The sequence below is a fragment of the Ceratotherium simum genome, chromosome 36 (assembly GCF_057802395.1).
Source record: "Ceratotherium simum simum isolate JZ-2026a chromosome 36, ASM5780239v1, whole genome shotgun sequence".
Classification (NCBI taxonomy): domain Eukaryota; kingdom Metazoa; phylum Chordata; class Mammalia; order Perissodactyla; family Rhinocerotidae; genus Ceratotherium; species Ceratotherium simum.
Genome location: NC_141935.1, coordinates 28,897,959 through 28,970,047, shown reverse-complemented (window position 1 = coordinate 28,970,047; position 72,089 = coordinate 28,897,959).

Sequence of the window (72,089 nt, the reverse complement as noted above, 5' to 3'; positions counted from 1 at the left end):
CCTTAAACAGCCTTTTAAAAATATGTGTTTTTTTACGTTATTGATAAAAACAGCATTGGGCACAGGACAAAACACCATGCAACACTACAACTCTGATCGATTGATTTCCATTCTCTGCTCGTCAGTAGTGTTTGACCACATGAGACATACAGCTGAGGACCATAGACTGTCAGCATCAGAGAGGATGTTAATAGTCCTGGGGTACAGCTCCCTGCCAAATACCTGCGGCAGGCCAGCCATCTGAATCAGGTGTTTATAATTTACTGAGGAATATTTAGTGAGATTCATTTGAGCCCCCTTAGTGAAAAAAAAAATACAGAAAATTGTGTTTTAAAATGACAATTTTAAAAACTCTAGGGGCTTGCCCAGTGGCGTAGCGGTTAAGTTCACGTGCTCCACTTTGGTGGCCTGGGGTTTGCAGGTTCAGATCCCGGGTGCAGATCTACACACCACTCATCAAGCCATGCTGTGGCAGCATCCCACATATAAAGTAGAGGAAGATGGGCACGGATGTTAGCTCACAGTCAATGTTCCTCACCAAAAAAATAAATAAATAAACCCTAAATAGTAGTATATTTGGAAATGATGACATAATATTATAAATAATATATTTCAGAAAGGGAGGGGGTTTTCTCCTGGGGTCTGTCCAAGTGGACTTATTTATATAGTCACAGATTCCCTTGGGTGCAGAGTTTGGGGTGGTTCTTACAGGACCTGGGTGACCCTCAGCTGCCTGTGTGTGCCTCCCCTCTGTCCCTCAGTTAGCACTTAGCTGTGGGTCCTGAGAGTGCTTTGTGTTTCAGCTTTGCCTGCCTGCCCGATGCTTTCAGCTTGTGCTGGCACCAGTGAAGCAATACGGACATTTTTTTCCGTATGTGATAAACAAGAAGGTGAAATTTCTTTCTCGTTAATTGCTGTTGGCATTTGCCATCATCTTAAATGAAATGGACCTCAAGAATCACCTAGTTCAATTTTCTGCCCCCAAATTTGAAACTTGTATGAGGACTCATATTTCTTCCAAGTATTTATTGGGCTTGATATGTAGAAAATGGCTAAAAGAAGTAACAGATGTAAAGACGTGTATGGGAGGCTGTTTTGTCAGGGCCTACAGCTCGGAGGGACACAGCTGGTTCTAGAACCCATGACTGGAGCTTCCCTTCACATAAGTCTACGTGAAAGGTACTTTTGCTGAAATTTTCAAAGGATAGAAACCCTGCCATTTTCCTGACTAGTCTCCATAATAAATCATCCTTCTCTGTCAGGAACATCTTCTCAGCTTCGGAAATTAATCCATCTTTCACTCCACCGTCTCCGGAACCTGGCTGAAGACAATTCCACTAATGCATCCTTCACCAAGACACGTTAATCATCTTCTAGTAAAACAGCAGGGTTTTTAGCTTGCACACAATTTATGGTTTTAAATAAATTTACAAGCTAAGTTAGTCATTGGAGAGGGTTTATTTTTAAATGTTTTGATCTTTAAAAGAAATGTTGAAGATCCGTTATAGTCTGAAATACTCTTCAGCTATTAAAAGAATAAAGAGAAGCTGTGTGTACTGAAGGAGAAGGATCGCAAAGACTTGAGTAAAAAAGCAAGTGGCAAAAAATAGACATGGTTTGATTCCATTTTGTTTTTTAAAAAAAGCAAAACTATATATTTATGTAGGTACACAGACGTATGAAAATGCATGGAGATCTCTACAGAAATATAGCAAACTGTTAGCTGTGATTATCTCTGGAGAGAGGAATAGTGATGGGGGTGGGAGGAATTTTGGTGTAGACTCTATATTAGTAGATTATATTTCAGTCCTGTGTTTAAAAATAGAAATGTATGATATATTACTTGAGAAATTAAAAAAAATCATTATAGGACCAAAAAGTAGGCAAAAAAACAAAAAAGAACACAACCCCACTAACAACAAATACCCAACAATAGATCACAGTATACAAGCTTTCTGTTGAGTACCTATTCTCCTTTGGAAGTCCTCTTTTAATCCACTAATGGCTAATTGAAGGCTCTTTTATTTCCTAGCAAACCAGAAAGATCTTCTGAGCTTTTGTTTCTAATCCTAGTTCAATATCTTTGGTTAAATTTTATAAAATAAATCTTATTTTTAAGTTGCATTATGTTCTCAATTTGGAAATACTGTTGAACTCTGTTCTGGAGGAAATTAAGTCTTTGTCCAAAACCTTTACGAAACTGAGCATTTCTCTCAAAACTAATGTCAGAGCTGGTTTCTCTGAACCTTTCCCAGGTTTTCCTAAGCTTTTTCTCAAAAGCTTCCTTGGCAGTCAGCAAGAAACCTGGACCACAGATGGTTAGTTTTATTATACTTAACACACACCTTGTGCTGAATCAGATTTTAGAGACCCACAAAATCAGTGGAGTAAATTTACTAAAGTAATTTTTAAATTTAAAGTAAATTTTTCATTAGCCTTTGAGAAATGTTGGTTATTTTGCTCAACTATAGTTGCAGTGGGAGACATTTCTTAGGAGGGTAGTACTGGTGTCAGCTCTCCCAGTGGAGACATGGGAGCGATTGGAAATCTGGAATAGGTGAGTTTCTTCATTTAGTTATCCTTTACCCTGTAATTTATGTAGCTGCTCCTGGATGCCGGGGCCTGTGTGGGGCCCCGGTATCCAGGGTAGGTGTGACGTGGCTCCTGGCCACGAGTCAGTTACCATTCCGACCAGAGTCAGCCATCTCAGGAGAGAGAGGTGGTAAGGGGAGGAGGCTGAGGACGCCTGGGAGCACAGAGGACAGGCATGTTCATCACGTGGGCGTCTCACGGTAGGACTATTGGGAATGTGAAACTCCATCTGGGTTTTGGAAGATCAGTAGGAGAAAGCAGTGAGAGAGGATTGCATTTTAGAGAGAAGAAACACAGTTGCACCCAAGAAACTACAAACATTTTGTTGAATCATGAAATTGTGAATTTGCTGTTTTTTAGGTCAAAATTGTCAAATATTGGCAATTTCATATGCTGCAACCTAATAGTTCTTTATGCAGGGCACAGGCTGTTGGAGATGGACTAGCAAGACTTGAGCTGAGAGTGGTGGGCAGGACCAGATGTAGAAGAGCTTTCTGTGGTTGGCGAAGGCAGGGTTTCTCACCCTCCACACTGTTGACAGTTTGGGCTGGATAATTCTTTGTTGAGGGAGATTGTTCTGTGCATTGTAGGATGTTTAGCAGCATCCCTGGCTTCTACCTACTAGATGCCAGTAGCCTCCACCCCCAGTTGTGATAACTAGAAATGGCTCAGACGTTGCCAGAGGCCCCCTGAGGGTAAAATTACCCCAGCTGGGAAACACCGAGATAAGGGATCTGAACGTAACCTTGAAAACCATGAGAAAGCACGGAAGCCGTTCATTAAGAGTATCATATTTGCTCTGAAAGAAAATGGATTAGCAGGGAACAGAGGAGAGACGTGGATCCACACAGAACTATCACAATAATCAAAGGTTGATCGGAGGAAGGGAGAGATGCATAGATACTAAGAATGGAGATTACAAAGGTTTGGAAACTGTGTGTGTGTGTGTGTGTGTGAGCGAGTGTGTAGGGGTTAAGGAGTTGAGTAAAAAGGATTCTATCATGATGCCAAAACAAAAAGTGAGAGGGAGGGCGAGAGAGTAATAAGAGTAATGGTGGCCATAGTTAGGAGAACCAGCGTTGGCATAATCAGCGGCACGAGGAGATCATATGAGGATGGGGAAGTGTCCGTGGAAGAGAAGAACCATTGGAAGTGTCCATGAGGAAGAGAAGGATGCGAGCTTCAGTCGCCTTCCTTCTCCCTACCCCTGTCTGGTGGAGTGTGAACAACTGTCTATGTAGAAACCAACTACATAGGCTCGTAGTTAATTTCTGACATGAGTAGATTCTGCCTATTTGATGAGAATTGGAAGATTAATTTCCTAATACCTTTAACACGCATGATGTTTCCCATCGCAGGCTGTCTCCTGCACTAATCCTTCCACCTGGTAGGCTCCTCCCACCTCTCTTCATCTGCCCGTTTTCTTAAGGTCTTAAACATAAGACCATCAGGAAGACCTTCCATGACCGCTCCCCAGAACTAGTTTAGGTCCTCCTGTTTTATTCTCTCATTGCATCTGGTGCTTCCTGCAGTATTTTGCAGTGTTGAGCGTTTACCTCTGGATAACCATTTGTTTACTGTCTCTCCCTTCTCCAGGCTGTACAGTCCCTAGGGTGGGATCTGTATATCTTTCTGTCACTCTACCTCCGGCACCTAGCACAGGGCCTGCCATTTACAGGCAGTCAAGAAAGAGGTTTGACCAACTGTCCCAATTCTGGTATTTTTCAGAAGCCATGCTGAGGTTGGAGACACTAGATTCCACATCTGAAACGTGGCTTTCATATTTTTTTATAAAGTACAGAATTGGAAGGACCTCACATTCACCAGTTCAAACTCCCACTGAGTAAGGGACTGAGGATGAGAAGAAAAGGGGGTCTCCCCTGTGGGCACATGGGTCTCACTCCTACCCGTGGGCTTCTAGACATGTAGGGTGCCCCTCAGACTTGCCCACTCAAGGACCCTGGGGCGAAGAAGCATGAATCCACTGCCTCCTGTCTCCTTGGGGTCAGAGCTGCCCCCGGAGTGTTAACTCCCTCTCATTTCCGGCTTGTGCCTGTGTGTGCAGAGCAGACAGCAAAAGACACCTGGTGTGCTTGAGGGGAGATACTGTCAGCGGGAAGGGAGCCACAGGACACGAAGACCTGGCCTCAACAGCCACAGCCCAAATCAGACACCGAAAACAGGTGGGCCGGGGCTCTGGAGGAGGCAGTGAACGAGCTTCTACACCCCTGGCAAATGGGCAAATGGCTATCTCACCCAGGAACTGTCGGGTCCCATCCCGTGCCAAAGGGACGTCTTACTTTCCCTAAGGGGGAGTTGAACATCTTTCAGAAAGAGAAACCTGCCTCCGTGTCTTTTGTTTCTCAGTCTGGTGCTGGAAGGATTGGGTAAGTAAGATGAGAGGAAGTTTCTATAAGACAATGCTGTAGGAATGGTGGAGAAATGGAGCCTTTAATATTCGCTCCTGTAGTTTGTACCCATCACTAGGTAGTTTATTACTGTCGTAAATTGTTTGTAACTCCTGGTATCGTTTGTGGGTCTTAAAGGAATCTACTTCTATTTGCTAATTACTAGTTCCTACAACAGGAATGACATTCACCACTACAATTTCCAATCTTCCCCATATTCATTGCTTAATGTATACAGTGCTATTCTTCACTTTAAGGGAAAATTTCCTCTTGCACACGTTTATATTAGAAGGAAAAAATGAAGTTGGACATTAAAGAACAAAATGTACTGGTTTATGGGGAAAAATTATCTCATGTGTGGGCATAGTAAATAAAAATCTATCTTTAATAGACACATAAAATCTGGATTTTATAGAATAGTACCAACAAAAAATATATATATTTTCTCCTATAGCCAGCTAAGTAATAAATTAATACTATAAAGCTTCCAATAAATTAATGTTATATAAAATAGGTGGCCATATAATTTGTGTAATTATTCGCATTTTAAATTATTCCCTTTTATGTTATATAGATAGAGCTACCTCGACATCTATAATCAAATCCTTATAACTTTATTTTTCCATCTTTTTACAATGCACAAAATATCTTTAAAAAAACAGCTTTTTGGAAAACTTCTGACTAATGCAATGAAGGTCAACATGGTGAAGATTTGTGCAAAAAATATGTCTTATTTGTATTGTTCTGGTTTTATTATGGGAGCTATAAAACTATAAATAATCCTATTCATTCCATTTATTCTCAAGTGTATATAAATTATATCCTACAGTTATCCTGTCACAAACATAATGGATTAACCCTGCTCCTGAAATGTGTTCCAGACCATTCTCACAGCATGGATGGGCTTGAAATCTCTTAATCATTTTCTCAGCAACATTGATGGCTGGGAGAGCACTAAAGCATTGGAAATGAATGGAAATATAACATAGGCTAAAACCTGTGTTGCAGAATATTCTATGTGGAAAACAAATATGTGCTTTCCCTTGACCCTAGAACGTGACTCTAATCTGATTCATTCATTCATTCATTCATTCATTCAACAAATGTTTACTAAACACCCCTATGTGCCAGGAACTGCTCTAGCCACTGGGGATACAGTGGTGACCAGGACAGGTAGGGTCCCTGCCCTAATGGGACCTGTAAGCAGGAGGATGGGATAGGTGAGGCAATAATGAGCTTTCCAATCAACAACAGCCATGGAGGGAGTAAAGGTCAGGGATACAGGGTGCAGGGCTTCTCCTTTCTGGGTAGGACGTCAAAGGTGGCTCCTCTGAGGAGGTGACGTTGGAGCAGACATCAGGATGATGACATGCTGGGGTCTGAAAGGACAGCATTCCAGACAGAGAGAACAGGAGGTGTGGATGGCTGGAGGAAGTAGTGCAACCTCAAGACCCATGTGGCTGGAGAATCCTGAGGTCGGGAAATGGGATAGGATGTGGGGTTGAAGAGCCCACAGAGGCTGGATCGTGGTAGCCCTTACAGGCCATTGGAAAGAGTCTGGATTTTATCCCAAGTGTAATGGGAAGTCTGTGGAGGGAGGGAGGGAGGGGTCAACATGATGCTGTTTCTGGTTGCAGAAGAACACTCTGGCTGCTGGGTAGACAGTAGACTGTAGGGGGCAAGAGTGGGTGCAGAAGGCTATTGCAGTCATATGAGTGAGAGGTGAGGGTGACTTGGACGAGGTTGCCAGTGGCGGGGGTGGGGGGTGGGGCGGGCACGGGATGATGTGGATCAATTTTGGGAGTACATTTTGGTGGTATTGCTGATGGGGTTCAATGATGCAATCAATGTGGGTGGAAGTGACAGGGAAGAATCAAGGGTGATACCCAGGCTTGGGGCTCAAGCAGGATGAATGCTGGCTCCATTAACTGAGGTGGGGCAGTGGGAAGAAGGCAGGCTTTGCGGGGAGGTATCAAGAATTCTGCTTTGCTCATATATTTGAGATGCTTATTAGATGTGGAGTGGTGATGTTGGGGTGGGCAGTTAAAGATAATAGTCTGGAACTCAGGGGAGGGGGCAGGGCCAGAAATAAAAATTTGGGCATCATCAGCATGTAGGTGATAATTAGAGCGACAGGACTGGTTCTGTTTACTCTATTCTTACTTTGTGGCTTCTGCTAACTCAGGATTCCCTTCTGCTCCATGACTGTGGGTTCCCAAAGGGCTCATGCTTTGACGGTCTGTTTCTCTTCCCAATCCCATATGCAGAATAGGCTTATGACATATGAAAACATATTTGACAGGAGGCTCTCAGGGGTCTGGAAGAGCAGCCTGGTGCTGGGGAGAGATCCTGGGACTTGGAATCAGAGAACGTGGGCTTTAGGTTCATGATGAGCCACACTCACCTCGAGCTTCAAGTTCCTTATCTGAAAAATGGAGGTAATAATAGTATTCAACTCATGAGATGACATGAGACTTTTTGTGTATAATTATGTAGATATAAATAGACTCAATATATAGTAGGTGCTTGATAAATGTAATTAAACTGAATTTTAATTCCCTTATCTAGAGTGTAGGGACTTTGCATTTACTCCACTGCTGAGACCTTTTGACAAGCTTGTTTTTAGTTTCTTCATCTTGTCCTTCATTAAGCCTCAATATTTGGGCATTCAGAACATATTGGACAAGCTATGATAATCAATTAGTATTTTTTTTTAACATGTTAGGCTCCATTGCCCACCCCCAGGTCCAGAGGCAGCAATTAAAAGTAACTAATCAAGAAGTATTCTTTCTGTTTTATGATTATTTAAAAAAAATATTTTTGAGTTAAAATACGTCTTTATTCTCTAGTAGTATAGATTCTGCTTCTAGGAAAGAATGAATAGGCTCAGCTAATTTTACATATCCAGCATTTTCTTAATTGTGTTATGTGTTTTTGTCCAGAATGCATTTAATTTGGAAGCATTCCCAAGGCATGTAAAAGTGAGTGCCAGCATCTTTTTCAGACACAAATTGGATTTGATAATGTTTATGCTGAACGCATGCAATTTAGTTATTTCTTTTCACATAAATTCTTACTACTCGTGCTGAGAAAACCTCCAGAGCAGTGACACTTATTATAGCTTTTCTCAGTCAATTAACAAATATTTATTGAGCCCGTACTATGTGAAGAACACAGCTCTAAGCACATGAGGAATGCAAATAAGTATTGTACACAGCCCTGTTCTCCAGCTTGCGAATTAATTATTGAGAGAAGGTTTCGCAGTATGAGAAAGGAAAATTCTCCTAGAAACTTAAGACCGGGAGGAACCTGAGGATGCTGTCACTCCACCTCCTGCTCATTGCACATGCCCCTTCTACAGCTTACCCCAACGGTGTTATCTCCCTGGGTTGACCCCTGTTAGTGAAGGGGCTCACCACCTCCCTAGGTTTCCTCTTGGAATTTTGGACAACTTTGATTCTTAAAATTATGTCCTGATATTGTATTGAGATCTCTGTGGCTTCCATCTGATCTTTCTGTCACATGCCATGCCTACAAAAATTTGAAGATCTCTAAAGGGTCTTATGTTTTAACAATCAGCAGTTGTACAATGCTGGAGGTTTGCAAAGGGCTTTCACATATTTTCTCCTTACGGTAATCATGAGACAAAGGCATTATGCTCCCCATTTTACAGATGGGGAAAACGGATCTTGGAATTAAGTGACTAAGCTCAAGATCACACAACTAGTGTAACAGTAATTTAAAACTTGAAATTGAAACTCCAAAATCTATGTTCTTCCCACCAAACAATGGTATCTATGATTATAATACAAAAGGTTCCAGAAAGCGCTTAGTGATTGATAACCAAAAAAATTGTGTAAAGAGGATATGGGGCAAGACATCAGTGGATGCTGGAGGTGGCTGAGAAGGTTTCGTCAAAGAGGATGAGCACATTTTTTCTTGCCATGGGCTGAGTGACCACAGTGGAGGTGTTTTCAACAAGATGCCAGTATCTTCAGCAGAAAAAACATGTTACTATTTTGAAACGCGTCATGGCTTTTGGTTGAGCAACGAGAAACTTCCCTGGGGAAACATAGTCCTTGAGAGTTTAGTATATATGAGCTGTATTAAGTCTGTGGAGTGGAGTGGCAATTTTCCCCCTTGGCCTACGTATAGTAACCTGTATTTCTGTGCTTCACATGTACATGCTATATTCCTGGGCCCTCTCTGCACCTGTGGTGTAAATACATAAGGAGTTTTCAACTGCTCTTTTCCCCCTTACATCTTATTTGGACTTTCTTCATGTGGCCTTGATTTACTGCTGTTTCCTTTGAATCCATGCAGTCTTTGCTTTGTGCAATTAATAGGGAAGCCCTAATTTTGGAAAATACATTTCCAAGTGTTTTCTCAGGAAAGGTGCTTGAGTTTAAATATATCTAGACTTGGGACATTTTTCTTTCATGTTTCTAATTTAGCTCTTCAAGCCATTGTCGAGCCTCTAGAATGACCTGTAGTGAACAACAGAAGCATTGGCTAACTCATACTTCTTAATGTGTTCTTTTATTAAATACTTGTATCCATTCATGTTCTATTCTAGGAACTCTGCAAGATGTTGGAGATACAAAAAGAACAAAAAGATATGTCAGGGAGACCAAGGAAATATTCATAGAAAAGGTGATATTAGAATAGGCTTAAAGGAACGAGGTAGGAAGCATATTCTTATGGAAAGACTTCCTATCCCCTAAGGCTTGGCCCTAGGATCTCTATTCTCTTATCCCTGTTGAAACAGAGCACTAATCATGGAGGAATTGCCAGTCTTGGCCCTCATTAGTATTACTGTTCATAGTTTCTTAATCTGTCAAACATGATCTACAGCTTGCTGTTTCATGCCTCTTCTCCAATAATGGTGGTTGAGACCAGGGTGAGACTACTGGAGGTAATGAAAAGTGGTTGGATTACGGATGTATTTTGAAGTTAGAGCAGACAGGACTTGACCAATCAGATGTGAGAGAAAAAAAAGAAAAGTCAAGGATGGTTCAAGCAATGGAAGGTTGGAGTTGCCATCAACTTATATGACTATGCGGGGAATAGACATGTTAAGTTTGAGGTGCCAATTAGATATCCATTTGGCTACATGAGTCTAGAGTTTGGGGGGAAATGTCAGACCAGGTCTGGGTAGAGATATAAATGTCAAAATTGTCCAGATTTGATAGTATTTCAAGTAATGAAATTGGATGAGACCATCAGCGGAGCCAGAAAAAAAGAAGAGGTTCAAAGGCTGGTTCTTGGGGGGCACTCCAACATGTAGAAATGTGAAAGATAAGTAGGAACTAAAAAAGAAGACTAAGGAGAGGCCAGTCATTCAGGAAGGAAGTCAAGAGAGTTCTGTCCTCAAAGCTAAAGACAAATTTTCAAGGAGGGGAAAAGATGCTGTTGACAGGTCAGCTAAGTTGAGGACTGATTGCTGATTTAGCACATGGAGGTTATTGATAATCTTGACAATGGAATTTTCTGTGCAGTGATAGGAATTGGAGACAGTGAATACAGACAAGTATTTTGAAGTACTCTCTGTGAAAAGAAAAAAAGTAATGAAATGGTAGCTGGAGGGGAAAGTGAAATCAGGAGGGTATTTCTTTTGTAAACATTATGTAGACATTTCTGTTGTTAAGCATCCAGCCTCCAACTACTCCTTTTCCCCATCCATTACAAATTTTTGTGTTACTCTAGTATCTTTTTTCTTTTCTTTTTAAATTTTTTGTTTATTGCAGTAACATTGGTTTATAACATTGTATAAATTTCAGGTGTACATCATTATACTTCTATTTCTGCATAGATTACATCGTGTTCATCACCAAAATACTAATTACAACCCATCACCACACACATGTACCGAATTATCCCTTTCACCCTCCTCCCTCCCTACTTCCCCTCTGGTAACCACCAATCCAATCTCTGTCCCTATGTGTTTGTTTATTGTTGTTATTATCTACTACTTGATGAAGGAAATCATATGGTATTTGACCTTCTCCCTCTGACTTATTTCACGTTGCATTATACCCTCAATGTCCATCCATGTTGTCACAAATGCCTGGATTTCATTGTTTCTTATGGCTGAGTAGTATTCCATTGTGTGTATATATACCACAGCTTCTTTATCCATTCATCCCTTGATGGGCACTTAGGTTGCTTCCAAGTCTTGGCTATTGTGAATAACGCTGCAGTGAACACAGGGGTGCATGTACCTTTACAAATTGGTGTTTTAAGTTCTTTGAATAAATACCCAGCAGTGGAATAGCTGGATCATATGGTAGTTCTGTGCTTGATTTTTTGAGGAATCTCCATACTGTTTTCCATAGTGGCTGCACCAGTTTGCACTCCCACCAGCAGTGTATGAGTGTTCCCTTCTCTCCACATCCTCTCCAACACATGCTGTTTCCTGTCTTGTTAATTATAGCCATTCTGACGGGCGTGAGGTGATATCTCATTGTAGTTTTGATTTGCATTTCCCTGATAGTTAGTGATTTTGAACATCTTTTCATGTGTCTGTTGGCCATCTGTATATCATCTTTGGAGAAATGTCTGTTCAGGTCTTTTGCCCATTTTTTAATTGGGTTGTTAGTTTTTTTGTTGTTGAGATGCATGAGTTCTTTATATATTTTGGAGATTAACCCCTTATCAGATGTGTGGTTTGCAAATATATTCTCCCAATTGTTAGGCTGTCTTTTCGTTTTGTTGATAGTTTCCTTTGCTGAGCAGAAGCTTTTTAGTTTGATGTAGTCCCATTTGTTTATTTTTTCTATTGTTTCCCTTGCCCAGTCAGACATGGTGTTTGAAAAGATGTTGCAAAGACCGATGTCGAAGAGCGTACTGCCTATGTTTTCTTCTAGAAGTTTCACAGTTTCAGGTCTTACATTCAAGTCTTTAATCCATTTGTAGTTAATTTTTGTGTATGGTGTAAGGTAAGGGTCTACTTTCATTTTTTTGCATGTGGCTATCCAGTTTTCCCAACACCATTTGTTGAAGAGACTTTCTTTTCCCCATTGTATGTTCTTGGCTCCTTTGTCAAAGATTAGCTGTCCATAGATGTGTGGGTTTATTTCTGGGCTTTCGATTCTATTCCATTGATCTGTGTGTCTGTTTTTGTGCCAGTACCATGCTGTTTTGGTTACTATAGCTTTGTAGTATATTTTGAAATCAGGGAGTGTGATACCTCCAGCTTTGTTCTCAGGATTCCTTTAGCTACTCGGGGTCTTTTGTTGTTCCATATAAATTTTGGGATTGTTTGTTCTATTTCTGTGAAAAATGTTGTTGGAACTTTGATAGGGATTGCATTGAATCTATAGATGGCTTTAGGAAGTATGGACATCTTAACTATGTTAATTCTTCGAATCCAAGAGCACGGAATATCTTTCCATTTGTTTGTGTCTTCTTCAATTTCTTTCAGAAATGTTTTATAGTTTTCGGTGTACAGATCTTTCACCTCTTTGGTTAAGTTTATTCCTAGGTATTTTGTTCTTTTTCTTGCAATTGTAAATGGGATGGTATTCTTAATTTCTCTTTCTGCTACTTCGTTGTTAGTGTACAGAAATGCAACTGATTTTTGTATGTTGATTTTGTATCCTGCAACTTTACCATATTCGTTTATTACTTCTAAAGTTTTCTGGTGGATTCTTTAGGGTTTTCTATATATAAAATCATGTCATCTGCAAATAGAGACAGTTTCACTTCTTCCTTTCCAATTTGGATCCCTTTTATTTCTTTCTCTTGCCTGATTGCTCTGGCTAGGACTTCCAGTACTATGTTAAATAGGAGTGGTGACAGTGGGCATCCTTGTCTGGTTCCTGTTCTTAGAGGGATAGCTTTCAGTGTTTCACCATTGAGGATGATATTAGCTGTGGGTTTCTCATATATGGTCTTTATTATGTTGAGGTACTTTCCTTCTATACCCATTTTCTTCAGAGTTTTTTCATAAATGAATGCTATATCTTGTCAAATGCTTTCTCTGCATCTATTGAGATGATCATGTGATTTTTATTCTTCATTTTATTAATGTGGTGTATCACGGTGATTGATTTGCGAATGTTAAACCATCCCTGCATACCTGGAATAAATCCCACTTGATCATGGTGTGTAATCATTTTAGGTATTGTTGTATGCGATTTGCTAGTATTTTGTTGAGGATTTTTGCATCGATGTTCATCAGTGATATTGGCCTGTAATTTTCTTTTTTTGTGTTGTCCTTGTCCGGTTTTGGTATCAGGGTAATGTCAGCTTTGTAGAACGAGTTAGGGAGCTTCCCCCCCTCCTCAATTTTTTGGAAGAGTTTGAGAAGGACAGGTATTAAGTCTTCTTTGAATGTTTGGTAGAATTCACCAGGGAAGCCGTCTGGTCCTGGACTTTTATTTTTGGGGAGGTTTGTGATTACTGTTTCGATCTCCTTACTGGTGATTGGTCTATTCAAATTCTCTACTTCTTCTTGATCCAGTTTTAGAAGGTTGTATGATTCTAAAAATTTATCCATTTCTTCCAGATTGTCGAATTTGTTGGCATATAGCTTTTCATAGTATTCTCTTATAATCTTTTGTATTTCTGAGGTGTCTGTTGTAACCTCTCCTCTTTCATTTCTGATTTTACTTATTTATGCCTTCTCTCTTTTTGTCTTGGTGAGTCTAGCTAAAGGTTTGTCAATTTTGTTGATCTTTTCCAAGAACCAGCTCTTGGTTTTATTAATTTTTTCTATTTTTTTTTGGTCTCTAGTTCATTTATTTCTGCTCTGATTTTTATTATTTCCCTTCTTCTACTGATTTTGGGCTTGGTTTGTTCTTCTTTTTCCAGTTCCTTTAGGTGCATTGTTACATTGTTTATTTGAGATTTTTCTTGTTTGTTGAGATAGGCCTGTATCGCTATAAACTTCCCTCTTAGAACCGCTTTTGCTGTATCCCATAAATTCTGGCATGTCGTATTTTCATTTTCATTTGTCTCCAGGTATTTTTTGATTTCTTCTTTGATTTCTTCATTGACCCAGTCGTTGTTCAGTAGCATTTTGTTTAATCTCCATGTATTTGTGGCTTTTCTGATTTTCTTCCTATAGCTGATTTCCAGTTTCATACCGTTGTGGTCAGAAAATATGGTTGGTATTATTTCAATCTTCTTAAATTTATGGAGACTTGTTTTGTGGCCTAATATGTGATCAATCCTGGAGAATGTTCCATGTGCATTTGAAAAGAAAGTGTATTCTTTGGTTTTTGGATGGAATGCTCTGTATATATCTACTAGGTCCATCTGTTCTAGTGTGTCGTTTAAGGCCAATGTTTCCTTATTGATCTTCTGTTGGGATGATCTATCCGTTGGTGTAAGTGGAGTGTTCAAGTCACCTACTATTATTGTGTTACTGTCTATTTCTGTTTTTATGTCTGTTGATAATTGCTTTATATATTTAGGTGCACCTACATTGGGTGTGTAGATATTTACAAGTGTTATATCCCCTTGTTGGATTGTTCTCTTGATCATTATGTAATGCCCTTCTTTGTCTCTTTTTACAGTTTTTGTTTTAAAGTCTATTTTGTCTGATATGAGTACTGCTACCCCAGCTTTCTTTTCATTGCCATTTGCATGGAGTATCTTTTTCCATCCCTTCACTTTCAGTTTGTGAGTATCTTTAGGTCTGAAGTGTGTCTCTTGTATGCAGCATATATATGGGTCTTTTTTTTTTTTTTATCTAATCAGCCACCCTATGCCTTTTAATTGGAGCATTTAGTCCATTGACATTTGAAGCAGCTATTGATAAGTACGTACTTACTGCCATTTTTTAACTTTTTCTTTTTTCTCTGTTCCTTTCTTCTTCTATACAGAATTGATGGTCACTTTAGTTTGACCTCTGTCTGAAAGCTGTACTCTTTAATTCCCCTCCTCCCTCCTTTTATGTTTTTGATATCATATCTAATCTCTTTTTTGTGCATTTGTATCCATTACGTTCTTATCATGGAAATAGATAATTTTTCCTATTTGTGGTCTTCTCTTTTCCCCTTAAATCAGTCCCTTTAACATTTCTTGTAGCACTGGTTTCTTGGTGGCAAACTCCTTTAATTTTTGCTTGCCTGGCAAATTTTTGATCTCTCCTTCCATTTTGAATGATAACCTTGCTGGGTAGAGTATTCTTGGCTGTAAGTTTTTTCCTTTTAGCACTTTAAATATATCATGCCATTCTCTTCTACCCTGTAAGGTTTCTGCTGAGAAGTCAGCTGATAGCCTTATGGGATTTCCTTTGTATATAACTTGACAATCTCTTGCGGCTTTTAGGATTCTCTCTTTATCTTTTATTCTGGACATTTTGATTAGGATGTGTCTTGGTGTGGGCCTCTTTGGGTTTATCTTGTTTGGGGCTCTCTGTGAATCCTGTACCTGGATGTCTGATTCCTTCCTTAGTTTAGGGAAGTTTTCATCTATCATTTCTTGAAATAGATTCTCTGCCCTCTTGTCTTGCTCTACTCCTTCCGGGACACCTATAACATGGATGTTAGTGCGCTTGATGTTGTCCCAGAGGTCCCTTAGACTGTCCTCACTCTTTTTAATTCTTTTCTCTTTTACCTGTTCAGCTTGGGTAATTTCTTCTAGTCTTTCGTCCAGCTCACAGATCTGTTCTTCTGTATCCTCTACTCTGCTTTTGAGTCCCTCTAATGAATTTTTCATTCCAGTATTGTATTCTTCATTTCTGATTGGTTCTTTTTTATATCTTCCATTTCTTTGTTGACATTCTCACTGAGTTCATCTATTCTTCTCCCCAGATCAGTGAGCATCCTCAACACTCTTAATTTGAACTCTCTGTTGGGTAGGTTGCTCATTTCTGTTTCACTTAGTTCCTTTTCTGGGGTTTTGTCCTGTTCCCTTACTTGGAATGTATTCTTTTGCCTCCTCATTTTGCCTCTTTCCCTGTGCTTGTATCTACGTATTAGGTAGGTCAGCTACGTCTCCTGCTCTTGGATAGGTGACCTTATGTAAGTGATGGCTTAGGAGGCGTCCACTGTGCTTCCCTCAGTTCTCAATGTTCCAGGGGTGACCCCTATGTGGTCTAAGTGTGTCCTTCTGTTGTGGCCTGTTTGCTCTCCCTGTAGGCACCCAGGGAGGCCGAGTTATGCTCCTGGCCAGCTGTTGTAATGCTCAGCTGCTTGTAGTTGTTGTGGGCCCTTCAGTCTCTTTATCAGGTGTGGGGAGCCCCAGCACAGTTGGCTGCAAGTTCTAATACCACATTTGTGTTGCAGTATTTCTTTTAAGTGAGTAGGCCCCCAGCGTGGCAGGTTGTTAGGCTCAGGGCCTTACAATTGCTATAAGCCTCTAGCCTATTAGGTCTCTTGTCAGCTCACTGAGGGTTGCAGCTGGGTGGGGCTGGCCTCAGGCACAGGAGCACCCAATTGTTTCAGGCTTTGGAAGGTGGGGCAAACCCCCATCTGGGTCTTTGAGAAGCACAAGTCTTCTGCAGCTGACAAGCCCTGCCGCCCACAGGTCCACACACACAGTCAACACAGTCCTGCCCCGTATGAGCCCCTCGACCTCCCCAAGCGGTCCCCGTCTCTCCACGGCCGGAGCCCCACACACTCCGCCACTGCCCCACACTCACCACCCGCTCCTTGTGCACACCCTGCCCCGCTCAAGTCGGCTCAGTTGCCAGGCTGCAGAGAATCCAGTCACCAATCTATGCAGGCCCACAAGTTGCCTGAGGGCTTGTTGTTGGGTGGGGCCAGTCTCTAGGGTGGGCTGCCTGCCCTGGCTGAGCTGGATTAAATCGGTGCTCTAGCAGGTGGGGCAGACCTGGGCTAGCAGGCCTCAGGGAGAACTCCAATGGTGTCTGTGTCAGCACGCCCACACCAGGCCACAACAATGGCCGCCGCCAATGTCCCAGTCCCCGGAGAGGTCTCACCCCTCACCGAGATGCACTCAGGGCCTATTAATTGAGTCTCTTTTCACCACAGCACTGTGCACCTTTCTTTCTGGTGATTTTAGGATGCTTTCTGAAATGGGTGAGTTTGCGCGCAGGCCCTTAAGAGCCGGTTTTAGTTTCTTTGTGAACCGGGGTTTCTGGGGGTCCTCCCCAATGTTTTAGAAGCAGGCAAAGTCAGATGTTATGCCACTGGTCTTGATTGTGCTGGGTCCACAAAATGCCCACAGTGGGGGTGCTTCCCAGCTCAGGGCCCCGCTCCTCCAGGGAGGGCTGCGTACCTGTGAGCCGCTCCTCACGGCTGTGAAGCTGGCGGCTTGTGAAGGCGGCATTTTTCCTCTCCAGAAGGGAGTTTCTGCCTCTTCTACCTCAGTTAGGATTGTCCGTTGTTGCAGGAGTTCCTCTTATCCAGTTTTCAGTTCTGTCTCAGGGGTAATTTTTCCACGAGTAGTTGTAAATTGGCTGTGTCCACGGGAGGAGGTGAGTTCCGAGTCTGCCTATGCCGCCATCTTGACTTCCAAACCTAGTAACTTTTTTCTTTACCCAACCAGTCCACCTTGCTTGCTGTGCGAACCATATTTAATCTGCTTTCCCTTGGTTCCTAGGTTCTGTCTCTTTTACGTTCTATGGTCCCATTAACCATCATCATCTTTCTTGTCTTACCACCTTAAAGTTTCAATATGTACTGCCTCTTACTTTCTTTCTTAACCTCTAAGCCTTGTCGTATCTCCAACAGTACAGTCATGCATCACTTAATGAAGGGGATATGTTCTAAGAAATGCATCATTGGATGATTTTGTGGTTGTGTGAACATCATAGAGTATACTTACACCAACATAGATGGTATAGACTACTACACACCTAGGCTCTATGGCACTAATCTTATGAGACCACTGTTGTATATGCGGTCTGTTGTTGCCTGAAATGTCATTATATGGTGCACGGCTGTACATGTTGTTTACTAATGGTCAAGTTTCCATTTGGCCACATCTCTGTTGACTTTTGGGCTTTTCTCCTTCATCTTGTTTCTTAATTCTCTAGAGATTTCTCAGAAAAAACAGCAAGGAACTATTCATTCTGACAAAGTTCAGTATAAATCTCCATCTTGTCTACAGTTTTGGCTCCTGTCAGCTTGTATTTAGCATGTACTCAGCAAGCTGAAATGGAATCCATTTATCAAGCAGAAAGCAAACAAGTTCTCTGTAGGAGAAGGAATAAGAAATAGCGCCTAAATGCCAACTTGAACATAATGAAAGCTAACTGTCACCTGTGAAGTCAAACTTTAAAAATTAATTTTGAGTTATAAGTGAAAGCACATGTCTTAGTAAAATATTTTTGTTTTGAAAATAGTGCTATAAAAACACATGTTTATTGCTCGCTTTGTATAAATGTTTAATTTCTTCATTGTAAACCTCAAATGTTAAATAGAGAAAATAGAAGCAAAATGTCCCCAAAGTTTATATTTTCAGACTTCTCTGGTAGAATTCTTGATTACCAAAACCCCCAAGGTGACTTCCTGTTTTCCTCCCTGCCTCCCGCCCTCCCTTCCACCCACCACGGGCCTCCTGCCCTCCGAGAAGGTCAGGTTGGGGAGAACTATTTAAGAAGCAGGCTGCCTAGAGTGCTCTGAACCCATGAGGCATTGAGTGGGGCCACTTGTCCCAGTCAGACCCCGGACTGGCCTCCCACTGAGCAGCAGTGCCGCCGTGGAACAGCTGAGATGCTGGAGACCCCACTGCAGAGAAAGATTTTTACCCAGTGCAGCTTCTGACCCAGGTCAGCAGAAGAAACCACGGTCAGCATGATGAGGGGGCTTGAAGGCTCACGTTAGCCTTTAATGATATGTTTTAGTATTCCCCTGCCTGGCATTGCTCTGACAGCAAGACGGATTTCTCCCTAATTCCTCGCAAAACATTCCCCGAGCTACACGTGTGCTCCCCCGTTACTATTTGCTTTATTTGCATTAAACTTCCTTTTTCAAAAGGGAGATGTCCTATTTCTGGACAACTAAATGTGGAGCAGGTTCTGGAAACCCTATGGAAACCTTTACTCGGTCAGATTGCTTCTTGATTATTGATTACCTTCCCTAGTGTGCAAACTTTTCTACAGTTAACTACTTGATGTTTACCCCTCCTCCTGTAATCAAATTCCCTCTCTAAACAATACTTTCCTTTTATCTTTCCTCTAACTTTAGTATCTCCCATACCTTATTTTTCAAAATCAATTTTAAAAATTCCGTATTTGTCCTTCTTTTTCCATTAGTATTGCTTTGCTGCATTAGAGTGATACTGAAATAGTGATCACCTATTACAATAACACCCCGTATTAAACTCAAAGACTCTACTGCCAAGACTCTTCCGCTTCAAGATGATACTCCTGTAACCAGACACAAACACTATAGCTGAGCTGTGACTTTTAACCACCATGGAAACTTCGACCTAAGTCTTGGCTCATCATCCCAGGTGCTGCCATGTCTCCCTGCCATTTTTCAGGGTCTTTTACATGAGGAAGTGAGATCATTTGTTGTCAGGAGGAACATAGTCTTCCTGCAGGCTAAGTCAGGAATAATTCCAGCTGGCCTGACAGGACTGATTCTGTGCAGACAGCATGTTGAAATGCAGAAACCTTATATTTTCCCTGTGACAGCACCAATGTGGAATCAGATACTTTTATTCTGTTATGTTATCTCTCAGCTGTGAACACATCATCTCTATTATTTTCAACCTTTCCAGTAATTGGAGTAAAAAATTACACCAGGAGCACTTTGACCTTGCTGTCAAATAACTGACGCTTTGCAGAGTTTTGCTCCTGGAAATGTTTTAAAAGTACATTCTATTATTTGCCAACAGAGTAAAGTGGATGTAGAGACTGAATCTAAGAACTGAGCGAGTGTTAAAAGAAAAAGTTAAGCCAGCCCCAGTGGCGCAGTGGTTAAGTTTGGCATGCTCCACTTCCGTGGCCCGGGTTTACTTCCTGGGCATGGACCGACACCACTTGTTGGTGGCCATGCTGTGATGGTGACCCACACACAAAGTAGAGGAAGATTGGCACAGATGTTAGCTCAGGGCAAATCTTCCTCAGCAAAAAAGAACAAAAGGAAAAGTTCAAGCAGAGAACAAGGAAAGAAGTAGGTTTTTAGTATATTTTTCCTTGTTTTTCTCTGCCTAACTCCAACCAAAGTACCACCATGCTAAGGTTTTTTCAGTTGGCCAGGGTCTGTCCTTATCTAGGCTGGTTACTCCAGGCAGGAACTTTAATCATTTGTATCATTATTCCTAGCAGAGTATATCAAACCTTTTATGCACTCAGCAACAGTGTACAGCACAGTCTAAGAGCATCCTGCAGAACACCAAACAGGTACCACAGATGACACTATACGGTCTCTGTAGCTGATAAAATAGAAGGGTAGCCTACCTTCAGGGTTATTAGGTTCCACATAAATCCGTGGAGCTATGAAGAGGATGCTTATGTACATTGGAGTCCAGTGCTTATCGTAATCTCCCGTGAAACATAACTCCGGTCACTTTAGAGAGACTGCTGGAATGGAGGTCTATTATTCAAGCCAGTTTGGCCTGAGTCTTATATCATTTTACATTATCCAAGGAAGGGCATTAAAAAGTCCAAGTGGCATATTTATTTCTCAATCTACTGCTTAAATACAACTCAGAAAATTTTAAATAGGTATTTTTTCCCTCAAAGAGTATTTGAGGGTTTTTTTAATTCTAGCAGTAAGATGTTCATTACTCTTTAGGGATTTTTGTTAGCATGGTAGTATCATAAATAATATCTAAACAGGGTCCTTTGGAAGAGATATACAGACTTATATTGATGACCCAGCTTATGAAAACTATTGGTGTAGATAATTAAAGCCTGTTGAGAGTATAACAATTATAAGATGTGCATTACATTGCAAATTCTCTTTTTATTAATTAGAAAATTTGCCACAATGTTAACATGTATGCCTGGGGTCAAGACTTTAAAATTTGTGAATAATTATATTTTCACACTTTAAGAAGTATTCATTTATTTAGAAGATTAGGACATTAATTACTACTAAAAATTGAAAAGCGGCTTGCAGTTTCTCGGAATTACCTTTCTTTCCAGACTCCTATTATTATCCTTCCAGCATCAGTTTTGAGGCCCCTTCCAACAGGCCGGTTTCTCAATGACTTTTAATAGCCATTTCTTCCACCCCATCTCAGTCACCCATTCCCATGAGTACACCTTCGATCTTATTATTAGCAGGAACAACACCACCTGTGATACACCACATTCTATCTACTCTGCTTGCCAGCTTTTCAGCTCATGTGCAGCACCTCGGTGGTTCTCAGATCCCACATGCGCCTCCATCCACTGCTTCTAAAACTATCCATTACCTCTTTCAGTCTTCTCTTCCCACCTTGACGAGCCTTGATTCCATGGTGCCTCCTTATATTTGCCTCCTTGACTGAGTCCTACACCTGGCAGAAGCCCCCTAAGCATCTTCTAAGGTGGAAGTAGCTGGAGAAAATGTCATAGCCGTGCAGACCTGTTTCATTTTAAATTCATGGTCACATGTTAGAAATAGGTACTCACCATGGGACATGATCCTACTGCATTTTCATAGTGTTGACTTTCCTACTCCCAAGAAAGGACCTTTTCAGACCTTCCTCTCTTAAACCCTCCTCTCCTCTGCAGTCACTCTACCTCCTTGGCTCATGGCTTTGTTTGCCACTTCACTGAGGGGGAGGAAGCCATCAGATCAGAGCTCTCCTCCTTCCAACATCAAATCTAAAACACTCCACCTCCGTGACAACATTTTCTGTTGTCCCTCCGGAAACGTCCCTGGTCTGGTCCAAGGCAACCCCACGTTTGTGCTTTGGTTCCCATTCTCTCTTGTCTTTGCAAGAACTTTGTTCTTGAAATCATTGCCTTTTCCTCTGCATGATCAATATTTCCCTTTCTGCAGCATCTTTTGTGAGAGTAAATAAACATGCCAGCAAACAAGCCAACAAACCAAACTCTACTCTTTCAGCCCCTGTCAACTATAGACCTAATACTTTGTTTTTTACAACAAAAGTTTGTAAAAGACTTTTCTATACTTTTTATTGCCACCTCCTAATTCCCATTAGCAGATATACTTTTTTTTGGCCACTTTAGTCCACATGTTTTCCTTCATTTATTGTGATACATATTATACATAAGACTATATAATAATATGTATATACTGTTTAAAGAATATTAAATTGAACATTCACATATACATCATTCAGCTTAAACACAGAACATTTCTAGGACCTTTGAAGCCCTTGTAGGTGTCGCTCCAATCATGTTCCTCCTCACCCTGCCTACTCCCCCGGAATGAAACCATCATCCTGAATTCTGTGCTTCTAGATTCTCCATTCCCTGTGCCAATACCACACTGTCTTAATCACTCTACCCCGACTAGAAGTCTTAATATCTGGTAGGGCACATCTCACACTGTTAATCTTCTTCAAAGAATCTTGACTATTCCTGATTCTTTTAAAATTTAGATTAATTTATAAAGTTACACACACACACACACACACACACAACCCTGCTGGCATTTTTATTATAATAACATAGAACATATAGGTCCTCTTATACATGAACATGTGCATCTCTGTTTAATTAGGCCTTTTATCTTTCAAATTTTTATTATATTTTCCAAAAGTAGTAAATGATCATTCAGATACTCACCACCTGAATTCAACCATTGTTAAGGTTTGCTACATCTGTTATGAACATAACTGTCCTTCCTGAAAAGTCAGGGTAAATGCTTAATTGTTTTCCCTTGGTTATCAATTTTCAGAGTAAGGAATTAGTGTAACACTCTCTTCCAGTGATGACAAATTAGTTTAACTGAACCCATTTGGAAATGCATTGTAGACAACACATATTTCACCCAAACCAGTTCCCCTAAAAATAAGAAACTCTTTATACAATATAATACCATGTCTGTTACATCTCAACAGGAAGCACATACCCGCTACTTCCGTATATTCAGTCTGTATCCAAATCTCCGCAATTGTCTTCAAATTGTATTTTAGAGCTTTCTTTTTTTTTAAGGGATGTCCAGTCAAGAACCATGTGTTATTTCTTATTAATATTTTAACTCATCATATTCTAGGGAAGTTCAGACACATTTATTTTCATGGATGGCATTGACTTCCCCGGGTTGGATGTGCTGTAGCAAGTTTCGTATTCTGAATTTGTCTGAATGCGACCTCGCGATGCTGTGAATGCCGTTGGCCTTGTTTCTGCCTCCTCTAAACTGAAGTGCGGTCCAAGGGCAGGGCTTGGGTTGGGCATGTTCAGCCAGCAGACTTTGTGGGTGGTGAGAGTGCTTCTCACTGCATCACGTCAGCAGGTGTGTGTGGCCGGATTGTCCCACTGTTTGAAAATTAACGTGGGTCACTTGGTTAAGCTTGTGTTCACCAAATCTCTTTGTTATAAAAGTACACTTTCTCCTTTAAAATGAGCAATCATCTTAACCTCCAAGGTGATTGTTTTCGGTTGGATTGTATCCCCACCAAAAAAAGATGTGTTGGAGCCCTAACCTCCAGTGCTTCAGAATGTTACCTTATTTGAAGATGGGGTTTTACAGAGGTAATCAAGTTAAAATGAGGTCGTTAGGATGGGCCCTAATCCAATGTGACTGGTGCCCTTACACAAAATGGAAATTTGGATGCAGAGACAGACATGCATAGAGAGAAGGTGATGTGAAGAGACACAGAGAGAAGATGACCATCTGTGAGCCAAGGAGAGAGGCCTGGAACAGATCATCCCCTTGTGCCTTCACAGGGAGCATGGCCCCACCTACACGTTGAAGTCAGACTTCTAGCCTCCAGAACTGTGGGATGACAAATTTCTGTTGTTTAAGCCACCCCAGCTTGTGGTACTTTGTTATGGCAGCCCTAGAAAACTAATGGTGCTATATGGTACCATGAAAATATCTCATTGACCGTCATTTTCTGATTCTAGTGTTTCTTCTACATTTATTATTTTGATAGTCTCCTGTTAAATGCTTTCTCTCATCATCTGGACATAAACTACTGTCCCTCCTAAAAAGTTAAGGTAAATGCTTACTTTTTCCCTTTAACTATGAATTTTTGGAATAAGGAATTGATGTCTAATTGCATTCAGTGATGGAAAATTGGTAGTTTTCTCTTTCTCCCTTTGTTTTTTGATTACCATTGGACTTGTAGGTTTTTTATTCATTCAATATTTTACAGTAAGTTATAGTTATTATTCTTTTTGCTGCCCAAAGTGTCCCAAACATGGTCAGTGGGAACCTCTTTAACATGGTTCTTGGGTCCTTTAGTCATGCCCCCATTGGTCATTGATGACTTCCTTGCTTTGGCACAGCAGTATATCCCAGGTTCATCTTGTTCTTTCTCTGCCTCAGACCTGGAATCAGCCGTTTGTTCAAGGAACAATGGGAGGCATTTGTTTTAGGCCCTTTCATTGAATAAAGCCAGGATATATACTGTTTTTAAAACTCATGAGTTCGTTTTAATATTCAATGTCGAATTTAACATTACAAGAATTTTTCTTAACTTCTTTGGTTTTGTACTTCTCTTTTCTCTTACACCTAAAATCTTGGCTCTTCATAAAATTAATGTATTTCCTTATTTACTTTTTCTTACAACATATGTGAGATAATTTCAGAATTATAGGACAATATTATACCTCCATTATTCACCTTCTTCTCATACCCAAAGGTAGCATATTGTGTGTGATATCCAGCCCATTGCTTTTTTTCTTGGTAGAATATATCCTGGAGACCTCTCCAAATTGGTGCAGAGAAATCTTTTTCATTTTCTTTTTAAAGCTGCACAGTATGACACATGTGAATGTACCAACATTTATTCCATCAGTCTCCTGCCGAGAGGTATTTTTCACCAATATTTTGCTACTAAAACGAATTCCATATGAACAGTCTTTGTGGGTGTGTGTTGTTTCTTTTGTGAAGGCATATTTTCAAGGTAGATGCCTAGAGGAAATATTTCTGAGTCAAATGATAATTCACATTTTTTGTTACCATCCTGGAAAATCTTTTAAGAAGAAAAAGGATGTTAAAGAAAAATAGGCTGTTGCCTAAATCATTACCCCAACAAGAGAACTGGTTGTTCAAACGGATAAGGCGCTTGCCATCGTTTGCGTAGATTATTTGTGCTGGAGGCAGGAATCCTGGAGAGGATGTTGGAGGGTTGATGAATAAGGTGAAACATCAGGGTGGCAGTTTCAAGCCACTTGGAGGGCATGTTCTGAAGGAAGACTGAGGGATTGGATTTAACCAGTGGATGAAATCCTTTGATGTCCTGGTATTTGGTGAAGCAGAAAGACTTTTGAACATGAAATTTTAAGTGGATATAAACACTATTCTGAAGATTTTGCCAAAGCAAAGAGAACAAATGTTTCCCCAGCCACTCAGGACCCAGGCATGGGCAAGCTGGGCTCTACTCTGGACCTCTGTGAGGAGAAGGGGGCTGCAGCCAGCAGAACATGGAAACCCCCACCCACCTGTAGTTTCTCCCCTACTGCATGGCACATATGAGAGAACATAATTTAATGGTGCATTTTCATCAAAATCAGAACCAGGAAAATCATTTTATTATCAGTCAGCACTTGCAACTTGTTAGAATATTGTGGAAAGACTCTAGGGTACCCAGAAAGATTGTAAAGATAATATGAAATGCAAGCACAAATTCTAGAAATTGCGAAGTGGTACTTTAAAGTCTACTGATGTGGTGGTTCAAGGAAGAGCCGTTTCTGAAGTTGACTGGGCTGTGCAGTGGATTCCACTAGGAATGCAAATGCTTTTGTGGTACACCCCTGTGGCCAGAAGCCCAGTAAGACATTGGGAGCCAAAGCTTTGAGATTTTTACTTTCCGGGAAGAGTCATACATCAGTTTCCTTGTATTTTAACAAACAAGGAAACAAAAGAGTACACGGAAGAAACCTCAGAGAAACATAGTGGATCTTTTTCCAAAGCCCTGCCAGTCCATGGCTCTGGAACACGGAGCTGTGTTTAAATAGGGAGTGAAAGCTTTTTTTGTCATCTGTTTAAGATTATGCAAAGCGTGCGTACAACCTCCTCCTCAAATTAAAGAATTTTGATTTTTCTAGTCTTGGCAAGATTCTGCCCTTCTAAGGATGCCCCAAATGCTAGAACTAAGGGGAAAGTAGTTTGCAGATTTTGTATTTGTGAAAATTGACACAGACAGTTTCCATTTAAAGATAAAACTAAAAAAAGAAGCTTCTGGAGCAGTAAAGAAAAGAAAAGAATAAACAGAAAATGAAGAGAGAAAGAGAAGTGTAAAAATAAAACTTGTTCAAAGCAGAATCCCCTAAAAAGGAAAAGATGGGGAAAAAAGTAAATGAAAAACAGGAAATGGGTAAAAAGTGTTGTGACATCAAAGATCGGGACATACAGTCACTTCTTAGTTACAAAAGACTTGAAAATTTAAAAAGAAAGAGAATTAGTGAAAGAAAAAAATTGAGAAGACCTTGCGAACACAAGTAGCAAAAGAAAATTCTAGATAAAGGATGTGGGACTTGCAGGACTGAGAGAATGGCTGATTCCATTTCAGCAGCTGCTCTACGTGAGGGAGAGGGAGGTGATCTCAGGAGAGAGACGTGCTAACCCCAGCCTGGCAGACAGCTAACACTTGTTCCCACTGCAGATCAAAACTTCCCCGAAGAAGCTAGTTCTGCCCTGAAAGCTACCACTTCAGAGCTAGGAGAAATGACTTTACAGCTGTAAATATCTTGGTAAAAACATATCAGTCCTTGAAGAAATTTAATGCAAGAGATGTAAAGTCTGTTTGAATGTAGTTAATAAATGTCAATATTTATTTTAATGGAGCACATATAATTAAAGATATTATTTTCCTGTGGATGAATTATATCTATTTTTAATATAGAGACACTAACGTAATAAATAAATATTTAATGAACCATTTTATGTGTTTTCTATCAGGAAGGATTCTCCTGATAACTAGTTCTCCATATGACCAGAAAGACATCCATTCATTCATTTTTCTACTCCCTCCAACCATCCTTACCACAACAGTAAAAGTGCTTGTGTCCAAATCCACCAATGATTTCCATGGAACCAAGTCCCCTAGGCACTTCTCTTTCTTGACCTACTGGAATGTCAGCAACTTGGGACACAGTCAGATGTTCCCTCCTACCTGAAACACTTTCTCTTCTTGGTTTCCAGGACACCATCGTCTCCTGATTACTTTCCCGTCTTACAGCTTCCCTTCCATCTTTTCCTATCCTCCTCCAGTGATGTACTCTCAATGTTACAGCACTTTAGGCTTGGCCTCGGGCTCTCTTTCATTTTTATCTTTATTCTTTTCTTGGTGATCTCTTCTAGCCCCATGATATTAAATGCCACCTTCAATGCAGATGCTGATGTCAATCTGTTTCTCTTCAGTCCTGACCTCTCTCTGAGCTCCGGACTCATACATTCAACTGCTCACTTGGCATCGCCCCTTGGATATTAACAGGAATCTTCCATTAAAATTCCAAAATACAACACTTGATGACTTTCACCTCCTCCAAACCTCTTCTGTCCTTGCCTTTTCTTACCTCTGTGAAAGTCTCAGCATCAGTTGCTCAGGTCAAACCATGGGCATCGTCCATCACTCCTCCTTTCCCTCACTCCCCACCCACAGCAACCAACCCATTGGCCACTTCTCCAGCTCTAATTCCAAAATGCGTTCTGGATTCTTCTGCTTATTTTATCTTCCTAAGTCATTTGTCTCTTGACTAAACTGGAGAATAGCTGACCTCCTAACAGATTTCACCCTTGCCCTCTTAAAATCCATCCTCCACCAGCAGCCCTGGAAATAGTTTTCAAGAGCCAAAGCACCTCCATTTTTCTCCTCCCCAATGCTTTTTGGAGGCAACAGCAGGTTTGGAGCTAAGTGAGGAAGCTGTCTGAGGGAGGCGGTGGTCCCGCAGGGCTGGGAGATTGGACAAATATGTAAATATATCGACGAGAATGGGAGCCAGGTGTTTCACTGTCATCAGAGGGAGTTGCAAATATACCAGGCAGTCGTGAGAATGAATCTGGGCTGTGGATTGAAATTTGAGGTGTTGGAATGAACTCTGGTTTTTAATATATAGAGATAGATGTCAAAATAAATAGAGTGTGTGTGTGTGTGTGTGTGTGTGTGTGTGTGTGTGTGTTTATGTCCTAGCTTTGTGCACTGGGAGGATCTAGAAGAAGCAATATTCCAGTAACAATGAGCATGCTTAGCACTAGATCATGGTTTCTAGATAGTGTTCTCCACTAAGGGAAAACAGGAATCCTAAGAAGAAAACCTGATTCTAGGGTTGGGGCAGGGATAGTACAAAGTGTGCCTGGAACATTTCATTGTGCCATAAAAGAGGGAAGCTCTCAAATATAAACGAGGACATGCAAGAAGCCAGCTTAGGATGTGCTTCAAAAGGCCATAGCTGGTGAAATTTAAACATCAAAATAAGTAGTAAAAGTGACAGATTATAATACATGGAAAAAAATAAGAATCTATGAGCCTGTACTAATATAGGTAAATAAATGAATAAATGAATTGAATCCATTTGCTATAAATTGGTGAAACTTGAGAGGGGTCTGTAAAGAGTGTTAATTTCCTGATTCTGATGGTTGTGCTATGGCTTTGTACTATGGTTATGTAGCAGACTGTTCTTGTTTTGTGGAAATATGCACTAAAGTATTCAAGGGCAATGCGACATCATGTCTGCAAACTATTCTCAAATGGTTCGGAGTGAGAACAAGTTCAATTACGTCATGCTAGTTTCCTGCCCTAAATCTTTCAATGTTTTTCTGTTTTACTAAGAATAGAATGCTTATCATGGGCCTGGCCCAGTGGCATAGTGGTTTAAGTTCACATGCTCTGCTTTGGCAGCCCAGGATTTGTGGGTTCGGATCCCGGCCGTGGACCTAGGCACCACTTATCAAGCCATGCTGTGGCAGGCGTCTCATATGAAGTAGAGGAAGATGGGCACGGATGTTAGCTCAGGGCCAGTCTTCCTCAGCAAAAAGAGGAGGATTGGCAACAGATGTTAGCTCAGGGCTAATCTTCCTCACCAAAAAAACAAAAACAAAAAACAAACAAACAAAAATGCTTATCATTAGCCATGGTTTACAAGGTCCTTATGATTTGCCCTTGCTTCTTCTCTAGTATTACCTCCTGGCTTCTAGCCTAGTGCATTTCTGTCCAAACCAACAGAAAATAGCAGGTAACACATGCTGATCCCACTCTCTGGAATCCTTCTCCTTCACATGGTTGGCTCCTTTGGTTCTCCGATAAGATGTCACTTCTTCAACTAGGCCTTCCTTAACCACCCCACCAAAAGTGCCAACCCCCAGTCACCATTGTGTCAGCCTGTTCATTGTCTACACAGCATTTTTCAACACTGGACACTACTTTGCTTATTTATTTGTTTGTCCACTTATTTTTTTGTCTCTCCTATTAGAATGGAAGCTCCAGGAAGAGAGACCATATCTGTCTTGTTTGCTGCTAAATCTCCAGGCCTAGGATAGTGTTGATAGGCTCTGAATATTTGTTTCACGTATGAATTTCGTTCAACCCCGTATTTTAATCATTAGGCAGTCAGGCTAGTGCAAAACTTTCATGCCAAAATATTTCTGTGTAGAATACCCCATTATGTCTTGCTTAATATTTTAGCAATGGCTGGTTGTGCTCCCACCTCCCTCCCCATGCACATGGTTTTATTTGCACGATCTCTTGACGTTGGGGGAATGAGCTGAGATTTATCTGAGAGGGAGCTGAAACCAGGAACATGCAGAGAGGAACAGGCTGAGAAGGTAGGAGGAGGGCCATCAAATGCCTGGTGGGTTCCAGTGCATTCTGGTGTGGGGGCCATCTGAAGGGCGACTCACTTATGGATGTGAGTCAAGATTTCACCTGGGAACTTGATCTGTGCATGGGCGTGACCTCAGTGAACGCTGTATACAAAGTGTCAAGATAGGCATGCCTGGTACTCTCACCTGGAGCGGAAGCCTTTGGTTTCCTGTCTCCCACTGCTGGACTAATGAATTTAGCTAGTTATCTCCCAGGCAAGAGAAGCAAGGAGTGATACAGAAAATCGGCATTTGTTGACTTCTTGGAATGTGGAAGAAAGGTTCTGAAGTGTGGAAGACCCAAGAGTGAGATGAGAAGGAGCCAGGGGCCGAGAGGAAAGCTTTGGACTATTTAGGGAGAGAGCTGGGTAGAGAGGGAAGCTGGTACAGTACAAATCCACAGTTGGTGGTTGTTGGGTTTTTCTTTTTTTAATATTTTTTATTGTGGTAAAATATACATAACATAAAATTTACTATTTTAACCATTTTTAGGTGTACGGTTCAGTGGTATTAAGTACAATTACATTGTTGTGCAACCATCACTACCATCCGTCTCCAGAACTTTTTCATCTTCCCAAATGAAAACTTTGTCCCCATCAAGCAATAACTCCCGTCTCCCCTCCCCAGCCCCTGGCAATCCCCCTTCTACTTTCTGTCTCTCTGAATTTGTCTACTCCAGGTACCACATCTGAGTGGAATCACACAGTATGTGTCCTTTTGTGTTGGGCTTAATTCACTGGCACAATGTTTTCAGGGTTCATCCCTTGTTGTGGCATGTATCAGAATTTTCATCCTTTTTAAGGCTGAGTAATATTTCATTGTATGTGTATATCCAAATGAACACATATATCCAAATAAATGTTTTGTTTATCCACTCATCCATTGATTTGGATTGTTTCCGCCTTTTGGCTATTGTAAATAATGCTGCTAAGAACGTGAGTGTATAAATCTCTGTTGGAGTCCCTGCTCTCTTTTCTTTTGGGTTTATGCCTAGAAGTGGAATTGCTGGATCATATGGTGATTCTATTTTTAATTTTTTGAGGAACCACCATACCGTTTTCCACAGTGGCTGTGCCATTTTATATTCCCACCAGCAATGCATAAGAGTTCCAATTTCTCTACATCCTTGCCAACACTTTGGGGTTTTTTTCCCTTTTTTTTTGATACTAGACATCCAGTGAGTGTGAAGTGGCATCTCATTGTGATTTTTATATGCATTTCCCTACAGTGATGTTGAGCACCATTTGTACATCTTCTTTGGAAAATGTCTATTTAAGTCCTTTGCCCATTTTTAAATTGAGTTGTTTATTTTGTTTGTTGTTGAGTTATTTATCTATTTATTTATTTACTATTTTTTCACCAGGATATCAAGCCTCCTGTGTGAGGTTGTCCTGGGACTGGGGTCATGTCATGGAATATGAGATTCCATTGCTTAGACTGAATGGTAGGGCAGCCATTCTCAGACGCTTTTGTGGGAAGAAGCCGTGTTTACTTTTAAAGAATTGAACTCTCCTCTGTGAGGCAAGCAGTTATGAAATCCCTAATGTCATGTCCTTGCAGTGCAGGCAACACAACTTGACCTTCTAGAAAACTGGACAGCACAGCTCTGAGGGCTGGGGCCCCTGTCACTCCAGAGACGAATGGGGCCCTCTACATCTAGGCAGACAACAGTTGACTGCACAGTGGCATCTGAGATATAGGTTCCAAACAATACCGTTCTCTGCCCAGAAACAGCCCTAAGGAAACCTCTAGCTGATTCCACCGTCTGCAGACGCTGAGGGAAAGGCCAGGATGCACTTGGTAGGAGCAAGCCAGATGGGCAGGCAGCTCGGGGACATTGACCCAAAGAGAGAGGATCAGGAGAGGCAAGAGCAAAGAACGACAGATGTGTATACAAAGGGGCCTTGTAAACTGTGAAGCCACATGTCAATAGGTGCTAGTTATAGCTGTCCCTGCATATGGAACGTTGGTGAGGAAGCAGAGCCCTGTCAGCCTCTCTAGTGAGTGGAGAAGTTGGAGGAGCATTACTCTGGGGAAAGACAGAATGAACGTGAAAACCGTGCTTACGCTTTTTCTCTTCCTGGTTCCAGGGTCTAATAATTTATTTTGCGGCTGAGGAGTTTGGAACGTGGTTTGTTTTGCTTTTGAGGGAGTGATAAATATGTTGTGGTAGGAGGGCTGAAGGATGGAAGAACAGTTGCTATTAATGACTGAGCCAAAGGAATTGATGTCTAGCCCGACAGCCACTCAGCTCAGCTTCCGTTCAGCCTGAGACCATGGTCAACGGTACTCTCCTCACATCAAGTGGCTGCTCTGTGGCTCCGTGTGGTGCCTTGTGCAGGTTTTCTTAGACTCCACCTGGCTCCACAAAGCAAGTTCCTCCAGAGCGTCCTGCTGGCGTGTGGAAGTAGCTGTGCCCATGGCTTATGATGGGCTTTTACCCGACAAAGGAGGTTGATAAATAAATGAATGGTGAGAAGGGGAATGTTGGCATATATTAAAGCAGTAGGCAACACTATTCCTACAGTGCTATTAATTAGACAGGATTCGAATTCTGTTGAATATCTCTTAAAATATCTACTAAAATGTTTACCTCTGCCCTTCCCCCTTCTCCTGTAAGTGACCTCACTTGTCTATACAGCCACGTGTTGCTTCACGAAGGGGATATATTTTGAGAAATGCATTGTTAGGCAGTTTTATCATTGTGTGAACAATCGTTAGGCGATTTCATTGTTGTGCGAACATCGTGGAGGGTACTTACACAAATCTAGATGATATCACCTACTACACACCTGGGCCATATGGTACTAGTCTTACAGGACCGCCGTTGTACATGGGGTCCATCATTGACTGAAACGTCGTCATGAGGAGCGTGACTGTATTATAAAACTGCCTTTCTTTATCCATTGCCTCAGGACATTATCATTTGTATTTTTGTACACCCCCTTGTAATCAGGGCAGAGGCATGACGTTTTCTGCGGGAAAACCCCACACAAGCTCAGGAGTGGATTGGGGCCAAGAGGAGATTGGGATGTTGGGGGGGGGGGCCCTGGGAGATTTGAAAGAGAGCAAGAACAGTGGCAGGGATAAGGGAGAGAAGGAAGTCCAAAGAGAGAGAGGCAAAGAAGGAGGGAGACAAGGGGTGGGGAGGGGAAGGTCAGGAAAGAGCCAAAGAGAGTTAGGGAAGAGGTAAAATGGAAAAGGGCCATCTGGGCAGGTGTGTAGTCACGGTGATTCAATATATGCTTCTGTTCATCAGATGTCTTCCCGTGTCAATAAGAACTTTCAAAGAATTACTGTTGACTCATTAAGTAGTGAGCTTTTGGTAGCTAGAGGTGACCAAGCAGAGAAGGATGGTGTCCTTGGTCGGTGGTACTGAAGATGAGATGCTTGTACTGAGTGGCAAGCTGGATTGGATGGTGTCAGGTTCCCGCCCACTCCAACTCTAAACTTCCCTGAAAGCATCCTTTTATAAATGTATATAGTGCATGCGTGTGTGTGTGTGTGTGTGTGTGTGTGTCCCTTTTTCAAATAAGGGAGAAACTGAACATGGGGGATACAAAAGATGAATTTTGCTTTTTGCTCACTTCAGTGTTGTACCCAAGGTTACTCCTGACTTTTATAGCTTTTTAATTAGTTTAAAGTAAAGATTATTGAATTTTGTCGGCAACGTTTTTCTCCCCCAACTGGATGAAATATCGACCTTTACAGTGATCAGGAAGCAAATAATTTAGACAAGAAACAACAATCTTAACCAATTGACTTCAGAATAATTCTCCTATCAGAGTAAGTTGAAAGGACTTGGACTTATTTTGATATATTGAAAGATTCAAAGCTTTTTTCAGCTTGTTGAAAGCAGAGTGTAGAATACAGGTTGCCAAAATAGCCCTCAGCTTGTCAAAGACCAGCTGGCAGTTTGTTGTCATTTTTTTATTTGCCTATATCTATATCTATGGTGGAGGCAAGGGCACTGAGATTATGAAAATATAACATTTTAGCTGTTCAACATTGGCTGCTGCACATCGACTTTGACAGAGTGTTCTTGTTCATTCACTAATATTCAAAACAACTCGTTTCATTTTATGGTGAATACAGAGGAAGTCTCTAATTCTCTATCCTAGGAATTAAGTGTACATGGAAGAGGGGATTGGTGGGACCAGAATTGGCCCACTCAAATGGAACTCTGCTGTGAAATAGGTCACAATCCAGTCCCAAGCCCAGCTGTCTGTACCATTGGAATGGCCTGTATCACATGGATTATACTTTATTGTCCATCCTCTGCAAGGCACACCCACAGACCTCAAATGTGAGGTCCTTAAGGGCAGAGATCTCCTTAAGAACGACGCCTAGTTTCTGAATCACCAGTGTTAGCAAAGTGCATAACACGTGTTAGGTGTTCCCTAAGTATTTTTGTATTGAGTTAGACATGTTTTGTTTTTCTTGTTTAATGCCACCAGCAACTGCAGGTAAGAGGTAAGGGACTGAAGAAGTTCATCTACTTCTCAAAGGTCTTCTGCCCCTCACCCCCAGTGAGGTATGCCCGGGGTGCTTGCCCTCCAGTTACGGACTATCGCTGCAGGCTGAGAGTGCCTCATCTGTGTCATTTGCCTTTTGCAAACTCTGTTGTTCTTTTTGTTTGCTGGTTTGTCATTGAATCAATCAAACATTGGCAGAGAAAAGAGTCCACACCTGGGTAACATTATAGCAGTTTGTGTTTTCCCACGTGTGTCTTGGGCTTCAATCTCCTTGGTCCATCTAATTAACAGTAAATCTTCAAAATTTCTTGTCCATAGATGACACTTTTTAGTTGTCAAACACTGTTATAGAGTTTCCATTATTATATTTGTTCTCCATTTCTAAGAATTTTGTATAAGATGAGGAGTAGGTTCTTGTGCTCACTTGACACCTTGGTTCAAACTTGAATTTTTATTCTCTGCCCTGCTATTTGGGGAAAGAGGCCCCCTGTCCTACATGATATCCTCTTTGTTAGGCTAATTTTAAGCTCATAGTGTTTAATTTTTTTCATGTTTAATTTTATAAATAAATGTGCTTTTATGATAAGAATCAATGGAAAAGTTTATAAATAGTAAGTAAATAAACAGGGGTATACAAAACAAAAATCACCATTTTGATTTTTTAGCCCTTGCCATTTTTTTTCTTTTATTCACTTATTCATCTTGCAACAAATTCGTCGTTCTTCATTCATTCAACATCATTCCTTCATCATTGGTTCAGCAATTATTTATTGAACACATCTACCAGGCATTATGGATCTAGGCAAGATCCTAGAACTCAAGGAGCTCAATGTAATGAAAGAGAGCAAAAGGTGGAAAACTAACCAATGCATGGCCAAACAATGAATTTACCCGTCCTTGAATCATCTAGGTTGCTGCAGAACAAATTTTCCTTATTGGTCTGGTAAAAATAGGGAGAATTTCCTAAAACAGGAACACCCTTAAGCGCCATTGGGAGAACTCAAATAGGCATGAAAAAATAAGCAGCCCGGGTAGCTGATGATTCATCTTTCAATTCAAGGCAAGCTGAAGTAGATAGAGATCTTTTGCAGTTGTTATAAGGATTTTGAAGAAGATTGAGAAATTCTGTTCCCTGTTGTGGTTATGGCCCTTGCAAACTCCTGTACTTTCCTTTGCACAGAGGAGATATTGAACAAATATCTGCTAAATGAATGTAGTATTTTGTTATCCTAGATAGTGCATCATTAAACATTAAGACAGACATTTTTTTCTTGAGTCTTTGTCTAGTTTTTGTATCAGGGTAATGCTGACGTCATAGAATGAATTGGGAAATTTTTCCCTCTTTTCTATTTTCTGAAAGATTTCGTATAGAATTGGCATTATTGGGCTGGCCCCGTGGCTTAGTGGTTAAGTGAGCGCGCTCCGCTGCTGGCGACCCCGGTTCGGATCCCGGGCTCGCACCGACGCGCTGCTTCTCCGGCCATGCTGAGGCCGCGTCCCACGTACAGCAACTAGAAGGATGTGCAGCTATGACACGCAACTATCTGCTGGGGCTTTGGGGGGAAAAAATAAATAAATAAAATCTTTAAAAAAAAAAAAAAAAAAGAATTGGCATTATTTATTTCTCAAATATTTGGCATAATTTATCACTGATGCCACCTAGGCTGGAGTTTTCTCTGTGGGAAGCTTTTTACGTAGAAACTCACTTTGTTTAATCGGTATAAGGGTATATTCAGGTTATGTGTTTCTTCTTAAGTAAGCTTTAGTAATTTTTATTTTGCAAAAACTTGTCCATTTTATATATGCCGATGAATTTCTTGGCATGAATTTGTTCATAATATTCCCTTATCATGCTTTTATTTTCTGTAGAATCTTCTCTCTCATAGAGTTATTTGTAATTTGTGTCTTCTTTGTTTTTTTCTTGTATGTATGGCTAAAAATTTATCAATTTTATTGATCTTCTCAAAGAACCAGACTGGTTTCATTGATTTTTTTGTATTATTTTTCTGTTTTCTCTTTCATTGAGTTCTGCTCTTTATTATTTTCATTCTTCCGCCTATGTTGAGTTTAACTTCCTCTTTTTTCTTGCTACATTCTTAAAGTAGAAGTTTAGATCATTTAAGACCTTATTTATTTTCTAATATGTGCATTTAGTGCTATACCTTTCCCTGAAGCATTTCTTTTCTTGCATCTCACACATTTTGATATATTGTATTTTTATTTTCACTTAATTCAAAATTCTTTCTAATTCTCTTTTTGGTTTCTTATTTGACCCATGGACTGTGTAAATTATTTGAGAGTTTTGCAGTGATCAATTATTTGAGAGTTTTCCAGTGATCTTTCTGTTATTGATTTTTAATTTAATTTAATTTTGGTTAGAGAACACACTCTATATGACTCAAATTATTTTAACTTTATTGAGATTTGTTTTTATGGCCCACAATATAGTTTATTTTGGTAAATGTTCCATACACTCTCAAATAAAAGGTGTATCCTGCCATTTTTTATTGGATTGTTCTATAAATGGCAATTAGATCAAGTTATTCAATAGTGTTATTCAAATCTTACCTGTACATATTGATTTCCTGTCTACTTATTCTATCCATTAATGAGAGATGGCTTTTGACATCACTGAGTAGTTGAAATTTTATTTCTCCTATAGTTTTATTAGCTTTTACTCTATTCATTTCAAAGCTTTCTTAGTAGATGTATAAAAGTTTAGTATTGTTATGTCTTCTCGATGAATTTACTCCTTTATTATTATGAAATGACTCTGACTACTATATCTTCGACAAATTTGGATAATTTTTGGCCATTATATTCTTCAAATATTTTTCTGTCCCTCTCCTTCAGAGACTCCAAGAGCATGTACATTAGGCTGTTTGAGTTGTCTCATAGCTCACTGATATTTTGTTCAATTTTTTTCTACTATTTTTTCTCTGTATTTTTTCTCTGTATTTTCATAGAGTTCACTAAACTTTTCTTATGTTGTATCTAAACTGCTATTAATCCTGTCCAATATGCTTCTCATTTCTAAATTTTGATGTGTGCCTTTTGTTCTATCTTCCTTATCTCTCTTTGACATACTTATTTTCTTGAACACATGGAATATAGTAATAGTATTTGTTTTAATGCCTGTGTCTACTAATTCAGTCGTCCGTGTCATTTCTGAATTGATTTCATTTGATCGATTTTTCTCCTCATTTTGGGTTGTGGTTTTGTTTGTTTGCATGTCGGATAATTTTTTACTGGATACTAGACATTGTTTGTTTTATTTTGTTGCATGCTGGATGTTACATTTTTAAAAATATGCTTGAGCTTTGTTCTTAGATATAGTTACTTGTGAAGAGTTTTTTTTTTTTTTTTTGGGGGGTAACATTGGTTTATAACATTATATAAATTTCAGGTGTACATCATTATACTTCTATTTCTGCATAGATTACATCATGTTCACCACCCAAAGATTAATTACAATCTCACCACACACATGTGCCGAATTATCCTTTCTCCCTCCTCCCTCCCCCCTTCCCCTCTGGTAACCACCAATCCAATCTCTGTCTCCATGTGATTGTTTGTAGTTGTTTTTATCTTCTACTTATGAGTAAGATCATACAGCATTTGACTTTCTTCCTCTGACTTATTTCGCTTAGCATAATACTCTCAAGGTCCATCCATGTTGTCACAAATGGTGGGATTTCGTCGTTTCTTATAGCTGAATAGTATTCCATTGTGTACATATACCACATCTTCTTTATCCATTTGTCCCTTGATGTGTGCCTAAGTTGCCTCTAAGTCTTGGCTATTGTGAATAATGCTGCAATGAACACAGGGGTGCATGTATCTTCACGTGTTGGTGTTTTCATGTTCTTTGGATAAATACTCAGCAGTGGAATAGCTGGATCGTATAGTAGTTCTATTCTTAATTTTTTGAGGAATCTCCATACTGTTTTCCGTAGTGGCTGCACCGGTTTTCACTCCCACCAGCAGTGTATGAGAGTTCTCTCCACATCCTCTCTAACACATGTTGTTTCCTGTCTTGTTAATTATAGCCATCCTGACAGGAGTGAGGTGATATCTCATTGTAGTTTTGATTTGCATTTCCCTGATAGTTAATGATGTTGAACATCTTTTCATGTGGCTGTTGGCCATCTGTATATCTTCTTTGGAGAAATGTCTGTTCAGATCGTTTGCTCATTTTTAAATTGGGTTGTTAGTTTTTTTGTTGTTGAGATGTTTGAGTTCTTTATATATTTTGGATATTAACCCCTTATCAGATATACGGTTTGTAAATGTCTTCTCCCAATGGTTAGGTTGTCTTTTCATTTTGTTGATGGTTTCCTTTGCTGTTCAGAAGCCTTTTAGTTTGATGTAGTCCCATTTGTTTATTTTTTTCTATTGTTTCCCTTGCCCGGTCAGGCATGGTACTTGAAAATATGTTGCTAAGCCCAATGTCGAAGAGCATGCTGCCTGTTTTCCTCTAGAAGTTTCATGGTTTCAGGTCTTACATTCAAGTCTTTAATCCATTTTGAGTTAATTTTTGTGTATGGTTTAAGATAATGGTCTACTTTCATTCTTTTGCGTGTGGCTATCCAGTTATCACAACACCATTTATTGAAGAGACTTTCTTTCTCCATTCTCTGTTCTTGGCTCCCTTGTTGAAAATTAGCTGTCCATGGATGTGTGGGTTTATTTCTGAGCTCTGGATTCTGTTCCATTGATCTGTGTGTCTGTTTTTGTGCCAATACCATGCTATTTTGGTTACTATAGCTTGGCAGTAAATTTTGAAATCAGGGAGTGTGATGCCTCCAGCTTTGTTCTTTTTTCTCAGGATTTCTTTGGCTATTTTGGGTCTTTTGTTGTTCCATATAAATTTTAGGATTCTTTGTTCTATTTCTGTGAAAGATGTTCTTGGGACTTGGATGGGAATTGCATTGAATCTATAGATTGCTTTAGGAAGTATGGACATTTTAATTATGTTAATTCTTCCAATCCAAGAGCACAGGATATCTTTCCATTTCTTTGTGTCTTCGTCAATTTATTTCCACAACGTTTTATAGTTTTCAGTGTACAGATCTTTCACCTCTTTGGTTAAGTTTATTCCTAGGTATTTTATTCTTTTTGTTACAATTGTAAATGGGTTTGTATTCTTAATTCTCTTTCTGCTGCTTCATTGTTAGTGTATAGAAAGGGAACTGATTTTTGCATGTTGATTTTGTATCCTGCAACTTTACCGTATTCGTTTATTATTTATAAAAGCTTTTTGGTGGATTCTTTAGGGTTTTTTATATATAAAATCATGTCATCTGCAAATAGTGAGAGTTTCCCTTCTTCCTTTCCAATCTGTATCTCTTTTATTTCTTTTTCTTGCCTGATTGCTCTGACTAGGACTTCCAATACTGTGCTAAATAGTAGTGGCGAAAGTGGGCATCCTTGTCTGGTTCCTGTTCTTAGAGGGATAGCTTTCAGTTTTTCACCATTGTGAATGATATTAGGCATGGGTTTGTCACATATGCCTTTATTATGTTGAGATATTTTCCTTCTATACCCATTTTATTCAGAGTTTTTATCATAAATGGATGCTGTATCTTGTCAAATGCTTTCTCTGCATCTATTTAGTTGATCATGTGATTTTTATTCTTTGTTTTGTTAATGTGGTGTATCGTGTTGATTGATTTGCAGATGTTGAACCATCTCTGCACCCCTGGAATAAATCCCACTTGATGATGGTGTGTGATCTTTTTAATGTATTGTTGTATGCGATTTGCTAGTATTTTGTTGAGGATTTTCGCATCGATGTTCATCAGTGACGTTGGCCTGTAATTTTCTTTTTTTGTGTTATTCTTCTCTGGTTTTGGTATCAGGGTAATGTTGGCTTCGTAGAATGAGTTAGGAAGTTTCCCCTCCTCTTCAATTTTTTGGAAGAGTTTGATAAGGATAAGTGTTATGTCTTCTTTGAAAGTTTGGTAGAATTCACCAGTGAAGCGGTCTGGTCCTGGACTTTTATGTTTTGAGAGGTTTTTGATTACAGTTTCGATCTTCTTACTGGTGATTAGTCTATTCAAATTCTCTATTTCTTCTTGATTTAGTTTTGGAAGGTTGTGTGATTCTAAGAGTTTATCCATTTCTTCTAGATTGTCCAATGTGTTGGTATATAGCTTTTTGTAGTATTCTCTTATAATCTTTCGTATTTCTGAGTTGTCCCTTGTAATTTCTCCTCTTTCATTTCTGATTTTACTTATTTGAGCCTTCTGTCTTTTCTTCTTGGTGAGTGTAGCTAAAGCTTTGTCAACTTTGTTTATCTTTTCAAATAACCATTTCTTGGTTTCATTGATTTTTTTTTCTGTTGTTTTTTTTTAGTCTCTATTTAATTTCTTTCTGCTCTGGTTTTTATTATTTCCCTCCTTCTACTGATTTGGGGCTTTGTTTGTTCTTCTTTTTCCAGTTCCTTTAGGTTCACTGTTAGATTGTTTATTTGAGATTTTTCTTGTTTGTGAAGGTAGGCCTGTACTGCTGTGAACTTCCCTCTTAGAATTGCTTTTGCTGTATCCCATAAATTCTGACATATCATATTTTCATTTTCATTTGTCTCCAGGTATTTTTTGATTTCTCCTTTGATTTCTTCATTGATCCAATTCTTGTTCAGTAGCATTTTGTTTAATCTCCACATATTTGTGGCTTTTCTGATTTTCTTCCTGTAGTTGATTTCTAGTTTCATACCGTTGTGGTCAGAAAAGATGCTTGGTATTATTTCAGTCTTCTTAAATTTATTGAGACTTGTTTTGTGGCCTAATATGTGATCTGTCCTGGAGAATGTTCCATGTGCATTTGAAAAGAATGTGTATTCTTTAGTTTTTGGATGGAATGTTCTATATATATCTACTAAGTCCATCTCTTTTAGTGTGTCATTTCAGGCCAATGTTTCCTTATTGATCTTCTATTTGCATGGTCTATCCATTGGTGTAAGTGGAGTGTTAAAGTCCCCTACTATTAGTGTGTTGCTATTTCTTTTGATTACAGTTTCGATCTTCTTACTGGTGATTAGTCTATTCAAATTCTCTATTTCTTCTTGATTTAGTTTTGGAAGGTTGTGTGATTCTAAGAGTTTATCCATTTCTTCTAGATTGTCCAATTTGTTGGTATATAGCTTTTTGTAGTATTCTCTTATAATCTTTCGTATTTCTGAGTTGTCCCTTGTAATTTCTCCTCTTTCATTTCTGATTTTACTTATTTGAGCCTTCTGTCTATTTCTGTCTATAGTGTCTATTTCTTCTTTTATGTCTGTTAATAATTGCTTTCTATATTTAGGTGCTCCTATGTTGGGTGCATAGATATTTACAAGTGGTATATCCTCTTGTTGGATTGTTCCCTTGATCCTTATGTAGTGCCCTTGTCTCTTGTTATAGTTTTTGTTTTAAAGTCTATTTTATCTGATATGAGTATTGCTACCCCAGCTTTCTTTTCTTTGCCATTTGCGTGAAATATCTTTTTCCATCCCTTCACTTTCAGTTTGTGAGTAACTTTAGGTCTGAAGTGTGTCTCTTGTATGCAGCATATATATGGGTCTTGTTTTTTTATCCAACTGGCCACCCCATGCCTTTTGATTGGAGCATTTAGTCCATTGACATTTAAAGTAGCTATTGATACGTATGTACTTATTGCCATTTTGTTACATTTTTTCTGTGTGTTTGTATTAGTAGTTCTCCTCTATTCCTTTCTTCTTCTCTTGCTCTCGTCCCTTGTGGTTTGATGGCTTTCTTTAGTATTATGTTTGGGTTCCTTTCTCTTAGTTTTTTGTGTATTTATTATAGGTTTCTGGTTTGTGATTACCATGAGGTTCATATATAATAACCTGTGTATATAGCAATCTTTATTAAGTTGATGGTCTCTTTAGTTTCACCTCTTTCTAAAAGCTCTACTCTTACTCCCCTCTGCCCACACTTTATGTTTTTGATATCATATCTAACCTCTTTTTTTTTGTTATTGGTGAGGAAGATTAGCCCTGAGCTAACATCTGTTGCCAATCCTCCTCTTTTTGCTAAGGAAAATTGGCCCTGGGCTAACATCCATGCCCATTTTCCTCCAGTTTATATGTGGGACGCCTGCCACAGCATGGCTTGATGAGAGGTGTGTAGGTCAGTGCCTGGGATCCGAACCTGTGAATCCTGGACCGCCCAAGTAGAGCGCACGAACTTAACCACTACGCCACTGGGCCAGCCCCTCTAACCTCTTTTTTGTGTGTTTGTATCCATTACCCTCTTATCATGGAAAGAAATAATTTTTTCCTATTAGTGGTCTTTTCTTTCCCACTTAAATAAATCCCTTTAGCATTTCATGTAGGACTGGTTTCTTGGTGATAAACTCCTTTAATTTTTTCTTGCCTGGGAAACTCTTCCATTTTGAATGATAACCTCGCTGAGTAAAGTATTCTTGGCTTTCAGTACTTTAAATACATTGTGCCACTCCCTTCTAGCCTCTAAGGTTTCTCCTGAGAAGTCAGTTGATCGCCTTACGGGGTTTCCTTTGTATGTAACTTGTTGCTTTTCTCTTGTAGCTTTTAGGATTCTCTCTTTATCTTTAATTCTTCACATTTAATTATGATGTGTCTTGGTATGTGCCTCTTTGAGTTTATCTTGTTTGGTGCTCTCTGTGCTTCCTTGTTTGGTGATCTCTGTTTCCTTCCTTAGGTTAGGAAAGTTTTCAGCTATTATTTCTTCAAATAGATTCTCTACCCCTTTGTCTCACTCTTCTCCCTCTGGGACACCTACGTCATAGATGTTAGTGCTCTTGATGTTGTCCCAGAGGTCCCTTAGACTGTCCTCACTCTTTTTAATTTGTTTTTCTTTTAGCTGTTCAGCTTGGGCGATTTCCTCTAGTCTTTCATCTAGCTCGCAGATCCATTCTTCTGTATCATCTACTCAAGTTTTGAGTCCCTCTAGTGAATTTTTCATTTCCAGGATTGTGTTCTTCATTTCTGATTGGTTCTTTTTTATATTTTCCAATTATTTATTGATGTTCTCACTGAGTTCATCCATTCTTCTCCCAAGATCAGTGAGCATCCTTATGACTTTTTGTTTGACCTCTTAGTCAGGTAGGTTATTTATTTCTGTTTCATTAGTTCTTTTTCTGGGGTTTTGTCCTGTTCCTTCACTTGGAACATATTCCTTTGCCTCCTCATTTTTCATCTGTCTCTGTGCTTGTATCTATGTATTAGGTAAGTCAGCTACGTCTCCTGATCTTGGAGAGGTGACCTTATGTAAGAGATGCCTTATGAGGCCCGGCAATGTGCTTCCCTCTCATCACCAGTTCCAAATGTTCCAGGAGTGACCCCTGTGTGGGCTACATGTGTCCTTCTCTTGTGGCAGAGTTGCTCTTGCTGCAGGTGCCCACGGAGGCTGAGCTGTCCCCCTGGTCAGCTGGTTGTAATGCTCAGCTGTGTGTGGCTGCTATGGACCCTTCAGTCTCTTTATCAGGTGTGGGGAGCCCCAGCACAGTTGGATGCAAGGTCTAATAGCACATTCCTATTGCAGTTTTTCTGTTAAGTGAATAGGCCGCCAGTCTGGCTGGTTGTTAGGCTCAGGGGCTCACAATTGCTATAGGCCTCTGTCCTGCAACTCTTGTCAGCTCTCTCAGGGTTGCAGCTGAGTGGGGTTGGCCCCAAAATGGGAGCACCCAGTTGCTTCAGGCTTTGGAAGGTGGGGCTGATCCCCTATGTGGCTTTTGAGAAGCACAAGTCTTCTGCAGCTGAGAAACCCCACCACCCACAGGGCCACACACCCTGTCAACACTGTTCTGCCCTATGTGCACACCCCGACCCCCTGAAGCAGACCCAGTTGCCCTACTGCAGAGGCCCCACACACTTCACCTTGCTCCTCACGCAAGCCCTGCCCTGCAGACGTGGACCCACTCACCTGGCTGCAGAGGACCCAGGCACCCAACCTATGCAGGCCCACCAGTTGCCCAAGAGCTTGCTGTTGGGTGGCACCAGTCCCTAGGGCAGGCTGCCTGCCCTGACTGAGCTGGATTAAATCGGTACTCTAGTGGGTGGGGCAGACCCTGGGCTAGCAGGCCAGGGGAAAACTCCAATGGTGTCTGCCACCATGCCTGTACTAGGTCACAATAATGGCTGCAAGCAATGTCTCAGTCCCTGCAGAGGTCTCACGTCTCACTGAGATGCACTCAGAGCCTACCAGGTGAGCCTCTTTTCACCAAAGGACTGTGCAGTTTTCTTTCTGGTGATTGTAAGTTGCGTGATGAAATTGGTGAATTTGTACATGGGCCCTTTAAGAGCCAGCTTTTTCTCCCTTATATCCAATAGCTTTTCTGGGGGTACTCCCTGTTGTTGTTAGCAGCCAGCAAAGCCAGACACTATGACACTCATCTTGGTTTTGCTGGGACCAAAAGATGCTTATAGCAGTAATGCTCCCTGGCTCAGGTCCCCCACTCCTCCAGGAAGGGCTGAGTAACTTTGGGTTGCTCCCTGGCAGCTGTGAAACATTGCAGCATCTGAAGGTGGATTTTTTTCTCTCCAGAAAGGAATTTTTGCCTCTTCCACCTCAGTCAGGACTGTCCCTTGTTGTGGGGGTTCTTTTTATTCAATTTTCAGTTCCTTCTCAGGGGTAATTGTTCCAAGAGTAGCTGTGAATTTGTTGTGTCCATGGGAGGAGGTGAGTTCAGAGTCCGCCTGCACTGCCATCTTGATGGAAGCCAGTTTGGGTTTTTGAAGTCTTGCTTTTCTGCTTTCTTAGGTGGGGCCAGAGCAGCCTTGAGTCTAGGGCTAATTTTTTCCATTTCCATTTTCTAGACGATATCCTTCTAAGTCCTCTGATCGATGGCTCCTGTATTCTGAGATTTTTCCACTCTGGATGGTGGGAACACCGACTTTTCTTGGCTGTGTGTGTGTGGGTTAGGGGTTGTTCCACTTGTTCCTTTCAAGTGGTTCTTTTCCAGGCGTCAGGTAGTTTCCTCATACACATGTGCTTATCAGTACTTAGCTGACGACTCAGGGAGACCCTCTGAAGATCTCCATAACTCCCTCTCTGTGAAGATATCTTTCCTCTAATATTCTGTCCTACCAACAAGCTAACTTGGCCTTTCTAAAATCCCAACATTTTCTCCTTAACATAGGGAGATTGGTGGACTCTCCCAGGGTTCCTCTTTCTGTGCCATGGCAGGGAAACTCATTCACTGTGGGTCTGCTATTCAGCAGGGCACTGTGGGCTGGTGATATACATTTGAGAATTATCAGGATATATGGCCGGTGAAGACTTGGGAGTAAATTAGGGTCCCTGAGGGAGGGGGTACAGAGTCAGAAGAGAAAAAATCCTAAGATATAACCCTATGGAACATCAAAATATATGTGGAAAGTGAAGTGATAATTCTTTTAAAAGGATTTTCAAAGTAAAGCCCTTAAGTAACTTATAGTCTAGATTTTTTGATATGGTTCCAAAATGTGGCCATTATTCAGGAGCTTGATAAATCATCAGCTAAGATCACTGTGGCTCTTCTGGGTGACCTGTTTTCTCTGGGAACGTGTCTAGGAACTCAAGATAGGGACACATCTAGAATCACAAGAAAGTCCTAGAGGCCCAGGATTGTCTGTCTCCACAGCTCAGAGCCAAAGGTTCAACCTTCTTTTCTACACTAATGGACCATCATGGGAATTTGTCAACTACAAAGTAATAGTAATAATAATAAAATTATCAAAGCTAAAATTAAGTAGAAAATGAAGTCAAGAAAAGAAAACCAAAAAGGGAAATCTTTGGCTCTATGAAACAGATCTAGAAGCTTCAGATTTAGAGACCTAAATTAAATCCCTGGACTGCCTCCAACTGGTTGGGTCACCTTGCATAGCTCAATAACCAAATGTCTTTGAGACCTAGTTTGCACATCTTTCACAGAGAGAATAATTGTACTAGATCTTCCAGCTTTGTAGATATTAAAAGCTTCACACACAAAGATTGTTATTTTTAATACACAGACATGATTTTGTTTAAAAAAATTTGTTATGGTAAATAAGTGAAAAAGAATAGGAATAATTTTAATTTATGGTAAATTTTTGCACATTTACATTTTACCTCTATGCACATGGGTGCAAATTCCTTTTAAGAGCTTGTTAAATGTCATAAAAGCACCTGTTGGAAATATATAGTACTTCTAATTTTCAAGTTTAATACTCTTTCCACATTTAGAAGTCATACTTCTCTTTTTCTGTATTAAGGTAGACTGTATTCCATAAGGATATGATATTCAAATATTTTCAATGTTAGCATAATTAGGTTTATTTCTTGACCAAACAATCAATTCTTTTCAGTTTGCATGCAAACTGCAGTGAAAAGTGCATATTGATTGACGCTAGATAATAGTGTTTCAAATTTTGTTTCCTCTTAATTGATTGAGCTCATCACACTGAAGTTTAAGTTGTAATCATGTTTATACATTCTCCTTAAAACTTTGCTTCTTCAATTCAATAAAAACAGAAAGGTATGTTTCAAATTGATTCCTGAATGATCTGAAATGATCTGTTAAGGATTTGAAAATGAATAAATCCCTTGGAACCTGAAGTTTGGTCTCATTTGTGAGGCTCTTATGCTATCATTTGAACAAAATCTTTCACTTTTCATGTGGTGGAAAATAAATGAGACTAAGGAAAGTAGTGGTATGACCATATATTGTTAGTGCATTGTTTCCAGAGACATTTAAAAATGAAAATCAGAGTCTGAATTTCTCTTCTTTGACAAATTAAAATGAAAATAACTAGCTCAATTGTTCATTGTAATAGAATTTGATAATATAGAATTAAATTAATAGAAGTTAGAAATTTGTTAGAGTTATTACATCAAAGTACTTTCAATAGTGCACAAATTAACTAGAGTTCTTATTTACTATTTTATCATAAAATTCAGAATAAAGGGAAAGAAATCAATGTTGTCGTCAATGAAGCATTTAGTATTAATTTCACTAAGATTCATTCATCAAGTACGCACTATGTATTGACAGAGTATATTCACGCTGCTCTCTCCAAGATTCTTTTCGAGATAATGTTTAATTATATTGTCTTGGGTTAGACTCTCTTCGGGACTGGATTAATGTGACTATCATTGCATTACCTTAAGTTTCTCTGAAAGATTTTTGTTGGTTTGTTTCTGTTTATAATTTATTGGGAAGATGGATAAAATGAAAAAATGTTTAATCATTTTTTTCTGTTGTAAAATGAGTGGCTCTAAAAAAGTTTTTTAGAGTAAAGGAGACAATGATATATCCAAGCAATGGAATATTCTGCAACAATTTTAAACTATGCCCCAAAAGAATATTTAATGACATTAAAACAGGAACAAGTGCAAAAAGCAGAATGTAAAACTATACATAGCAGGATCCCAATATTATCAGATGGTTAGGTAGGTAGATGTCTAGGCCTAGGAAAGGCCTAGAACAAAATATTCATAGCAGTTATGTCCCAGTGGGACTATGAGTGATTTCTTTTCTTTTTTATAAGACATGTTTTTTCAGAATACTTAACAGCAAACGTTTTCTGATTATACAAGTAATGAATATCATTAAAATAAATAGGAAGTAAAGGGCAGGAAAAAAACTCAGAAAAAAATATTTTTAAGCCCCCACAAAGAAAATAAATTACAAGATTTATATTTAAATTAATAGGATGTATTTATTGTGATCTCTTTATTGTTTGAAAATGAACTAAAGGCAGGTGTGTTTGAAGGATGGACATGTATTCAGCAAGATTTAAGATAGATGATACTTTGATACCTCAAGGTGTGGCCTCTGGACCAGCAGCATCAACATCTCCTGGGAACTTGTTACAAATGCACATTCTTGAGCCTCACCCCAGACCTATTGAGCCAGAAACTCTGGAAATGGGGTCCAGCAATGTGTGTCTTAACAAGCCCTTCAGGTGATTTCAATGCATGCTCAAGTTTTAGAAATGCTGCTTTAGAATTTTGAGTTCTGAGACTGGGCTAGAACAATTTCTCAAAAATTTTATCCTAGAAAACTTCTATCTCACATTTCTCTTCTCTTTGTCTCATTTCTTCCTGTCCCTCTCTGTGTCTGTCCCTCTCTCTCTCTGCCTCTGTCTTACACATACTTATAGTTTTTGTTGTATGGTTTTTGTTTATTCATATCTTTACCTTATTTCCCCAAAATATTTGAAGCAGCTTATAGAGATGCATATACTACAAGAATATACTAATAACATCAAACACTCATTTAATGCCATCTATTTTTCAGGTACTGTTCTAAGTATTTTATGTAGTATCTCATTTAATTTAATTTTTAATAACAACCCTATAAGGCAGTTATGATTATTATTATTTATCATCTTCATTTTACAGACAAGGAAGCTAAAGCACAAAGACTAAATAATGTGCCAAATGCGTACAACCAATAAGTGCAAGAATCCAAGCAATCTGGTTCCAAAGTCTGAGCCCTCAACCAGTTCACTCTGCTGCTTCTTAAAGACAAAATTAGTGAGGAATAGAGGATAATGGAAAATAAAGGGGCAAGATGAATGCCCAGTCTATTCTGCAGAGTTTTATATAGTTGGTCAACGTGACCCATGAATTTGCCTCTGGCTCCAACAGAGAGTGAAAAAGGATGAGCTACAAGATTTACAATCACCAAAATATGGAAGCAAACTGATTTTTAGGAAGCCACAACCAAGTCTTGAGAAAAACACCTCGTCACTCTGCATCCTCAGAAGTATGCCATTGCGATTTTCATTTCATTCATTCACTTTGGATTTGTTCATACAATGGCTATTCCTTGAGCACCTTCTATTTGTCAGGAACTGTGCTGGTTGCTTGGGGATGGAAAGAATAAAGCATAACCCATGTCCTTTTTTCATTGAGGTCACGTTGGTTTATAACATTATATAAATTTCAAATGTGCGTTATTATATTCCAGCTTCTGTATAGACTACATTATATTCACCGCCAAAAGTCCAGTTGCCATCCATCATGGTACACATGTGCCCCTTTACCCCTTTCGTTTCCCCCCTCCCCTTCCCCTCTGGTAACCACCAGTCTGTTCTCCATATCTATGTGTTTGTTTATCTTCCACATGTGAATGAAATCATATGGTAATTTTCATTCTCCGTCTGACATATTTCACCTAGCATAATACCTTCAATGTCCATCCATATTGTCACAAATGGCTGGATCTCATCGTTTCTTATGGCTGAGTAGTATTCCACTGTGTATATATACCACATATTCTTTATCCATTCGTCCCTTGATGGGCACTTAGATTGCTTCCAAGTCTTGGCTATTGTGAATAACGCTGCAATGAACATAGAAGGGCATATATCTTTTCAAATTCGTGTTTTCATGTTCTTTGGATAAATACTCAAAAGTGGGACAGCTGGATCATGTGATATTTCTATTTGTAATTTTTTGAGAAATCTCCACACTGTTTTCCATAGTGGCTGCACCAATTTACATTCCCACCAGCAGTGTATGAGGGTTCCCTTTTCTCCACATCCTCTCCAACATTTGTTATTTCTTGGCTTAATAGACATTCTGACAGGCATGAGGTGATATCTCATTGTAGTTTTGGTTTTCATTTCCCTGATTAGTGATGATGAACATCTTTTCATGTGTCTGTTGGCCATCTGTATGTCTTCTTTGGAGAAATGTCTGTTTAGATCCTCTGCCCATTTTTTGATCGGGTTATTTGTTTTTTGTTGTTGAGTTGTATGTATTCTTTATACATTTTGGAAATTAGCCCCTTATCAGATACATAATTTGCAAATATTTTCTCCCAGTTGGTGGGTTGTCTTTTCATTTCGTTGATGGTTTCCTTTGCTGTGCAGAACCTTTTTAGTTTAGTGTAGCATAATCTGTGTCTTAAAGACACCCAGGGCCTCTGGTAAAAGAACAGTGGCTATGTCCTCCTTGGTCTTTCTCCCACTTCCTCTCGAATGTAGAGTCGGAGAACATGATGACAGGCAGGAATGAACTTGGAACAAGGCTCTACTGGGAGATCACACCTGAAGGTTGATTAGAAAACACTAAAAGGAAACAGTCATTTGAGCTGATAGTGCCTGGTCACAGAAACACCATTTATTCCTTTGACTTGACAACACCTTTTTTTGTAATCTGTAATCTGAGCCTGCCCCTGGACAAACTGGACCCTGAGCTTTGGGAGGTCCCTTGGGTCTTTGGAAACCATGTGGCTGTAGGGTTAAAGGGTAAGAGGGTGGTAGGAGAGGCAAAGCCGCCTGGTTTCAACAAAGCTCTGCAGTGTGTGTGTGAGTGTGTGTGCATGTGTGTGATTGTGTGACAGTGTATGTGTGAGTATCCCACTACTGTGGGTGTGTGTATATGTATCCCATCACTATGGGAGTACTGCTGGCTGCCTGGTCAAAGATGATCCTTTTCCCCTCTGTAAATAATCCCTAAAAAATGCACAAAGACTTAAAAAATCTTCTTTCTCTTCTTTTACCCATCCAGATTTATCTAGTAAACAGAATGCAGGCAAAATTATTTGCCCCAGTGGCCATGGCTCCTGCCCAGTTATCATGGCCCTATCTTCTGCTCCCTTTTGGCGATGAACCCCTGGACACACAGATGTGTCAAATTATGACACTTGGGCCTAAAGATAAGGGCATGAGTGGCTTTGACAACCTGGATCTTCAGCTTGTGTTCCTAAGTGAAAAATCATATCAAGAGTATGAATGTTAGTTATGATCGTGTTCATTGTATTCATTGTGGTTTTTTTTTTTTTTTTGATGTTTTAATGGTTTCTAACATTGTGAAATTTTGGGGTTGTACATTTTTGTTTGTCCATCACCATATATATGACTCTCTTCACCACTTGTGCCCACCCCCCACCCCCACTGCCCCTGGTAACCACAGTCCAGCTTTCTCTGTCCATGTGTTGGTTTATATTCCACATATGAGTGAGATCATACAGTGTTTGTCTTTCTCTTTCTGGCTTATTTCACTTAACATAATACGCTCCAGGCCCATCCATGTTGTTGCAAATGGGACGATTTTGTATTTTTTTTATGGCTGAGTAGTATTCCGTTGTATATATATACCACATTTTCCTAATCCAATCGTCAGTCGAGGGACACTTAGGTTGCTTCCACTTCTTGGCTATGGTGAATAATGCTGCAATGAACATAGGGGTGCATAAGCCTCTTTGGATTGTTGATTTCAGGTTCGTTGGATAGATTCCCAGTAGTGGGATGGCTGGATCATAGGGCATCTCTATTTTTAATTCTTTGAGGAATCTCCATACCGTTTTCCATAGAGGCTGCACCAATTTGCATTCCCACCAGCTGTGTATGAGGGTTCCTGTTTCTCCACATCCTCTCCAACATTTTTTGTTTTTTGTCTTGGTGATTATAGCCATTCTAACGGGTGTGAGGTGATATCTTAGTGTTGTTTTGATTTGCATTTCCCTGATGATTAGTGATGTTGAGCATCTTTTCATGCGCCTATTGGCCATCTGTATATCTTCCTTGGAGAAGTGTCCCTTCATTTCCTCTGCCCATTTTTTGATCGGGTTGTTTGGTTTTTTGTTGTTCAGTTGTGTGAGTTCTTTATATATTATGGAGATTAACCCCTTGTCAGATGTATGTTTTGCAAATATTCTCTCCCAGCTGGTTGGTTGTCTATTCATCTTGATTCTGGTTTCATTAGTCTTATAAAAGCTCTTTAATCTGATAAAGTCCCACTTGTTTATTTTTTCTTTAGTTTCCCTAGTCTGGGTAGGCATGTCATCCGAAAAGATTCCTTTAAAACCAATGTCAAATAGTGTGTTGCCTATATTTTCTTCTATGAGTTTTATAGTTTCAGGTCTCACCTTCAGGTCTTTGATCCATTTTGAGTTAATTTTTGTGAATGGTGATAGCACGTGGTCCACTTTCATTCTTTTGCATGTGGCTGTCCAGTTTTCCCAACACCATTTATTGAAGAGACTTTCCTTTCTCCATTGTATGTTCTTAGCACCTTTGTCGAAAATTAGCTGTCCGTATATGTGTGGTTTTATTTCTGGGCTTTCAATTCTGTTCCATTGATCTGTGTGTCTGTTTTTGTACCAGTACCATGCTGTTTTGATTACTATTGCTTTGTAGTATGTTTTGAAGTCAGGGATTGTGATGCCTCCTGCTTTGTTCTTTTTTCTTAGGATTTCTTTAGCTATTCGGGGTCTTTTGTTGCCCCATATAAATTTTAGTATTCTTTTTTCTATTTCTGTGAAGAATGTCATTGGGATTCTGATTGGGATTGCATTGAATCTGTAGATTGCTTTAGGTAATATAGACATTTTAACTATGTTTATTCTTCCAATCCACATGCATGGGATATCTTTCCATTTCTTTATGTCATCATGCATTTCTTTCAATAATGTCTTGTAGTTCTCATTGTATAGGTCCTTCACCTCCTTGGTAAGATTTATTCCTAGGTATTTTATTCCTTTGGATGCAATTGTAAATGGTATTATCTTTTTGAGCTCTCTTTCTGTTAGTTCATTATTAGCATACAGAAATGCAACTGATTTTTGTAGATTGATATTGTACCCTGCAACTTTACTGTAGTTGTTGATTGTTTCTAATAGTTTTCCAACAGATTCTTTAGGGTTTTCTATATATACAATCATGTCATCTGCAAATAGTGAGAGTTTCACTTCTTCGTTACCTATTTGGATTCCTTTTATTCCTTTTTCTTGCCTAATTGCTCTGGCCAAAACCTCCAGTACTATGTTGAACGGGAGTGGTGAGAGTGGGCAGCCCTGCCTCGTTCCTGTTCTCAGAGGAATGGCTTTCAGTCTTTTCCCGTTGAGTATGATGTTGGCTGTGTGTTTGTCATATATGGCCTTTATTATGTTGAGGTATTTTCCTTCTATTCCCATTTTATTGAGAGTTTTTATCATAAATGGATGTTGTATCTTGTCAATGCCTTCTCTGCGTCTATTGAGATGATCATGTGGTTTTTATTCTTTGTTTCGTTGATGTGATGTATCACGTTGATTGATTTGCGGATGTTGAACCATCCCTGCGTCCCTGGTATAAATCCCACTTGATCATGGTGTATGATCTTTTTAACGTATTGTTGTATTCGGTTTGCCAATATTTTGTTGAGGATTTTTGCATCTATGTTCGTCAGCGATATTGGCCTGTAATATTATTTCTTTGTATTGTCTTTGTCTGGCTTTGGTATCAGGGTGATGTTGGCCTCGTAGAATGATTTAGGAAGTGTTCCATCTTTCTCTATTTTTTGGAATAGTTTAAGAAGGATGGGTATTAAATCTTCTTTGAATGTTTGGTAAAATTCACTGGAGAAGCCATGTGGTCCTGGACTTTTATTTTTTGGGAGGTTTTTGATTACTATTTCAATCTCTTTACTTGTTATTGGTCTATTCAGATTCTCCATTTCTTCTTGGTTCAATTTTTGGAGGTTGTATAAGTCTAAGAATTTATCCATTTCTTCTAGATTGTCCAATTTGTTGGCATATAATTTCTCATAGTATTCTCTTATAATCCTCTGTATTTCCATCGTATCCATTGTAATTTCTCCTCTTTCATTTCTAATTTTATTTACTTGAGCCTTTTCTCTTTTTTTCTTAGTAAGCCTGGCTAAGGGTTTGTAGATTTTGTTTATCTTCTCAAAGAACCAACTCTTTGTTTCATTAATCCTTTCTACTGTTTTTTTGGTCTCAGTTTCATTTATTTCTGCTCTGATTTTTATTATTTCTCTCCTTCTGCTGGCTTTGGGCTTTGTTTGTTCTTCTTTTTCTAGTTCTGTTAGGTGTAATTTAAGGTTGCTTATTTGGGCTTTTTCTTGTTTGTTCAGGTGGGCTTGTATCGCTATGAGTTTCCCTCTCAGGACCACTTTTGCTGCATCCCATATGGTTTAATATGGCATATTATCATTTTCGTTTGTTTCCAGATAGTTTTTGATTTCTCCTTTAATTTCATCAATGATCCATTGGTTGTTCAGTAGCATGTTGTTTAATCTCCACATTTTTGTCACTTTCCCAGTTTTGTTTTCATGGTCATTTCCAGTTTCATAGCCTTATGGTCTGAAAAGATGCTTGTTATGATTTCAATCTTCTTAAATTTATTGAGGCTTGCTTTGTTTCCCAACATATGGTCTATCCTAGAGAATGTTCCATGTGCGCTTGAGAAGAATGTGTAGTCAGGTGTTTTTGGATGGAGTGCTCTGTATATGTCTACTAGGTCCATCTTGTCCAGTTTTTCATTTAAGTCTACTATTTCTTTATTGACTTTTTGTCTGGATGATCTATCCATTGTTGTAAGTGGGGTGTTAATATCCCCTACTATTATTGTGTTGTTGTTGATTTCTCCTTTTAGGTTTGTTAATAGTTGCTTTATGTACATTGGTGCTCCTATGTTGGGTGAATATATATTTATAAGTGATATGTCTTCTTGATGGAGTGTCCCTTTTATCATTATATATTTCCCTTCTTTGTCTTTCTTAACCTGTTTTATCTTGAAATCTACTTTGTCTGATATGAGTATGGCAACACCTGCTTTCTTTTGTTTGCCGTTAGCTTGGAGTATTGTCTTCCATCCTTTCACTCTGAGCCTGTGCTTGTCTTTAGTGCTAAGATGTGTTTCCTGAAGGCAGCATATTGTTGGATCTTGCTTTTCAATCCAACCTGCCACTCTGTATCTTTTGATTGGAGAGTTCAATCCATTTACATTTAGGGTAATTATTGATATATGAGGGCTTAACGTTGCTGCTTTGTCACTTATTTTCTGGTTCTTTTGCATTTCCTTTGTTTCTTGTCCCATTTGTTTTGGACTGCCAATTCAGTTTGGTTGTTCTGTCTTATGATTCTTCTAGTTTTCTCTTTGTTTATCATATGTGGTTTTGCTTTGATTATTTGTTTAGTGGTTACCTTGAGGTTTGGGCAAAAAATCTTGTGTATGAGATAGCCCATTATCTGATGGCCTCCTATTTCCTTATACTAAGTCAATTCAATCACTTTCCTCTTCCCCTTCTAAGTTGTTCTTGTTATACCTTATTCTATCTTGTGTTGTGGCTGTGTGTTTCCAGTGATGAGGTTAAATTTATTTTTGGTGAGTTTCTTCCTTGATCTTTGAATTTAGTATTTAAGTGGTTGTTAACCTATTCCGGTAAAGATCTACTATTTTTCTGAGTTTGTCTACCTACTTTTCTCCTTGCTCCAAGCTTTGTGTTCCCTTTCTCTTCTTTTTTCAGGCCTGAGGGCCTTGTTGAGTATTTCTTGTAGTGGGGGTCTTGTGGCCATGAACTCCCTTAGCTTTTGTTTATCTGGGAGAGTTACTATTTGTCCATCATATTTGAAGGATATTTTTGCTGGATAGAGTATTTTTGGCTGAAAGTTTTTGTCTTTCAGTATTTTGAATATATCATTCCAGTCTCTTCTAGCCTGTAAAGTTTCTGTTGAGAAATCCACTGAGAGCCTGATGGGAGTTCCTTTGTATGTTATTTTTTGTTTTTGTCTAGCTGCCCTTAATATTGTTTCTTTGTCGTTGACCCTGGCTAGCCTTACCACTAGGTGTCGTGGTGAAGGCCTTTGTCTGTTAATATATATGGTGTCCTGTTGGCTTCGCTTACTGGTATTTCCTGCTCCTTCCCCAGATTTGGGAAATTCTCAGCTATTATTTCCTTGAATAGGCTCTCTGTTCCTCTTTCCCTCTCTTCTCCCTCAGGAATACCTATAATTCTTATGTTACATATTCTAATAGAGTCAGATATTTCTCGGAGTCTTTCTTCATTTCTTTTTAGTCTTAGTTGTCTCTCCTCTTCCATCTGGAGTATATCTGTATCCCTATCCTATAAAGTGCTAATTCTTTCCTCCATATTGTCAGCTCTGTGCTTTAAAGATTCCAGATTCTCCTTTATCTCCTCCATTGTGTTCCTCATCTCCATCAGCACTGATTGGTTTTTCTTTATGATTTCAATCTCTTTTGTGAAGAAACTCCTAATCTCATTGAATTGTTTGTCTGTGTTGTCTCGTATTTCGTTGAATGTTTTTATGATAGCTATTTTGAAATCTCTGTCATTTAGTTTATGGATTTCTGTGTCTTCGGGGTTGATTTCTGGGTGCTTGTCATTTTGTTTCTGGTCTGGTGATTTCATATATTTTTGCATTGTGGTTCCTGTGTTGGTTTTGTTTTTCCTCATCCTGGAAATCTCTGGTTGCAATTTCCACCTGCCGCCACTGTCTGGTGGTAAAGGGCTGTGTAGTCTAAGCCCCCTGTGCTCTGCCCCCGTTTTTCTGCTGTGATCCGCAGTTTTGTTTTTTGTTTTTTGTTTTTTTCCCACTGCGATCCACGGGTCCAGTCGTTTGATAGGTCTGCCATCGATCACTGGTCTGGTCTGTCACAGATCTCTTGGTCTGGTCTGCGGTGGATCGTTAGGTCTGGTCTGGTCGGTTGAGCTGCAGGGTCCAGTTTGCGAGGAGGGGGGACCTCTCTTTTGCCCTCTGGGTCCCTGATGTGGGAGGCTTCTCGTTTGCCCCTCTTTATCCGCTCTCTGGGGTGCTCAGATGTTGATGGTAGCCCTGTGGCTCTTCTGAGTCCTCTGTTTGGGAGATTCCCACTGGCTGAGAGAGCCCGAAGAGCTACGGTTTCCCAGCCGAGGGCTGCCCCTCCCCCCTCTCTGGGAGCCGCGCGGACCAGGATCGCTGATCTGATGGGGAGGGAGAGGAGTTCTCCTTACCTCTCCTCACTTCCTCCAGGGGCCCAGCACGTTCCGCTCTCAGATGTGCGGCAGTGTGGATCTTTCTGCTCTAGCTTTTCACTGTCTGGGATTCCGTTGTTGGTCTGTGACTGTTCCCTTTGTTGTATCTTGTCAGGGGAGGAGTTCACGGGAAAGCTCACTCCACCATGATGCTGACGTCACTCCCTCATCGTGTTTTGAAATGGACTATGTCAGTTAATGACCCATGATGCAAGCTGATAGATCCAGTTTGCTGATCAAAGTGCAGAATTGACCACCCAGGGGCATCTTTGCTGAGCCATCACCATAAAGGTCTTAGAGCAAGATGAGATGGGAAAAGCAAGAGAATATAGAGGACAATTTGCAGAGTTTAGAAGGTTGTAGTAATAACAGGGGACAGAGAAGAACTATTGAGCCACCTCATGTTTTGTTCTTAATTCACAATCATGGTTCTTGTAGTGATCTTTTCTGGACTGCTTTTGATGAGAAAGTAGAAGAACAAACCCATTTGGAAGTGTTGATTCAGCACTTGAATTATTTAATAGGTTCTAACGTGTTTAGTAGGAGTTTGAAGGCTGTGTTGAGGAATAAGTATAAAGGTTTTAGGCGTTTTCACCCGGAGAGCAGCCCTTCCCTGGCAGTGATGAATGTAATTGTTTCCCAGAGGACTTTCATGGAATTTTGAAAAGCTGTCAAATCTTGACTTTCCTAAGCGAAAACTGCTCCCCTTACTTTTCTTTGTCTTCTTGCTCTCTTGCAGTCCCAGCAGAAGTGCATTGTGATCTTTGCCCTGGTGTGCTGCTTTGCCATTCTCGTGGCATTGATATTTTCGGCTGTGGACATCATGGGAGAGGATGAGGATGGACTCTCAGAAAAAAATTGTCAAAATAAATGTCGGTAAGAGGTAACAAACAAAAATTCTCTTTTAGGGGGTGGGCAAGAAAGCCAGAGAGGGCCGTGGACAGTGGAGAGAGAAATATCTTAAACCAATTGCAATCACCCAACTTCCTCTTGGGTTAAGATGAGGCAGGACTCTCTGTCCACTGATGCTTTTACTTTTTAGAGCAAGGGAATGAAAATGAGTAATGATTTAATTCACTTTACAATTTGGGCATGTTCTGGCCAGAGGGATAGTGGACAGAATGAAATTTTTTACAATCTGTATTTCTGGAGACCTTTGTGTATGAGGTTTGGGTTTATTCCATGATGAGCCTGGCAAAAATGAGTGCCCCAAATGGACAGAGGACATTGTGCTAATTGTTAAATCAAATGGAATTTAAAAGAGCATACATCTCAGGAAAAATACCAACTGAAAACGAGGCATTAAATAAATAGGCATGTCTATGAGAAGACATGCCTCCTCTATCTGTCCTAATGTAGCACACAGTTTGTTCTCAATCTAGAAGTTGCAACAGCTTTACCATTATATTTTTGTATCATGTCTCTTCAGTTACATTAAATAACATTTCAGTTACATTAAATAACATTAAATAACAGGGGTCGTGCCTGCCTGGCAGAGCCATCACAGCATGGTTTCATCCCCATAACTCTCCTCATCCCATTCTTCCCTCAGCTGCTACTTTTTTTTTGAGGTCGTGAGGAGGGCGTAGAAAAGTACAAGAGGGGCCGGTCGATAAGAGGTCTATTTTTATACACGTGTTGCTACAAAGCTGAACTGAGGCCACAAAATTACAACAGTTACTATGAATTGGAGCTCATAATGAATGTTAATTGTAATTTTTCCCTGTGGAAAGCATCAGTCGAAATGCCCTCTTTTCTAGCTTAAAATCAACAACAACCTGTTAATGTGTAGGTGAGTTTTTATCCTGGATATTTTGCCTTGAGAGCTGATTGTCTGGCACAAAAAAATGTTTGGAAAAGACAACTGAAGTTTGTCTCTTTCTAACCTGCGATACATTCTAATCTAGTTACCAGGCAACAGTATTATACACAGAACAGAGGATACAAGAGAGAAATCAGTATACATTTTCGATTATTCCTTCATGTTTGAAAGGTGTCTCTAAATATATTTACTTCCCAGACTGAATTTGGAAGAAAAATTGTGTTGGGATGATAAGGAAAGCCATAGAACAGCAGCAGATCGTCATCTTCTTCCTCCTGAACACTCCTTCTGCCTCAATACTTTGTGCTAATCCTATTACTCGACAAATACAATCATTGCGTGGACAAGGGGCCAGTGCCTTGGTCACTTCAATAGCTCTGCCTCTCCTCCTCACCTTACTCCATAATGAAGAGTGCTGGGTGCTTTAAATGGCAAACCCCAGCACCTAGAAAGCAACCCTATAAAGGTCAAACTCTGATAACTTCCTTAAAGACAAAATACCCAGGACCTTTTAACACATTATCAACTCTTGGTAGTTTTCAACAAAAAAGAGGGAGCCTAAGAATTTGCCTCTTTTCACTTGGGGTAAACTATAATTTAATTTTTATTTTTAACTCATACAACTGGAATTTGGGTCTGGTTATTTCTTTATCTCAATCAATAACTAAATCCTGATGACCCAACACTGCTTGTCCCTCCATATTTTTCCAATTACCAACCTTCTCCTGCTTTCCTTTCCCTGGGTAGTTGGAATCACTTCCCTAGTTACTAGGTTCCACCCATAAAGGCAGGAGTTTTTTCTAGAATTTGCAGCCCCTCTGGATCTTCCTGTCTTCCACAGCCTCTTCCTGGGTCCTATGTTTCTATTCTCCCACCTTCTCAGCCATGTAATCAGCACTTCTTCTATGTCTGCTCTGGTGGTATCTGGTCTCCCCCTAACCTCATGCCGAGAAGCTTCTGCTTTTCCTCTTCTCTCTAAAGCACAGGGTGGAGGTAGGGCAACTGCAATTCCTTGTACCCCAATCCAATCCCAGTCTCCAGTAGGACAATCCATTGTCCCACCATCTTCTCTCAATCATTCTCATTTTAACTGGATGAGATTTTCTTACATTGTCCACTCCCTCATTGTCATTATAGGCAACATCACTTTCTAACTTCCAGGACACTCTCCCATCTTCTTTTGTGCCTGGCTAACAGACCTCCCAACCATCAGTCCCATCTCTTGCCATTGTCCTTAGTAACTCTAAAATTTACTTCTCATTACCCTACCTTACTGTTTTTAACCACCTCAAGTCAGTAAATTTAATGTCCACTTCACCTTTGCACCTGCCAGCAAAATACTCCAATTCCAAGTTAGCCTAATGCAGCGAACAACCATGGACTTTGAAATCCAAAAGATCTGGATTCAAATCTACATTCTACCACTTACTGACTCTGTAAACTTTGGCAAGATGTTAATTTAATTATTTCATTCATCACCTATCTGCAGAGCACCAAAGGACTGAACGAGGAGTTATAATACAGTCCATGAGACAGCCATGGCAATACACTGCCCTCAGGACTACAACAGGAATGTCAGAGGGGGCTGGGAGAGTGGCCCGACATCGTTGAAAGAGGAAACCTGGCCTTGAACTCTGCTCCATCCTTGATGGGTTATGAAGACCATTTTAGTGTCATTTCCCTTAAACATGGTAGATTAAAAAAGACTATCTCACAAGGTTTTATGAGGATTCAGCAAGTTGTATAAACCCATAATAAAGCATCAAGAAACTCATAACAAACAACATATAAATGTTAATCCTCTCCCTGTTCCTTCCAAAGAATGTAGAAATCTCTTTCTCTCTTCACAACCCACTTCCTCCTCCTCCCACTTCCTCATTCAACCTGAAGCTACTCTTTATCCTGATTTTGGTTAGTCTTTGGCTCTGTAGAAGTAAACAAAGACCAACCATGTGAGAACAAACAGAGGCCGTTTATTCAGAGCTTGCTATAGCAAGGGACTCAGCCACAGTCACCTGTGTTTTGGGAGAAACTCAAAGGGACGCAGAGGATTAGGAAAGCTTTATAGTGAAAAAGAGAAGGTTTAAGGTGTTTCCTGATAGGAGGCTATAGGCAAAGAGAAGCTGGAGGTGGGCTAACTAGAAGCAGAGTGTCCTATGTGATTGGTTAGGAGTACGTATTTGGCGCTCTCTGGTTGGTCCTAAATTGGAAGTGGGGACAACAATTAGGGAAGCTGGCAGTTACTAATCAAGTCCTGGCCATTTTGATTACAGAAGTTATTATTTGGCTTCCTGGATTGTTACTGGAGATAGTAGTCTGGCTTCCTGCAAGTCTGACTTCCACAGGCTGGCTTCCTGGGCTGGCTATTGTAGATGAGAAGTTGGTTTCCTGGCAGGAAGCTGCAGGTTATGGGTCAGAGATCTATTTTTATATATATGGTCTGATCATTGCCCATTTGCATATTCAGTCTCTCAGTTCCCCGAACTTCCTCCTATACTACCAGTCCCTGCTTTTTAATTTTCTTCTTACACATTTGCTAGACCACGGCCAGTGTGTCCATGATACATACTTCCTGTAGCATCCTCAAGTCTTACTTGCCCCTTTAGATCTTTGGCCTCAATCACACTGCCAGTTCTTAAACTGGTTGACTCCTGGTTCTGCCCTTCCTGGTCCTCAGGGCAGCCTCAGCCATTGCTTCAATCCCTCAACACCCTGCAGAGGAGAGTGAATTCCACTGTTTTTCAGTCCCAGGTTCCTCCAGGCAGGGATGCCCCTGGTTAAAGAGGTGGGGTGATTTGGAGATGCACCCACTGAGTACACTGGTGCTGATGTAGACCGGGAGGGAACACTGCCCATCTGCAGAAGCTCCGGAGCGTGCCAGTCTCCCCTTCGCCCTTCTGTACAAAGTTCCAACTCTTCCTCTCATGACCTCATCCTTTTCTTGGCAATAACCTCCCCAGACTCTAACTCAAGATGGCGCTAACAAGACCACATGATGCTCAGCTTCCAATCACCGTTTACTTCACTCACTCAATTTTCTCTTTGTGCTCTTCCCCTCACGGTGTCATTATCATATAGAGTGCTGCTTGCTCACGCAACCTTTACTGACATATCATTACTTGGTAACAAAGCTCCCTCTGTGTTTGTACTCTCCTCACTCCTGAAAGTTGAAAGCATACAAGACATTCTACAGTTTGTCAGCGGCTTTTCACTGTTTGGACAGCCTCTCCCCAAGACCTCATCCAGTGCACTCTTTTCTAAATACATTACTGTAATTCATCTTATCTCTACTAACTCGCCCAGATACCTTCCTATTCTCTGTTAGATTCCCACTCTGAATTATACTGCCCACTCAGTGTTTCCCCAACTTTTATGTCTTTCTAAAAAATGTATCTCCCTATAAGAAATATCCTGTTTATGATTTTTTTCTGTCTGACTTCTTGTTTTATTTCTTTTCCTCCTTTTATTACTTTGCTGCTATAATACTGTACTGATAGTGGAATAGTGATACCCTTGATTATTATAATTTTCTTCATGAATCTATAAAATAACAACTGCTCTAAACTTATCTTCCAAATTGTCTTTTAAACAACCTCAATTGTTATGCCCAGAAACGAGATTTTCTGACCTCAGTAAATGATTTTGACCTATTTCTTTGTCTCCTTGTACTGAATTTCTGTGTACTTTTTATCATTTCCCGGTGTGTTTTTAATTTCTGATTCAGTCCCTATAAATATGAACCTCCACATCACTTGACTACCTGAGGGGATGAAAGGCAAATTTTCTAGCTTCTGCTAGAAAACTACTTCTGTGTGGGCTCTAGAGCATCACTGGAGAGTTAAGATTGGCTTAAATTGCCAGTTTAGTTGCATACATCCTGTGGCTTGGCTATTTTATGATTCACTAGTGCCCATAACTATCATTTTAACCATTCTTGCAAGAGGTAACAGTGCACTGTGAAGTTTCCCACATGTCACATCCCCAGGACCAGTAGAGACACTGGAACTATCTCCAGGTGGTGCTTATGTGTGGAACACCTGCTCAAGGGTGGAACACCCATCCTTTCAGATGAGAGGCCTCCACTTGCATTTTGCAGTTATGTCTATCCCACCTCTCCTGGAGCGATCCTGCATCAGTTCTTTCGGATTATTACTCCTCCCCTTATTAGAGACACTATTAGACACTTACTAGAAGAGGGACTCTTCTTTACCACACCTCCCTGAAAATTGCACACGGAACCAGTCTGCACCCTGCTCCTCCTCTACCTCGGGCCCAATTCTCATGACATGTGGTAATTAATTTCTGCAAACTGTTATTAAACGAGGTGAGTAAACATAAAATTTTGGGTGGGTTATCATTGCCTTCTAATCATACTGATGGACGCTTGCCACCTATTCTGTTCTGGTAATTATGGTGGCCCTGCTTCTGCTCCAGTGAGTCAGCCCCCATATTGAGCGGTACAGCTCAGTCTTACCCACAAATCTGCATATCCATTTTAGCTTGTGCCCATTTGGCCTGAAGCATGAAGGGAATGGACCAACTCAGTCATCTATGTAATCTCCACTATACCTAAACCCAGGAGTTTTCTTTCATCCTAAAGTGAATGGACTTGGGATCCATGTAATATTTTAGGCTAGTAACCAATGTATAAGTTCCTGTAGTGGTTCTCTTCTCCAATGAGGGGTGACCTAGAGTGCCAAGGTTTGCCCACAGAGGGCAGAGAAAGGGCCAGACTCTCTTTGCAATCGGCCACCCTTCTCTCTACACACACATTTTTTTACGTATACTTTCTAAATTTTTCAATTTCTCTATTAAAAAGCTGACTTCTCTATTTTATATTTTTCTCATACTTTGTTTGCTGAATCTCTTTCTCTGATCCATTGTTTCCTGACTTAAAATAACGAACTGTATCTATAGACATAGCTCTATCCAAATTAATAACCTCGTTGCAGCTCCAATGTAGGAAATACATAATTTGGTTCATCAATGTACAACATTTCTAGAAGATAGTATTGAGAGACTATGCATTGACAATCACCTCCTAGTATGTTGTACTTTCTCGTTTAGTATCATGACCTTAGAGCTATCTTAACAGACTCAACTTGCTGCAATAGACTTTAATCATTGTTTTCCCTTTTAATGCCCAAATTGTCCTCACTTGGCTAGAGCCAGCAGTCTTTTGTATTTTTTGACACTATTCCACATATCTCTGAGAGCAGCCTTGCTCTCTGGCAACAACAAGCTGTTCTGGCCCCATTTTGAATTTTCTTGCTCTGAGACATGGTATTATCTACTCGCCAATGAGCCCTGGTTCCTTTCATGGAGAATTCTATTAAAAAACAAAATCTAACTTCTAAGGGTGTCATTAGATTGTCCCCCAAGTGTGTTGGTGGCGGATACAATGACACCAGAGGAAAAGCTCTTTAAATTAGTTTTGTGACTGAGCCATCTCCCTCCTTCCCTCTTTCCCTCCCTTTCATATTACAGACGTAAGAACATGGACTGCAGGGCCAAATTCCCTGGGTTGAATCTGGCTATACCACCTAGGAGACCGGCAATTTAGGGCAAGTTTCTTAACTTTACTGTGCCACATTTTCTCTCATTTGTATAATAAGGACAATTGCATATTATGTCTTACTCAAAATGTTGCTGTAAGGACAAAACATATTAATGCAAGAACCTTTCACACAGTAGCATCTGTCATATAGTAAATGCTTAATAAATGTTGGCTACTACTCTTTTTTTGTGTGTGAGGAAGATCAGCCCTGTGCTATCATCTGCCAATCCTCCTCTTTTCTCTTTTTGCTGAGGAAGACTGGCCCTGAGCTAACATCCGTGCCCATCTTCCTCCACTTTATATGGGACGCTGCCACAGCATGGCTTTCCAAGAGGTGCGACGGTGCACGCCTGGGTTTGGAACCGGGGAACCCCGGCCCACCGCAGCAGAGCATGCACACTTAACCACTTGCGCCACTGGGCTGGCCCCTACTACTCTTTTTATTAAGGGACAAAAGTTCATTGCAGGTGTTTGCATCATCTTACTTTGCTCCAAAATGAGGCAGTGCTTATAATCCATTTTTTATCCTTTTCTTAAACTACGAGTTTTCCCCTTATTTTCTGTGTTAACTTTGATCTACCATGCTTTATATTGACAAACCCAACCGTGTTTTTAAATTAGAGTGTTGCTCCCAAATTTAGAAGACTCCATTTGGTTTTCGGCTTCACGTTTGATGTCTGAGTGCTTTTCTGATTTTCTAAAGAGAAAGAGAAACTTGAATCTATACTGCCACCAGCAAAGAATTTACCAACCTAGAGCGCCTGGTACTACAAATAGATTTCCAAGGTACTAAATGAACAATAATGATGAAAGGTAGATAAAGACAAAATCTGGCTCTAGAGTTTTTGTTTTACATCCTCACCCAGTTTCTCCATCTGAGCCCACAGTGAACCTGTTTCCTTCATAATTTTCTTCATGTATTTTTTCCTTTTATATTGCCAGTATCTGTTTCTTACAGAATCTTCTAGAATCTCAAGAAAGAGAGGAGATGGGCACATATGTTTGACCCACTATGTTAAACAGAAGTGAGCCATTTTATCCATTTCTGATTGGCTCTCTCTTGTCTTTCCCCAGTTTTAAACTCCTTTCACTTTCCTCAACCGCTAAGCTTTCTTCTCCTGAGTCTCCGCTGAGAGATTACTTTCATTGAGAAATGGTGTCCACTTGATAAAACTCCTTCAGCTTTCTTTCCAACTCAGGGTCCCCGAGTGTCTTCACTCATCCTTTCCTCCTCCCATTTTTATTCAGAGGAAGAGATTTCTTTTGCCCTTTCCAAAGCTAACCTCTCTGTCTATGCACGTAATCCTGTGGAAATAAATGAAGACCAACCAAATGAGAAAAGGAAAGGCTATTTATTCAGGGCTTGCGTTAGCAAGGCGTCAGCCACCATCACCTGCATTTGGCTGAGACTCAAAGTCAGGCAGAGGAGTGGGAAAGCTTCATAGGAAAAAGGAAGGCTTCAGATGTGCCCTGAGAGGAGGCTATTGGCCTGGGGAAGCAGGAGGTGGGATAACTAGAAGCGGGCATCCTGTGTGACTGGTTAGGGGAGTGTATTTGGCTCTGTCTGGTTGGTCCTACGTTGCAAGCAGGGACAAAAATTAGGGAAGCTGGCAGTTATTAATCAAGTCCTGTCATTTTGGTTACAGAAGTTATTGTTTGGCTCCATGGGTTGATACTGGAGAGAGCAGTCTGACTTCCCGCTAGTCTGACTATCCAGGCTGGCTTCCTGGGCTGGTTATTGTAGATAAGAGGTCGGTTTCCTGGTCAGGTTGCTGCAGGTTGTGGGTCAGAGTTCTGTTTTTATGTATATGGTCTAGCCGTTGCCCATTTGCACATTTACTGTCTCATACCCTTTTCACTGCCCACTTCCACAGACAGGCAATACTTAATATCGGTCGTTCAAAGCTTGTTCTTTCTTTTCCCACTCTCCACTTTGGCAATTTCTAACCCATTCCTGTGATTTCACCTCTACCTCATCAAGGGATGCTCAGATTCCTAGCTCAGGCCATGCTTCATCTCTTCTCATCTTCTCTCCTCGTGCACCAACTATTCTAGCTCTTTCTGCCATGTCAGTGTTAGTGTAGGGCACTTAGAACCCTGCTTGGTGTCAGTTACGTGCTCACTACGTGTTGCTTTCTTTCTGTTTTGAGCCTCTACTCATTGTCACGGCATCTGCATTCGCCCAGGGACCTGGGCAGAGGTTCCCCACCCACTTTGATTTCTCACTCCTTTGCCCTCATTCCAAAAATACAAGGCCATTTGGTTTCCATTGGTAATGGCAGCTTGGGCCTTCTGTTGGTGTTATCAGCATTTCTATCTTTCCATTGTCTCCTCAACTAGATCAAAAACTACCTGAGAACAGGGGACCCCATGTGTTTTTCTCTTCTGCATCTTATTCACACATCAGAACTGAGAAGCTGCTCTTTTTTAATGGGTAATAATTTCCATGTAAAAATGAGTATCAAATACAGGATTAATACTGTTCATTGAGATAATATGCATTATCTAGATCAATTTATTATCCCTTTGTGGTGGGATTCGCTTTTGGGGAATAACTGGGGATTATGAGAGGGGAGACTTAAGTTTATAGGTTATATACTTAAACACTCTCATCTGAAAATGAGTTAAAAAAAGAAACCTGCTAAGGAGTTGCTAAAATGAAATAGAAAATCTAACATAATTTTTTCTAACTAGCATTGAATAAATAACTTTTAATAATAATTTGGAATGAAAGATGATAAATACTTAATTTTAAATGAAGGAAAAGATAAATTCTCAAACATTTAAATACAAATATTTTTATGCTTCTGAGCTCTACTCTCATATGAAACAGCACATGTTAACGTCTTAGTTTCACCATTGAGTCAAGTAAAATTCAAATTTCCTGAATTATGAGAGATTTGCTTAGCCCAATACCCTGAAAGTATTCTTTATATTCCCATAGCTAAAATCTCAAAGATTATTTTAAAAATAATCTTTTATCTTTAGCATTAAATGTTTAAGGGAGGAGATCTGAGAGAGTGTGACACTTCCTGATGGTCTGTAATTACCACTTTGGGAAAGCAGCAGAAGCTAATTATTTCAAAGTTATAATTTTAATGAAACTTAATATATGATTAATGATGTTGACATTTCCTGTTGCCAGGTTTGCTCTCCAAAAAGATTATTTGAATGTGGTATATATTTTTCGAAAAGTTCATTGAACCCTTATAGGCACAGCCATATTTGATAATCATGAATAGTGTTGGGAACAGAAAACACAGCTGGCTTTTCCACAGAGAGCCTGTTTCAGCTGCCTTTGCAGGAAGGACCTCTCCAAGTGACAGTGAAGAGCCCAACCCCTCACCTGAGGTAACTGAAACATTGACCAAGGGAGTAGGGAGAAAAATAAGAAGAAAACCTAGGTGGATGCGCCTGATGGATATTCTTCTATTTTGTTTATAGACCTGTATGTTTGTAGTCAAAACTTTCAATTAAAGTAATTGCCATGATTACAAAGAGGATATTGAGAAAAACAAAGTTTTTAACAGAATAATCTATTAAAGAATTCACTGGAACTCAGCTTCCAAAGTTTTGCAGAACTTCTGAAATTTAGAAAAGCTTGCAGATTTGGAATGCAGCATTTAAGAATAGGGTCATGTTTCAGAGTAAAATCTTTCAACTCTGAGTCTAAAAGACATGGCTGCAAGCACTAAAAGATTCTGCAATTCAACCTCAATTGCAAATGCGAAGCTAGTTTTCAGATATTACTCACACTTGATGTAGCAATGTATTTGGAGCACTGAACTTAGGTTCAGAAGACCTGGGGTCAGTCCTTTCAAGCAGAGCAAGTCACCCAAACGAAGCCTCAGTATTCTCATTTTTAAATTGATAACTCTCCTGCCACGCTGTTGAGAGATGACAATGAGTTAATGCACTTGCAGAAGATGGCAAAGTGCTTTACCAAGTGAGGTATTATATTATTCAGTTGTTTTTTGAGTCACACTCACAAAGACAGATAGCACCCAGTGACAGAAATGTCATTTTTGTATGTAAACCACAGCCTTGTGAGGCTTTGACTTTTACAGAAATAGAAATTGTAGTTTGCCAAAGCCATATCAAGCCTTCGAGAAGTTTGGAGCCTGGCCCTCGCTGGGTGACAGAGGTCAAGGTGCACTGGGTGTGTGATACCGAAGAGCACGCTCGCGCTTGGTACCCAGGAGACCTGAGTGTGCTTCTCAGCTCGGCCACCTATTATACCATCCTGGTCATTTAACCTGCCTGGCTCATCTGTCTAATCATGGGGACAATAATAGTACATATTCCATAGAGTTTTATACAAAATAAATGAATTAAAATGTGTAACCTGTTTGACTAACAGGGAGAAACCTCTACAGGTTAGAGATCTTGTCCTTCAAGGTTAGTCTACAAAGCTTATCATGTTAGATTTACCCGTCACCTTTGCTTGTTTTATTACTCCCATATTTCCCAGTTATTCTGTTAGATCCTTGCCTTTTTAAACAATTAACTATTTATGCAACTGAAAACCTAATATACACAGATGACAAAAATATACAAATGCAGATTCTTACAATGAAACATAATCTCCCCGCTATTGCAGACCCTGGGTCTCCTTGCCCAGAGGCAAACACTGCTGACGCATTTTGCATATCCTTCCAGAAATATGATTTTATATCTGCATGTGTGTATATATGTATATATTTGCACATACACATGTATGTATGATATTGTGTATATATATCCCATTTTTTCTCACAAATTACAGCATATTGACATGGCTTTGCGTCTTGTTTTTGTGCCTTAAACAATTTTTTTCTGGACATCTTTACGTATTAAGATATGTAGATCCACAGCTGCATGGCATTCATTGTATAGATGTAATGTAATTGATCAGTCCTTTATTGATTTGAAGGACATTATGTTCTTTAGGGGTTTTGTTGTTACTGTAACAAGCAATGCTACAATCCTTATGTATACACATTTGGGCATATGTAGGAGAATGTCTTTAAATTCCTAGAAATGGAACTGCTAGGTCAAAGGATATATGCATTTTAAATTTGAATACATAGTACAAATTGTATTGCAAAGAGTGTGAATCATTAAGATGTAATAGTAATTGTTTTCTCTACTCTTGCCAACATGGTCTACTATCAAATTCTTTATCTTTGCCAGTCTGATAAAGGAAAAAAAGTGGTATTTTATTGATTTTTTAAAAAAATTATGAGTAAGGTTGAAAATCTTTACCCACGTTTATGGGCCACGTCTACTGCTTCATCTGTGACTTACCTGTTCATGTCCTTTTGGCTTGTTAGAGGATCCAGTAAAACACGGCAAAATATCTGAGACCAATACGATCATCATCAAAATAATAGTAATAGTAACAAAATAAATGACATCATGTTCAGAGCACACCTGTTATATCAGGGAGGTATAATGACATTTTTGAGCTTTTCTTTTCCATTGAATTAGAAATATCAAGTTGTGGCAGATATTCACATGTAATTATTAATGTATTTTACTTTCACAGAGCATTGAAAATTGATCATCATTTGGGCATCTATAGGGTGAACTTTCGCTGCGATCTCTTTGCTTCAATAATTGTGACATTTACTACATAAGACGAGCTAAGCTTGTCCCTGTTATAAATGAAGTACTTTATTCTGAGCACTCTTTTGGAAATGTTGCAGGCTAGGATATTTAGTTACCTAGCTATTATGCAGGTGGTTTTCTTTCTTTAGCACGCAATTCTCAGGGATGCTGTTTACTACTAACTGAGGGTAGAGTCGGCTATTATATTTTCATTTGAATATCACATTATCCTGGGAGTCAGTTCTTATCACATAAAGGACTTAGAACTAGATTTCCAGTGACCCACCACAAATGACCATTTTTAGGTATTATTTGGTCTGCTTATTGCAACTATCACTTCTTGTGTATCTCTAATATGCCAGCTTCTACGTAAGGTACTTAATGTTATCTCACTCATTCTTACAGTAAAGCAGATATTATTCTTCTTATTTTACAGATGAAATGATAGGTTCAAAATTGTAAAATAATCTACCCACCTAGTAAGGGGTCAAGCTGGGCTCAAATCCAGGTCTGGCTGACTCACCTTATTTTCATCTCTGAGGGCCAAGTCAGGACTGCTGTCCTGAGGGCTGCCCACCCCAGGGCAGGAACAGCACCATGACATTTGCATACAGTGTCCAACACCCTGCACCCTCCACAGTACCCGTGAGCTTGGGTAACTGTTTCCTCGAGTGCTCATCTGGCTGCCAGCCTCTGCCTCCATACTTTGCGCCAGGTTTTATCCAACAACGTGGGTGTCTTCCATCACTAGACTTCAGCTGTCGATGCAGACTCACCTTTATTTCCTGCACCTGCTGGGATGGGGCGGAAATGTTTAGATTAAGATTTTATGACAATAGACTAACTATCTTGAGTCCCAGCAATGCCCAGGAAGATATGTCGATTCTGAATCACCGTGGTCTCTCACAGAGCTTGCCCGCGTCATACTGCGACCCAACCCAGAGCTCAGGACTCTCTCTGGATTTCCTCATCTCGAAACTTTCCCCTAACTAGACCCTGGTCTACTCCTGCCCTCGTCCTCCCGGGAGACCCTGGTCCTGAGGTCTCGGCATGCTTCCCCCAGAACCACCACAGGCATCGCACGGAGCAGGGCACGTTTCAGTGAACATACTGCTGATTGTTGAAACTTCCCCTTTGATTTCACGACTCGAAAAATAAAAAATCTGCTTCTGAATTTTGCAAGGCTTTAAGGTATAAATCCTTGCACTGCATTTTTTTAGTCCAAAATTTATCTGAAGGCTTGAGTCAGGAGATTGTTTTTCTACATGAAGTAGAGACTAACTTTTTTGAAGACCTGAGGGAGTTGCTCTGTTTTGTCCTGCATAAAATTCTGATATGCATGAGATTCAGGTCCCCTGCCTGCCACGTCTTGATGTTCCCTCCTTCACCAACTTCCATGCTATGTCATAGTCAGTTCAATGGTCTTCTTGGGCTCCAAAAGCACCACGCTTTCCCAGGCCTCGGTGCCTTCCTACCTATCGCTTCCTTTCCTGGGCACAGCCTTTCCTCTGGTCTCCATCTCTTGGGGTTCACCTGAGGCCACTCCTCCTGCAGGACGTTTGCCCTGGCCACCTGGGTCCCTGTGAGGTTACGATAGCACCCAGAGCTGACCGCTCTTACAATACTCGTCATCTGCTGGTGAACACCAAATATTAGGTTTTCCAGGAATTTAACCAATCTCCACAAGAGGCTTATTTTACAAAATTAGCATCTTGAAGTTGTTGAAAATTTCCATTAGATATGTGAACTATAAATACTTCTAAGTTTACCTCAGTTCGTAATGCTGAGCTGAGCTACTTTACATAAAGGCTTTTGTGAGTTTGGCCGTCTTTCTTTTTGCATTGTTATATAAAAAAAAGCGGTGAGGAGCCACAGCTAAGAGAGAGACTTTTTCCCCTCTAGTTTTAACATATTGGGAATATGGGGCACAGGGCGTTCTAGAGTTCCAAAAGCGTTAACACCAAATGTCATGTATCTCTCCAAATCTTCTTAGATGAATGAGTATTGAGTTTGGACTTTGGTTCAAGATAGAGAATTAATGCAAGTTGAGTCAAGTGATATTTTTAAAAATCTAAGACACTCTCAGTTTGTGTGTAAATCAATCTATCCTGGAAGTGTGATATTGATGATTGATTGC